At 45.2% G+C, this 72,089-nt stretch overlaps 1 protein-coding gene and 2 long non-coding RNA genes across 4 annotated transcripts; all 3 read left to right on the top strand.

Annotated features, from left to right (window-relative positions):
* The first annotated feature begins 16,831 nt into the window (after positions 1-16,831).
* Positions 16,832-19,054, top strand: LOC141113311 (uncharacterized). 2 transcript variants are annotated; one of them, XR_012236762.1, is made up of 4 exons: positions 16,832-17,189; positions 17,288-17,331; positions 18,377-18,622; positions 18,724-19,054. It is a non-coding gene; the product is annotated as an uncharacterized lncRNA (long non-coding RNA). The 2 variants fall into 2 exon arrangements; XR_012236761.1 differs by having other exon boundaries at positions 16,834-17,189; positions 18,398-18,622.
* A 14,914-nt stretch (positions 19,055-33,968) lies between these two features.
* LOC141113312 (uncharacterized) lies at positions 33,969-34,890 on the top strand. The gene is made up of 2 exons (XR_012236763.1): positions 33,969-34,613; positions 34,728-34,890. It is a non-coding gene; the product is annotated as an uncharacterized lncRNA (long non-coding RNA).
* Positions 34,891-41,003: 6,113 nt separating this feature from the next.
* On the top strand, positions 41,004-71,541 carry AHCY (adenosylhomocysteinase). The gene is made up of 10 exons (XM_073606366.1): positions 41,004-41,157; positions 50,360-50,550; positions 56,913-56,988; positions 57,510-57,662; positions 58,283-58,395; positions 58,502-58,709; positions 60,091-60,178; positions 62,500-62,617; positions 67,123-67,317; positions 71,072-71,541. The coding sequence occupies exons 1-10, from the start codon at positions 41,130-41,132 to the stop codon at positions 71,201-71,203; spliced, it is 1,302 nt and encodes a 433-aa protein (XP_073462467.1). The 5' UTR covers positions 41,004-41,129; the 3' UTR covers positions 71,204-71,541.
* Positions 71,542-72,089: the final 548 nt, after the last annotated feature.

The following is a 72,089-nucleotide window of genomic DNA, read 5'->3' as shown; positions in this document are numbered from 1 at the left end:
GGTGAGTTGAACTATTTCATTTTATATAACAATGTAATAATAGAAATAATGTGTTTCAATCATCCTGACACCATGCCAACCATGGTGCCGTGATGATTGAAGCGCCAACATTCATTGTTCATTTTTTTTGTGGGGGGGGGCCCCATACAACATTTTGCTATGGGGCCCTGTGATTTCTAGTTACGCCCCTGGCAGGAAGTAGTTAAGTTATGTGTAATAAAATTGAATGACACAGGGAAAAAGTATTGAACATGCTAACTGAAATGAATTAATACTTAGTACAAAATCCTTTGTTAGTAATGACAGCTTCAAAATGCTGCCTCCTGCATAGAGAAACGAGTCGCATGCATTGCTCAGGTGTGATTTTGGCCCATTTTTCCACACAGTCTTCAAATCTTGAAGGTTCCATGGGCCTCCTTTTCTATCTTTAGTTCTTTCCATAGAGTTTCTATTGGATTCAAGTCAAGTGATTGGCTGGGCCATTCTAGCAGCTTTATTTTCTTTCTTTGAAACCATTTGAGAGTTTCCTTGGCTTTGTGTTTGGGATCATTGTCTTGCTGAAATGTAAATCCTTGTTTCATCTTCATCATCCTGGTAGATGGCAGCAAATTTTTATCAGGAACATTTTTCCATCCATCCTTCCATTAATGATATGAAGTTTGCCAGGACCATATGCTGAAAAACAGTCCCACACCTTGATGTTCCCACCTCCAAACTTTACTGTTGGTATGGTGTTTTTGGAGTGATGTGCCATTTGACCTCCAAACATGGTGTGTATTATGGCATCCAAAGAGTTCAATTTTGGTCTCATCTGAGCAGACTATATTCTCCCAGTATTTCACAGTCTTGTCTAAATGTTGTTCCGCAGACTTTAAAGGAGCTTCAACATGCTTTTTCTTCAGCAATGGAGTCTTGCTTGGTGAGCGTGCATACAGGCCATGGCGGTTGAGTGCATCACTTATTGTTTTCTTTGATACAACTGTACCTGCTAATTCCAGATCTGAAGCTCTTCACAAGTGGTCCTTGGCTTTTGGACAACTCTGCTGATAATTCTTTTCACTCCTCTGTCAGAATTCTTGCGAGGAGCACCTGGTCATGGCCAGTTTATGGTGAAATTATGTTTTTTACGCTTCCAGATTATGGTCACAGCAGTGCTCACTGGAACATTCAGAAGTTTAGAAATCCTTCTGTAACCAATGCTATCTGTATGTTTTGCAACAATAAGGTTGCAAAGGTCTTGAGCGCGCTCTTTGCTTTTATTCATCATGAGATGTTTCTTGTGTGACACCTTGATAATGAGACCTTTTATAGGCCATCAGATGAGACTGAACCAGCAGATATTAATTTGCACTGACAAGGGCCATTGCTTTCTAATTACTGATAGATTTCAGCTAGTGTTTTGGCTTTCCATGCCTTTTGCCCCTCCCTTTCTTCACGTGTTCAATATTTTTTCACTGTGTCATTCCATTGTATTACACATAACTTCATTTCTGAACGTATTTGTTTTGCTTTCTTTGTATGTATGGATTGCGTGGGTTGTTACTGACATGTGGTGAAAATTTCATGTCAATAGCACCTTTAGAAATATATTTACCTAGAAAAACAGTGACGTGTTAAATAATTATTTTATCTGCTGTATGTATGGAGACATGTATAAGAAACATGAACTCAAAAAAAAAATCCTTTGCCGATCAATGCACTCGTAGTCACTATTGCTAATAATATGCTAGTTAAAAATTAATTATTATACTGCTTTGAAAAGATCAAAGAAATAGAGAATGTCACTTAACCCCTTAAGGACTAGCCTTGTTTTAGATTTTAGGCGTTTACATGTTTAAAACCCCCAAACATTATATATTGTTTTTTTTCTAACACCCTAGAGAATAAAATGGCAGTCAATGCAATACTTTTTTTTTGCACCGTATTTGCGCAGCGGTCTTATAAGCGCACTTTTTTTGGGGGGGAAAAAATTCACTTTTTTGAATAAAAAAATAAGACAACAGTAAAGTTAGCCCAATTTTTTTTTATATTGTGAAATATAATGTTACGCCAAGTAAATTGATACCCAACATGTCTTGCTTCAAAATTGCCCCCTCGTGGAATGGCGTCAAACATTTAACCTCAAAAATCTCCATAGGCGACGTTTAAAAAATTCTACAGGTTGCATGTTTTGCGTTACAGAGGAGGTCTAGGACTAGAATTATTGCTCTCACTCTACCAGTCGCGGCGATATCTCACATGTGTGGTTTGACCACCGTTTTCGCTTCTGCGCGCGAGCTCGTCGGGACGGGGGGTTTTTAAAAATTTTTTAAAATTTTTTATTATTTATTTTACATGATTTTATTTATTTTTACACTGTTTAAAAAAAAATTGTGTCACTTTTATTCCTATTACAAGGAATGTAAACATCCCTTGTAATAGAAAAAAGCATGACAGGACCTCTTAAATATGAGATCTGGGGTCAAAAAGACCTCAGATCTCATATTTACACTAAAATGCAATAAAAAAAAAAAAGTCATTTAAAAAAATGACATTGAAAAAAATGTGCCTTTACGACGTATGAGTGGAAGAGACTTTTTGACGTCGCTTCCGCCCAGCAGTGTCATGGAGACAAGTGGGCGCCATCTTCCCCTCACTCGTCTCCAGGCACAGAAGAGAGACAGACGCGATCTCCTCCCCGGCTACCGACGGCTCCGGTAAGGGACAGGGGGCCCTCTCCCGCCACCGGTAAAAGTGATCTCGCGACGAATCCGCCACAGAGACCACTTTTATCTGAAAGCTGCACGAAAACGGGGATACCGGGGTTATGGCAGCTAGCTGCTGCCATAACAACGATATCTGCCGACAAACTTTGGACGTACATCGGCGTGCGGCGGTCGGCAAGTGGTTAACAAAGTGTTAGATTTGCCTAAAGTATATACACTATATTAACAAAAGTATTGGGACACCTGCTTTTACATGCACATGAACTTTAATGGCATCCCAGTCTTAGTCCGGAGGGTACAATATTGAGTCGGCCCACCCTTTGCAGCTATAACAGCTTCAACTCTTCTGAGAAGGCTGTCCACAAGGTTTAGGAGTGTGTCTATGGGAATGTTTGACCCTTCTTCCCGAAGAGCAAAAACAAATAGCATGGGCACTCACGTGAGTGTAGACAGGTAGGCCGTACACCCCATAAAGTGCAAAAAATTATACGAGAACCCCCTAACAGGGCTTTAAAGCAGCCAATAAAATACAGTATTGATAGTTGAAAAAATTCAGTTTTATTGGTACAAAAAATATATAAGTAACATATTATAAAAATCACTGAGGATAGATACTGACTATTCGAGTCAAGACATGATCTGAATGTGACATACCATTACAGTGAACAAAGCATACAATTAAATCAGGTGCTAGGCACAATGCATTAAATGGCGACCAAGGTTATCTTAAAAGTTAAATTCTTAAAAGAGGTAGCAACAGATATTGCCTGTGATACCATACATGTATGTGGAACAACAGAAGTTGTATACGTGAATCCTGACGCGTTTCAACCCTTCCCGGGTCCTCTTCAGAGGATGGTTGCCCACTGTGAAAAGGTCAACATGTGTCAGACATAGCATCAAATCCAGCAGTACCAAACTTATGTATGTGCACCATCTACTAAAGTTGCCTAGATCATATAGTTACCTATTACAGAAATTATGACATTTCCACGTGCAGTTTAAGCATTGTAGGTATTGTATTTTTAGGTGGTGCAGTTTCTCTTTAGTTCCCCTGTCTCCCCCGTGTCGGAACAGCTCCCAGGAGAGCGGGCGGTGGGCCAGGTGTGTCTTGCGAGGGATCACATCTATCAACCCCCAATAAGGAGGGGGAAGTAGAGGGGGGGGGGGCAACGAACAACCCGAAAAGCACCTGAAAGGGTATACGTTATTGCTAGAAGTAGAAAAATATTGAGTATTAAATACTGAAGAGCGAGGGGTCACTTGATTAATCCACACAAATTGGGAAATTTCCCAGCTATGGAGATTTATAGAGATGTTGGATAGTAGGTACATGGGTGTGCAGAGGGCATAGCTAAAGGAAGGGGGGAAAGAGGAGGAAAAGATATAAGGAAGAGGATAGGGAAGGGGGAAAGACAGAAAGAAGAAACGAAGGAATGAGGGGGAAAGTGAGAAGAAGTGAAGGAAAAGAAGTGACCCAACGCGGTGTGTGTGGAAATAGGACGAGTGGAGGATAGCAAATGCCCTGCTGCCAATCAATCCCCATGTACCGTAGAAAGTATATGCAAAGAGCAATAGGTAAAGTTGCCGACAAACCACCAGTGAATGGACGAAGAGAGATGAGGGGGGGGGGGAAGAGGGAAGGGGAAAACCAACCAAAATGGATTGGAGTGGTGGAATAAATAGAAAAGGGAAGGGGAAAGAAAGAGGGGAAGAAAGAGGGAACGGAGAAGGGTGGGAAAGGGAGGGGTGACCAAGGGAAAATCGGAGAAAGGGAACGGAAAAAGGGGAGGGGGAGGGAAAAAAAGGGGAGGGAAAGGGGGAAGAGACGGGAAAAGAGGGGAAGGTGCTGCGGGGTGGGGGGGAAAAAGAGGGGAGGGGGGGAAAAGGAGGGGGGGGGAAGGAAAAACGGGAAGGAGAGGAAGGGGAAAGGGAGGAAAAAAGAAAAAAAAAAAAAAGGAGGTGGAAAGTGGGGTTGGGGGTGATGGGGGGGAGGGTGGGCAGAGAGGGTGGAGAAGTACAAGTGGAGTGAAAAGCAGGGTGTGGGGCAGAGAGGGACGGGGGGGGGGAAGGGAGGGGAAGTGAAAGAAAAAGGGGAAGTGCGAGTGAGGTGAAAAGCAGGGTGTGGGACATAGATGGACGGGGGAAAAAAAAAAGGGGGAACATGTGGGGGCTGGAGTGAAAAAAACCATGTGAAGCAAATGTGCACAATGCAATGAACAAAAAGTGAAGGTGACAAACAGTGTGAAAAAATACAAAGGAGGTGTCGGTACTGATTACCTAATTCAACTGAACTGAATGGAAGAACTGAAATATTCAGGCAATATCTGTTGCTACCTCTTTTAAGAATTTAACTTTTATTTTTATTTTTTTTTATTTATTTCAGGTACTTATATAGCGTCGTCAATTTACGCAGCGCTTTACATATACATTTTACATTCACATCAGTCCCTACCCTCAAGGAGCTTACAATCTAAGGTCCCTAACTCACATTCATACATACTAGGGACAATTTAGACAGGATCCAATTAACCTACCAGCATGTCTTTGGAGTGTGGGAGGAAACCGGAGTACCCGGAGGAAACCCACGCAGGCACAGGGAGAACATGCAAACTCCAGGCAGGTAGTGTCGTGGTTGGGATTCGAACCAGCGACCCTTCTTACTGCTAGGCGAGAGTGCTACCACTACACCACTGTGCCGCCCGGATAACCTTGGTCGCCATTTAATGCATTGTGCCTAGCACCTGGTTTAATTGTATGCTTTGTTCACTGTAATGGTATGTCACATTCAGATCATGTCTTGACTCGAATAGTTAGTATCTATCCTCAGTGATTTTTATAATATGTTACTTATATATTTTTTGTACCAATAAAACTGAATTTTTTCAACTATCAATACTGTATTTTATTGGCTGCTTTAAAGCCCCGTTAGGGGGTTCTCGTATAATTTTTTGCACTTTATGGGGTGTGCGGCCTACCTGTCTACACTCATGTGAGTGCCCATGCTATTTGTTTTTGATTCTTTTGGTGGTTAAACACCTTCCCCTGCCTTTTGGCACTCGAGTCTAGACATGAACTGCGAACTGGCTGTCTAAGCGGTATATACGATCCTGGTATATGGTTTTTTCTTTTTGTGTATTTCACTCTGTATGTTACTGAAACACCTACTCTAGCCATTAACAGATTGCATTTTGAGATTCAAGATGAGCAAATTTACAGGGGCTGATTGGGCTAATCTAATGTCTCAGTATGAGAACTCCTTCGAACAGGGTGATCAAAAAACCCTGTCGATTACAACACTATTTCAAAAACTGACTAAGGTACTCGAGAGGAAATCTGCCCTCTTTTGACACGTCAAAAGTTTTGGCAGATACCTCGAGGAACAAATTAATCCTTATGGATTACGCGTTCAAATCTTCCCAAATATTGATTTAATAAGTGAGGAGTGTAAGGCCGAGTGGGAGGCCAACCTCAAGTCATGCTCCAGGGAGATGATGTCGATTCTATCTAGGGAGTACGGCAAACAGATTGCCCTCCTAGATGGCATCATCAGCAAACTGGAACAAACACTGAATCAATATGCCCAACACCCCCTCTTTGTTGAATCCCAAACTCGTTTGGAAGAAAATCTTTCGACTTTCAATAAAAACATTTTGCGTAATAAAGAAATGCAATTCTGGAGGGACAAACATGCTTTTTCGGAGGGGTATGCTTACAGATGGAGAAACCATGTGTCGCCATCTAATAATCAACCACGTCAGGAACCCAAAAACAAAAAGAACACTCAAATTTCAAAATCTCTGGGATCCTCTGACCCCGAATCTGAACGCAAAAACTCCTCCCAACGCAATCAAGCGCGGAGTAAAATACAGCAGAAAAGAGATCGCAGTTTCAGGAACTCTCCTGAACACGACTCTAAGAAACGCGCAACGGATACTGGTTCTACACAAGCAGGTCCTCATGATGCCCAACCCGGCCGCACTGCGACAAACGATGGCACTACGGAGGCGGGTGGGGCAATATCCCTTGAATCTAACAGCAATACTTTACCCACGCAGGAATTCCCCAAACACTTTACTCCTCCTGTGGGCCCCAATAAAGCAGCTTCACAAAAAGCTTTAAACTCCTCTTGGGGACCTGCGTCCCCACAGACCCACAAAACAGGCAAGGGCTTGGACCCCTTCGTGGTGCGGATACAACAAACCACTTAAGTGTGGTCAATCTATCCTCCACCAATTTGTCACCTAGTGAGATACAACTTTTGTCCCGTGGACTAACGTTCTGTCCGGAACAACATTTTGATGTCTTCAAAACAATTATTGACTTACAACTCTTTGCACGCAGGCTATTACTTAAATACCTGCATGCAAAGGATGACTCGGAAGGTGACGCTGTGGATGGGCCTTTTCTTAGCATGAAGGAATGTAGGGCCTTACGAGACCTAACTCTCCTTTATCAAGAAAACAACACAGTGGATTTAATAGATCAAATCGATCTGGACGCCTTACTGCAGGAGGTGGACAAATCGACTCCGAATCCCCTTACGATGTATCAAAAAGGCCTCTACTACATTTCCCTCGTCAAGTATTAATCCCAACGTAGCAGTATTTTTAAGGCAAACCATCCGTGACATATGCAAACTACCACAAACTCATTCTAAACCGGCTAATCTTTCTGATGAGGAAAACGCAGCCCTTCAAAGCCTCATAAAAAATCCCACAATTGTGATAAAACCCTCAGACAAGGGAGGCAACGTAGTCGCCATGAATAATGACGACTATGTTTCAATGTGTCTGGACATATTAAAAAACAAAGAATGGTACAAAGTAATCTCAGCCCTCAATATTAATCAATATAATTCCAGCTTTTACAACATGATTGACCGTGCATTCCATAGAGGGGAAATTACCAGGAATATCTATGAATTTATCAGAACTCCACACCCCAGGGTAGCCACGTTCTATAGTCTACCCAAGATACATAAAAATCCGATTAAACCCACAGGCCACCAAATTGTCTCTGGCAATGGGGCCATATCTGAAAACCTAAGCCGTGTCATAGATGCACATCTGCAACCCCTTGTTCTGGCCTTGCCCTCCTTTGTCAAGGACACAATACAATTCTTGCAACTCATCAGCGATTTGAGGCTACCTAAAAATGCGATTCTAGTGACCATAGATGTCGAGGCGTTGTACAGCAGCATTCCCCATTGCAAGGGGTTGGCTGCTGTGCAAAGGGCCTTGCAACATTATTCCCAATATGATCCGGCCTTGGTTAGGTTTATTTTGAATGGTCTGCATTATATACTGCATCACAATTACTTTTGTTTTGACAACTCCCACTACCTCCAGGTGCAGGGTGTGGCTATGGGGACCGTACCTGGGGGAGTGGAAGAAGTCCCTCCTCGATGACGAGGACCTTGTCGAATACACCAGCCATATAACCAAATGGCTGAGGTATATCGACGACGTCTTCGTCGTCTGGGAGGGACCCGAGACCAAGTTATTTGATTTTTTAAATAAAATCAATGTGAACGATCGAAATTTGAAGTTCACAATGACCCATGACCCCCACAGCGTCACCTTCCTAGATGTCTCCGTTTCGACTACTGCGGAAGGACACCTTTCCAGCACTCTGTTTGGTAAGACAACTGCTGGGAATACGGTCCTTCATTTTGATAGTTTCCATCCGATCCCATTGAAAAACTCGATCCCCTACGGACAGTATTTGCGCCTTCGGCGCAACTGTTCCAGCGACGCTTTGTTCACAAAAGAAGCAGAGGGGCTCCAAAATCGACTGTTAGCAAGGGGCTACAGTAGATCTTGCCTTAAAAAAGCTTACAACCAGGCTATTGGACACTCTAGATCCCAGCTACTCTTTAAACCCAAACCCTCCCGAAGCTCCGAATGCAACCCTACCCGGATTATCATGCGCTACTCCCGTCAACATCAGGCTATTAGAAAGATCATAGAACGCTATTGGAGCATCCTTACAGATGACCCCAAGCTACGTGGATTTGTTCAAGACAGACCCACTATAACGTACAAAAGAGCTATGTCACTGCGTGACCAGCTCGTTCGCAGTGAATACACCAACGACAATAAGAGATTCAAGCATTGTTCCACAGTGGGTTCCTTCCCCTGTGGACACTGCTCTTATTGCTCACTCATTAAACAGGATAAAATCTTTGTTTTGCCTAATGGCAACACATTCACACCTAAACAGTTTGTAAATTGCCGCACTCGCGGAATAGTATACTTGATGGAATGTGAGTGTGGTGCATATTATGTGGGGAAAACCAGGCAGGAATTCTGGAAACGCATCTCTCAACATGTTTACAGTATGGAGGTGGGGAACCCGTACCTCCCTATTGGGAGGCACATAATCTTTACACACAATTACAAAGTTCCCAAAGTTACTTTTGTGGCCCTCTATAGAATAAACATCCCCAATAGAGGTGGCGACTGGAATAAGTCTCTGCTGCAAAAAAAGCAGAGATGGATATTCCAGTTACAGGCCACCTCTCCACCAGGTTTAAATGAATCAATTTCATTTGCCCCCTTTTTGCAGGGATTCTCATCGGGGAAGACACAATGACTCCCCCTTGCTTCTTCTTCTTTTTTTTTTTTTCCCCCTTTTTTCCTCCCCCCTTCCCCCTTCACCACCCCTTTTTTTTTTTTTTTCCCTCTGCTGACCCCAGCCAATTTTCCTCAATACACTTTTCTCATCAGCGTTTCCAGCTTTGTGTATATCGCTGCCTGGTTTTCCCCACACACAACCATTAAAGTCATCATTATTACTGTTTTTTTCATCATGCTCATATGTACGAGATGCATATTAATGTGTATGTTACTGGCTTCAACAAAATGGACCATGTGCTTTGTATCGTTCTACCCCTTATGAAATCTAGCCTCAAACAGTTCGGAGTTTTTTATTGCTTTAATACTTACTATTATGTAACTTTGTTCTTTTCTTTTGTTTCTGTATATGTACCATCCTGATCGCGCAGGTTGCAAAAAATTATTGTCTTTGCAACTGTGCAATCATGCCAAAGTATACAATGCCATGTATGGTAAGATGCACTTAAGATGGCCAGCTAGCAATCAGCCCAAGGCAGACAGACTATATGTTTAGCACCATTGAACAAGTTATATAAATGGTTTGTGCCATGCCTTATCATTATCACTATTATTCCTGCAGAATAGCACACTCTGGGCAGTATGGCTCTATGTTCCCCATTGTCTCCTCCAGTGCCTGTGTCTCTCCTCTGGGGGCGGGGGTGCGCCTTTTTGTGTCTTCCTGGCAGGGTGAGAGAGGAGACGCTGGGGCCCCGCGTCTCCTAATACGCTCACTAGGTGGCTTCACCTGGGTGGGACACCTCTCTCCCTGCCAGCGGCGTCCCGGATCCCTTCCGGATGCCGCACTCACAAGCGCGCGCCCTAGGGCGCGTGCGCGTGACGTAGCGGCACCTGCGCAGCTGCGGCGGAAGCGACGGGGACGCCCGAAGGTCTCTTCCTTTCTGGAACGCCGGGGGGGCCAAACTAGGGTGCACAGCGGTGCTGCTCGTTTCCCCCGATGGAGGAGGAGGAGGAGGGACGCAGGGCACACGGACACCTGAAGGGAGTTAGCCAATTGGCACTCCCTATAAATATGGGAACTGCCAGGGGACACTCATTGGATTCCTTCCTAAACTGGAGACAGGTCACACAGACTGACAGCAAACACTGGTAAGCACATATGGAATGAATGTGATATCTTTCTAACGACTTGGTTCTTTTAAACCATTGCTGACCCTGTCAGATTCATTTATATCTTAATTTTTCAGCATCCAGAATATTTCAGTTCTTCCATTCAGTTCAGTTGAATTAGGTAATCAGTTCCGACACCTCCTTTGTATTTTTTCACACTGTTTGTCACCTTCACTTTTTGTTCATTGCATTGTGCACATTTGCTTCACATGGTTTTTTTCACTCCAGCCCCCACATGTTCCCCCCCCCCCCCCGTCCATCTATGTCCCACACCCTGCTTTTCACCTCACTCGCACTTCCCCTTCTTCTTTCACTTCCCCTCCCCCCCCCCCCCGTCCCTCTCTGCCCCACACCCTGCTTTTCACTCCACTTTTACTTCTCCACCCTCTCTGCCCACCCTCCCCCCCCCATCACCCCCAACCCCACTTTCCACCTCCTTTTTTTTTTTCTTTTTTCCTCCCTTTCCCCTTCCTCTCCTTCCCGTTTTTCCTTTCCCCCCCTCCTTTTTCCCCCCCTCCCCCCTTTCCCCCCCCCACCCCGCAGCACCTTCCCCTCTTTTCCCGTCTCTTCCCCCTTTCCCTCCCCTTTTTTTCCCTCCTCCTCCCCTTTTTCCGTTCCCTTTCTCCGCTTTTCCCTTGGTCACCCCTCCCTTTCCCACCCTTCCCCGTTCCCTCTTTCTCCCCCTCTTTCTTTCCCCTTCCCTTTTCTATTTATTCCACCACTCCAATCCATTTTGGTTGGTTTTCCCCTTCCCTCTTTCCCCCCCCCTCATCTCTCTTCGTCCATTCACTGGTGGTTTGTCGGCACCTTTACCTATTGCTCTTTGCATATACTTTCTACGGTACATGGGGATTGATTGGCAGCAGGGCATTTGCTATCCTCCACTCGTCCTATTTCCACACACACCACGTTGGGTCACTTCTTTTCCTTCACTTCTTCTCACTTTCCCCCTCATTCCTTCGTTTCCTCTTTCTGTCTTTCCCCCTTCCCTATCCTCTTCCTTATATCTTTTCCTCCTCTTTCTCCCCTTCCTTTAGCTATGCCCTCTGCACACCCATGTACCTACTATCCAACATCTCTATAAATCTCCATAGCTGGGAAATTTCCCAATTTGTGTGGATTAATCAAGTGACCCCTCGCTCTTCAGTATTTAATACTCAATATTTTTCTACTTCTAGCAATAACGTATACCCTTTCAGGTGCTTTTCGGGTTGTTCATTGCCCCCCCCCTCCTCTACTTCCCCCTCCTATATGGGGGTTGATAGATGTGATCCCTCACAAGACACACCTGGCCCACCGCCCGCTCTCCTGGGAGCTGTTCCGACACGGGGGAGACAGGGGAACTAAAGAGAAACTGCACCACCTAAAAATACAATAACCTACAATGTTTAAACTGCACGCGGAAACGTCATAATTTCTGTAATAGGTAACTATATGATCTAGGCAACTTTAGTAGATGGTGCACATACATAAGTTTGGTACTGCTGGATTTGATGCTATGTCTGACACATGTTGACCTTTTCACAGTGGGCAGCCATCCTCTGAAGAGGACCCGGGAAGGGTCGAAACGCGTCAGGATTCACGTATACAACTTCTGTTGTTCCACATACATGTATGGTATCACAGGCAATATCTGTTGCTACCTCTTTTAAGAATTTAACTTTTAAGATAACCTTGGTCGCCATTCAATGCATTGTGCCTAGCACCTGGTTTAATTGTATGCTTTGTTCACTGTAATGGTATGTCACATTCAGATCATGTCTTGACTCGAATAGTCAGTATCTATCCTCAGTGATTTTTATAATATGTTACCTATATATTTTTTGTACCAATAAAACTGAATTTTTTCAACTATCAATACTGTATTTTATTGGCTGCTTTAAAGCCCCGTTAGGGGGTTCTCGTATAATTTTTTGCACTTTATGGGGTGTGCGGCCTACCTGTCTACACTCATGTGAGTGCCCATGCTATTTGTTTTTGATTCTTTTGGTGGTTAAACACCTCCCCCCGCCTTTTGGCACTCGAGTCTAGACATGAACTGCGAACTGGCTGTCTAAGCGGTATATACGATCCTGGTATATAGTTTTTTCTTTTTCTTTTTGTGTATTTCACTCTGTATGTTACTGAAACACCTACTCTAGCCATTAACAGATTGCATTTTGAGATTCAAGATGAGCAAATTTACAGGGGCTGATTGGGCTAATCTAATGTCTCAGTATGAGAACTCCTTCGAACAGGGTGATCAAAAAACCCTGTCGATTACAACACTATTTCAAAAACTGACTAAGGTACTCGAGAGGAAATCTGCCCTCTTTTGGCACGTCAAAAGTTTTGGCAGATACCTCGAGGAACAAATTATTCCTTATGGATTACGTGTTTAAATCTTCCCAAATATTGATTTAATAAGTGAGGAGTGTAAGGCCGAGTGGGAGGCCAACCTCAAGTCATGCTCCAGGGAGATGATGTCGATTCTATCTAGGGAGTACGGCAAACAGATTGCCCTCCTAGATGGCATCATCAGCAAACTGGAACAAACACTGAATCAATATGCCCAACACCCCCTCTTTGTTGAATCCCAAACTCGTTTGGAAGAAAATCTTTCGACTTTCAATAAAAACATTTTGCGTAATAAAGAAATGCAATTCTGGAGGGACAAACATGCTTTTTTGGAGGGGTATGCTTACAGATGGAGAAACCATGTGTCGCCATCTAATAATCAACCACGTCAGGAACCCAAAAACAAAAAGAACACTCAAATTTCAAAATCTCGGGGATCCTCTGACCCCGAATCTGAACGCAAAAACTCCTCCCAACGCAATCAAGCGCGGAGTAAAATACAACAGAAAAGAGATCGCAGTTTCAGGAACTCTCCTGAACACGACTCTAAGAAACGCGCGACGGATACTGTTTCTACACAAGCAGGTCCTCATGATGCCCAACCCGGCCGCACTGCGACAAACGATGGCACTACGGAGGCGGGCGGGGCAATATCCCTTGAATCTAACAGCAATACTTTACCCACGCAGGAATTCCCCAAACACTTTACTCCTCCTGTGGGCCCCAATAAAGCAGCTTCACAAAAAGCTTTAAACTCCTCTTGGGGACCTGCGTCCCCACAGACCCACAAAACAGGCAAGGGCTTGGACCCCTTCGTGGTGCGGATACAACAAACCACTTAAGTGTGCTCAATCTATCCTCCACCAATTTGTCACCTAGTGAGATACAACTTTTGTCCCGTGGACTAACGTTCTGTCCGGAACAACATTTTGATGTCTTCGAAACAATTATTGACTTACAACTCTTTCCACGCAGGCTATTACTTAAATACCTGCATGCAAAGGATGACTCGGAAGGTGACGCTGTGGATGGGCCTTTTCTTAACATGAAGGAATGTAGGGCCTTACGAGACCTAACTCTCCTTTATCAAGAAAACAACACAGTGGATTTAATAGATCAAATCGATCTGGATGCCTTACTGCAGGAGGTGGACAAATCGACTCCGAATCCCCTTACGATGTTTAAAAAGGCCTCTACTACATTTCCCTCGTCAAGTATTAATCCCAACGTAGCAGTATTTTTAAGGCAAACCATCCGTGACATATGCAAACTACCACAAACTCATTCTAAACCGGCTAATCTTTCTGATGAGGAAAACGCAGCCCTTCAAAGCCTCATAAAAAATCCCACAATTGTGATAAAACCCTCAGACAAGGGAGGCAACGTAGTCGTCATGAATAATGACGACTATGTTTCAATGTGTCTGGACATATTAAAAAACAAAGAATGGTACAAAGTAATCTCAGCCCTCAATATTAATCAATATAATTCCAGCTTTTACAACATGATTGACCGTGCATTCCATAGAGGGGAAATTACCAGGAATATCTATGAATTTATCAGAACTCCACACCCCAGGGTAGCCACGTTCTATAGTCTACCCAAGATACATAAAAATCCGATTAAACCCACAGGCCGCCCCATTGTCTCCGGCAATGGGGCCATATCTGAAAACCTAAGCCGTGTCATAGATGCACATCTGCAACCCCTTGTTCTGGCCTTGCCCTCCTTTGTCAAGGACACAATACAATTCTTGCAACTCATCAGCGATTTGAGGCTACCTAAAAATGCGATTCTAGTGACCATAGATGTCGAGGCGTTGTACAGCAGCATTCCCCATTCCAAGGGGTTGGCTGCTGTGCAAAGGGCCTTGCAACATTATTCCCAATATGATCCGGCCTTGGTTAGGTTTATTTTGAATGGTCTGCATTATATACTGCATCACAATTACTTTTGTTTTGACAACTCCCACTACCTCCAGGTGCAGGGTGTGGCTATGGGGACCTGTTGTGCCCCCTCTTACGCCAACCTGTACCTGGGGGAGTGGGAGAAGTCCCTCCTCGATGACGAGGACCTTGTCGAATACACCAGCCATATAACCAAATGGCTGAGGTATATCGACGACGTCTTCGTCATCTGGGAGGGACCCGAGACCAAGTTATTTGAATTTTTTAATAAAATCAATGTGAACGATCGAAATTTGAAGTTCACAATGACCCCCACAGCGTCACCTTCCTAGATGTCTCCGTTTCGACTACTGCGGAAGGACACCTTTCCAGCACTCTGTTTGGTAAGACAACTGCTGGGAATACGGTCCTTCATTTTGATAGTTTCCATCCGATCCCATTGAAAAACTCGATCCCCTACGGACAGTATTTGCGCCTTCGGCGCAACTGTTCCAGCGACGCTTTGTTCACAAAAGAAGCAGAGGGGCTCCAAAATCGACTGTTAGCAAGGGGCTACAGTAGATCTTGCCTTAAAAAAGCTTACAACCAGGCTATTGGACACTCTAGATCCCAGCTACTCTTTAAACCCAAACCCTCCCGAAGCTCCGAATGCAACCCTACCCGGATTATCATGCGCTACTCCCGTCAACATCAGGCTATTAGAAAGATCATAGAACGCTATTGGAGCATCCTTACAGATGACCCCAAGCTACGTGGATTTGTTCAAGACAGACCCACTATAACGTACAAAAGAGCTATGTCACTGCGGGACCAGCTCGTTCGCAGTGAATACACCAACGACAATAAGAGATTCAAGCATTGTTCCACAGTGGGTTCCTTCCCCTGTGGACACTGCTCTTATTGCTCACTCATCAAACAGGATAAAATTTTTGTTTTGCCTAATGGCAACACATTCACACCTAAACAGTTTGTAAATTGCCGCACTCGCGGAATAGTATACTTGATGGAATGTGAGTGTGGTGCATATTATGTGGGGAAAACCAGGCAGGAATTCTGGAAACGCATCTCTCAACATGTTTACAGTATGGAGGTGGGGAACCCGTACCTCCCTATTGGGAGGCACATAATCTTTACACACAATTACAAAGTTCCCAAAGTTACTTTTGTGGCCCTCTATAGAATAAACATCCCCAATAGAGGTGGCGACTGGAATAAGTCTCTGCTGCAAAAAGAGCAGAGATGGATATTCCAGTTACAGGCCACCTCTCCACCAGGTTTAAATGAATCAATTTCATTTGCCCCCTTTTTGCAGGGATTCTCATCGGGGAAGACACAATGACTCCCCCTTGCTTCTTCTTCTTTTTCTCCCCCCCCCCCCCTTTTTTCCTCCCCCCTTCCCCCTTCACCACCCCTTTTTTTTTTTTCCCCCCCTTTTGCCCCCCCTCTTTCCCTCTGCTGACCCCAGCCAATTTTCCTCAATACACTTTTCTCATCAGCGTTTCCAGCTTTGTGTATATCGCTGCCTGGTTTTCCCCACACACAACCATTAAAGTCATCATTATTACTGTTTTTTTCATCATGCTCATATGTACAAGATGCATATTAATGTGTATGTTACTGGCTTCAACAAAATGGACCATGTGCTTTGTATCGTTCTACCCCTTGTAAAATCTAGCCTCAAACAGTTCGGAGTTTTTTATTGCTTTAATACTTACTATTATGTAACTTTGTTCTTTTCTTTTGTTTCTGTATATGTACCATCCTGATCGCGCAGGTTGCAAAAAATTATTGTCTTTGCAACTGTGCAATCATGCCAAAGTATACAATGCCATGTATGGTAAGATGCACTTAAGATGGCCAGCTAGCAATCAGCCCAAGGCAGACAGACTATATGTTTAGCACCATTGAACAAGTTATATAAATGGTTTGTGCCATGCCTTATCATTATCACTATTATTCCTGCAGAATAGCACACTCTGGGCAGTATGGCTCTATGTTCCCCATTGTCTCCTCCAGTGCCTGTGTCTCTCCTCTGGGGGCGGGGGTGCGCCTTTTTGTGTCTTCCTGGCAGGGTGAGAGAGGAGACGCTGGGGCCCCGCGTCTCCTAATACGCTCACTAGGTGGCTTCACCTGGGTGGGACACCTCTCTCCCTGCCAGCGGCTTCCCGGATCCCTTCCGGATGCCGCACTCACAAGCGCGCGCCCTAGGGCGCGTGCGCGTGACGTAGCGGCACCTGCGCAGCTGCGGCGGAAGCGACGGGGACGCCCGAAGGTCTCTTCCTTTCTGGAACGCCGGGGGGACCACACTAGGGTGCACAGCGGTGCTGCTCGTTTCCCCCGATGGAGGAGGAGGAGGAGGGACGCAGGGCACACGGACACCTGAAGGGAGTTAGCCAATTGGCACTCCCTATAAATATGGGAACTGCCAGGGGACACTCATTGGATTCCTTCCTAAACTGGAGACAGGTCACACAGACTGACAGCAAACACTGGTAAGCACATATGGAATGAATGTGATATCTTTCTAATGACTTGGTTCTTTTAAACCATTGCTGACCCTGTCAGATTCATTTATATCTTAATTTTTCAGCATCCAGAATATTTCAGTTCTTCCATTCAGTTCAGTTGAATTAGGTAATCAGTTCCGACACCTCCTTTGTATTTTTTCACACTGTTTGTCACCTTCACTTTTTGTTCATTGCATTGTGCACATTTGCGTCACATGGTTTTTTTCACTCCAGCCCCCACATGTTCCCCCCCCCCCCCCGTCCATCTATGTCCCACACCCTGCTTTTCACCTCACTCGCACTTCCCCTACTTCTTTCACTTCCCCTCCCTCCCCCCCCCCCGTCCCTCTCTGCCCCACACCCTGCTTTTCACTCCACTTTTACTTCTCCACCCTCTCTGCCCACCCTCCCCCCCCCATCACCCCCAACCCCACTTTCCACCTCCTTTTTTTTTTTTTTCTTTTTTCCTCCCTTTCCCCTTCCTCTCCTTCCCGTTTTTCCTTTCCCCCCCTCCTTTTTCCCCCCCACGCCGCAGCACCTTCCCCTCTTTTCCCGTCTCTTCCCCCTTTCCCTCCCCTTTTTTTCCCTCCCCCTCCCCTTTTTCCGTTCCCTTTCTCCGCTTTTCCCTTGGTCACCCCTCCCTTTCCCACCCTTCCCCGTTCCCTCTTTCTCCCCCTCTTTCTTTCCCCTTCCCTTTTCTATTTATTCCACCACTCCAATCCATTTTGGTTGGTTTTCCCCTTCCCTCTCCCCCCCCCCCCCCTCATCTCTCTTCGTCCATTCACTGGTGGTTTGTCGGCACCTTTACCTATTGCTCTTTGCATATACTTTCTACGGTACAGGGGGATTGATTGGCAGCAGGGCATTTGCTATCCTCCACTCGTCCTATTTCCACACACACCGCGTTGGGTCACTTCTTTTCCTTCACTTCTTCTCACTTTCCCCCTCATTCCTTCGTTTCCTCTTTCTGTCTTTCCCCTTCCCTATCCTCTTCCTTATATCTTTTCCTCCTCTTTCTCCCCTTCCTTTAGCTATGCCCTCTGCACACCCATGTACCTACTATCCAACATCTCTATAAATCTCCATAGCTGGGAAATTTCCCAATTTGTGTGGATTAACCAAGTGACCCCTCGCTCTTCAGTATTTAATACTCAATATTTTTCTACTTCTAGCAATAACGTATACCCTTTCAGGTGCTTTTCTGGTTGTTCGTTGCCCCCCCCTCCTCTACTTCCCCCTCCTATATGGGGTTGATAGATGTGATCCCTCGCAAGACACACCTGGCCCACCGCCCGCTCTCCTGGGAGCTGTTCCGACACGGGGGAGACAGGGGAACTAAAGAGAAACTGCACCACCTAAAAATACAATAACCTACAATGCTTAAACTGCACGCGGAAACGTCATAATTTCTGTAATAGGTAACTATATGATCTAGGCAACTTTAGTAGATGGTGCACATACATAAGTTTGGTACTGCTGGATTTGATGCTATGTCTGACACATGTTGACCTTTTCACAGTGGGCAACCATCCTCTGAAGAGGACCCGGGAAGGGTCGAAACGCGTCAGGATTCACGTATACAACTTCTGTTGTTCCACATACATGTATGGTATCACAGGCAATATCTGTTGCTACCTCTTTTAAGAATTTAACTTTTAAGATAACCTTGGTCGCCATTTAATGCATTGTGCCTAGCACCTGGTTTAATTGTATGCTTTGTTCACTGTAATGGTATGTCACATTCAGATCATGTCTTGACTCGAATAGTCAGTATCTATCCTCAGTGATTTTTATAATATGTTACTTATATATTTTTTGTACCAATAAAACTGAATTTTTTCAACTATCAATACTGTATTTTATTGGCTGCTTTAAAGCCCCGTTAGGGGGTTCTCGTATAATTTCTTCCCGAAGAGGATTTGTGGGATCAGGCGCTGAAGTTGGATGAAAAGGCCTGGCTCGCAGTCTCCACTCAAATTCATCCCAAAGGTGTTTTATCGGCTTGAGGTCAGGACTCTATGCAGGCCAGTCAAGTCCCCCCCCCCAAACTGGTGTACAGTCATGTTGGAACAGGGGGGGGGGGGGTCATCCCACAAAGTTGGGAGTGTGGAAATTATCCAAAATGTTTTGGTAGGCTGACGCCTTAAGAGTTCCCTTCAGTGGAACTAAGGGGCCAAGCCCAACCCCTGAAAAACAACCCCACACCATAATCCCCCCTCCACCAAATGATTTGGACCAGTGCACAAAGCAAGGCCTATAAAGACCTGGATGAACGAGTTTTGGGTGGACGAACTTGACTGGCCTGCACAGAGTCCTGTCTCCTGTATGTAATCTGTTGGCTCCCGTCCCGCTCCCTTCCCTGTCCACTCCGAGAATGTAGATGGGCATGGATCAGGCTGCACCGATGGCAATGGTGAGGCTGCATTCATGGCACTTGTGAGGCTGCATTCATGTCAATGGTGAGGCTGCATTCAGAGGCCGCATTTATGGCAATGGTGAGGCTGCATTCATGGCAATGGCGAGGCTGCATTCATGTCAAAGGTGAGGCAGCATTCATGGCAATGGTGAGGCTGCATTCATGTCAATAGTGAGGCTGCAGATGGACACTGATTAGGCTACATTGATGGACACTGACCCTTATTTTGCTTCACAGTTCTTTATTTAAAATTTAAGTTTTTTCCTGAAACTTCCCTCTTAAAGTGAAGGTGTGTGTTATACGCCTGTGTGTGTTATACGCCAATAAATACGGTATATCCAAATAACACGCCCGAGCTCATCCTTATGCCGCGTACACACGGTTGGACTTTTCGTCTACAAAAGTCCGACAGCCTGTCCGACGGACTTTCGACGGACTTTTGGCGGACTTTTAGCGGACTTGCGGCAGACTTTCTTACGAACGACTTGCCTACATACGATCACACAAAAGTCCGACGGATTTGTACGTGATGACGTACACCGGACTAAAATAAGGAAGTTGATAGCCAGTAGCCAATAGCTGCCCTAGCGTGGGTTTTTGTCCGTCGGACTAGCATACAGACGAGCGGATTTCTGGGTCCGGCGTAGTTACGACGTAAAGATTTTAAGCATGTTTCAAATCTAAAGTCCGTCAGATTTGCAGCTGGAAAAGTCCACTGAAAGTCCGCTAAAAGTCCAGGGAAGCCCACACACGATCGGATTGTCAGCCAGCTTTAGTCCGACGGCGTCCGTCGGACTTTTGTAGACGAAAAGTCTGACCGTGTGTACGCGGCATTAGACTCTTCACCACACACAGTCAAAAAGGCAAGAGAATTCTTGTTGGGCAATGTATTACTTAATTTGAATTTAATTTTAATGGTTCAAAGAATGTCAGGCAAAATGGTCGGCCCTCACGCATGTTCACTTCATCAAATCTGGCCCTCTTTGAAAAAAGTTTGGACACCCCTGATTTACACCACCACCAGTGTAAGGGGGAATATACAATGACTTCCCTGTAAGGGGGAATTTACACTGGCCACCATTGTCGAGGAGATTTGTACTGACCACCAATGTAAGGCGACACTTCTACACTGACCACCAATGTTAGAGGGGTTTACAATGTTTAATGATGTAAAGGGGGATTTACACTGACCACCAGTGTAAGGGCAATTCTGCACTTACCACTAATGAAAAGGGAAATGTACACTGATTACCAAAGTAATGAAGAATTTACACTGATAACCAATGTAATGGGGGATTTCACATCAACAACCAATAAAGGGGGATCTCTACACTGGCCACCAATGTAAGGGGGGATTTACATTCACCACCAATTCAAAGGGGGCTTCCACATGGACCACTAATGTAAGTGAGGATTCAAAACTGACCACAAATGCAAGTTTGGATTTTTTACCGATTGCCAATATAAAGAGGAGTTTCTACACTGGCCACCAGTGTAATGGGGATTTACACTGACCACTAATGTAAGGGGGACCTTCACAATGGCCACTAGTGTGAATGAAAGGATTGCACCAAGCCCTAATGTAATGAGAAGATTTACACTGACTACCAATGTAACTGAGACATTTAGCCTGCGTTCACATTTGTGCGTGTCGGGAATGCATGCAACATCGCTTTCCTGGCACCACGGAAACTTGCTGCCCTTTAGCAGATACACAGCAGTTCCATTAATTGTTAATGACACCCTCACGCATCTGCTGAGATGTGCGTATTCACATGCACCAAAATTCACTGTGCACCTTGTTACTTTGAAAAAGGGTTCCATCTCCAATTTGCTTACCTTTGCACAACTGGCTGATGTTAGGCTTAATGACCACAGTTTTAGGCAAGACTTACAAGCATGCCCCTTTACCTCTCCAGTGGGCAGCATTCACCAGAAGCGATGGGGGGGGGGGGGGTGATATACATATGAATGCCGCTTCTATTCACATATCAATGCCGCCGATCCGAGGCTATTTACATATTAATGCCGCCAATATTCACATACCAATGCATGCTATTTACATGTAAACATGCAGAGCTAAGCAGCATTAGTAACTGTCAGGGTTGGGCTCAGCCCTTCCTTCTCTAAGCTGGCCGCTCAGCTGTCGGCTAATTGCCAGCTCCTATCTCTCCACAGTGATTCACCTGTTGATGATAGCCTGCTCTTCAGTCCTGCCTACTTTAGCCGTCCAGCCCAGATGATCTCTGCCTTCGCTTTGGTCACATCTCTAGATACGCTCTCCTGTGTTCCTGTTAAAGACTTGCTTGGCTGACATTCCTTCTGGCTCCATATCCTGCTTGCTGTTCTACTACGCTCATCTCTGGCCCTGGGTGGAAACGCAGTGTTTAATACCAGAACAGGCCATTATGAGTACCTCGTAATGCCTTTTGGCCTTTGTAACGCCCCGACAGTTTACCAGGAATTTATTAAGGATGTCCTCCTGTCAGGGCTGGGCTCAGCCCTTACTTCTCTGAGCTGGCCGCTCAGCTGTCGGCTAATTGCCAGCTCCCATCTCTCTCCACAGTTACTAAGCTGTTGTTGATTCTGCTCGTCCGTCCTGCCTACTTAAAGTCGTCCAGCTCACTTGATCTCTGCCTTCGCCTTTGTCAACATCACAGAGACTTTCCCCTGCGTTCCTGTTGAAGACTTGCTCGGCTGACGTTCCTTCTGGCACCTGATCCTGCTTCCTGTACTACTACGTTTATCTCTGACTCTCTGACACTGGATGACTCGGCTGACTACCCAATCCGGTTACTGAACTCTGGCTTGTTTTGACTACGCTTACTCTGTTTACCTTATTATTATTATTAGTAAACAAGTGTGATTTAACTATATTTCTGTCTCGGTCTGATTCATGGTTCCTGATAGTAGGCGAAGGCCATGAATTAATTGAAGATACAGTCAATCCACTTGTGGTAATATTTTTGCCAGATTGGATGAGCAAGATCACCGCATGGATCAGTTTTACATAGCGTTACAAACGCTCCTGAGTTGCACGGCTCACCTGGAAACTCCCACTGTGGCTGCTCCGGTACAACCTGAGTTACAGGCCGTCCCTGCTGCTGCGCCAGTCTCTGTGTAGACTCCCGCCTCGAGTATTACCTCTTTAAGAGCTATGTCTGTTTCCACTCCGCTTCCCCATCGATTTGGGGGCGATCCAGTTCAATGCAGAGGGTATCTCAACCAGGTTGAGATTTACTTTGAGATGCTGCCCCAGGCGTTTCCCACTGACAGAAGCAAAGTAAGTTTCGTGATATCTTTGCTTTCTGAGAGAGCCTTGGCCCGGGAAAACCCTCTATGGGAGACGCAAAAACCTGTTGTCTTGAGTTACCCTGACTTTGTGGCCTCCTTTAAAAGGGTATTTGACATTCCCGCATGCTCCGCTTCTGCTGCCAAGTGCCTCATGTCCATCAAACAGAGTACGAGAACTGTTGCCGGCTATGCCATTGAATTCCGTACTCTTGCAGCAGAGGTTGCTTGGAACAATGAGGCCCTCGTGGCTGCTTTTTCTCATGGTCTCTCGGATTCTATCAAGGATGAGATAGCAGCCCGAGATATACCCACTGAGCTGGAGAGGTTGATCACGTTTGCCATCCTCATTGACTCCAGCCTCCTGTACGTTTGCCTCCGAGTTTTGCAGTCCCACCCATGCCTCCCTCACCTCCCATGCCTCCTGGTACCAAGTCGGTCAGTGAAGATGAACCCATGCACTTGGGTTTCACGCGTCTCTCTGCGGATGAGAGAGCTTTTAGGAGGGAGAGATTGTGCCTTTATTGTGGCCAGGCAGGTCACTTTTTTGAAGTCTTGTCTTACCCGTCCAGGGAACGCACAAACCTTGGGGTCATGGACAGACCTTAGGTGGCATTTCATCCCCAGTTATCCAGAAGGATAAGCCCCTGGTTTCGGTCACCCTTTCTTGGGCTGAGTCGTCCATCGAGATACAGGCTCTAATCGACTCTGGGGTTGCAGGCATGTTCATTGATGCTGCCTTTGTATCGCAGCACTTGATTCTGCTGCAGCTGCGTGACACTCCACTTGCCATTGAGGCTCTTGACGGGAGACCTCTACAGCCTGCCCATGTGACTCATGAGACGGTTCCGTTGTCCATGGCCGTAGGGGCTCTTCACCATGAGATAATCCAATTCCAACTTGTTTCCTCATCTAGGTTTCCGCTGGTTATTGGTTATCCTTGGTTACGGAGGCACAACCCCTCTTTTGATTAGCTCCGTGCTGGTTTCTCCTGGTCACCACAATGCAGTGAGACATGCTTCCAGAAGGTAGCCAAGGTCCTGTGCACCTCTTCACTCTCCTCCCTGCCGGAGGAGTACCGTGATTTTAGCGATGTCTTTGACAAAGATCAAGCCTTTTACCTCCACACAGGCCTTATGATTGTGCAATTGACCTTCAACCTGGTGCCATACTCCCTCATGGCCAGGTTTACCCTTTGTTGGTCTTAGAGGATAAGACCATGGAGGAGTATGTTGCAGACGCACTTTCTCAAGGTTTCATCCGCAAATCCTCATCTCCTGCTGGTTTCTTCTTTGTGAAGAAGAGCGGTGAACTGAAACCTTGTATTGATTATAGGGGTCTCAATTGTTTCACAATTAAGAATGCCTACCCGATTCTATTGATTACAGAGTTATTTGACCACCTCAAGGGAGTTCGAGAAGCTTGATTTGAGAGGGGCATACAATCTCGTGCAAATTAAGGAGGTGGAAATCTGCGTTTAATACCAGAACAGGCCATTATGAGTACCTCGTAATGTCTTTTGGCCTTTGTAACGCCCTGGCAGTTTTCCAGGAATTTATTAATGATGTCCTCAAAGATTTGTTGCAGTTATGTGTGGTGGTTTATCTCAATGATATTCTCATATTTTCCATGTCCCTGGAGAGCCACCACACAGATGTCTGTCGTGTGCTTCAGAAACTAAGAGAAAACAATCTCTATTGTAAACTGGAGAAGTGCGAGTTCCATCGTTAACGGGTTAAATTCCTGGGCTATGTGATTTCCACTGCTGGTATTTCGATGGACCCAGAGAAACTTTCCTCAGTCCTACAGTGACCTCGACCCGTGGGTTTACATCCTCTGCAGCGTTTCCTGGGCTTTGCCAACTATTATCGGAAGTTTATTCGTAACTTCTCATCTCTGGTCAAGCCCCTGACTGATATGACCAGAAAGGATGGTAACCCACAGAGTTGGTCTCCGGAGTCCATTAAGGCCTTTGAGAGTCTCAAGACTGCCTTTGTTTCTGCTCCTTTGTTGGCACATCCTGATCCTACATTGCCTTTTATCCTAGAAGTTGATGCTTCTGAGACTGGAGTTGGCGCCCTTCTGTCTCAACGTCCTAACTCTGAGAGTGCTATGCATCAGCGTGGCTACTTTTCCAAGAAATTATCACCTGCAGAGTGCAATTACGAGATTGGTGACAGAGAGCTGTTGGCGATCATTTTAGACCTGAAAGAATGGAGACATCTCCTTGAAGGTACCACTGTGCCGGTTCTCATTCTTACTGACCATAAGAATCTCACATTCTTGTCTGAGGCTAAGCTCCTCTCTCCCAGAAGGGTGCGATGGGCTCTTTTCTTGTTGAGTTTTAATTACATTGTCTCATTCTTACCCGGTACTAAGAATGTAAGGGCTGACGCCTTGTCACAACAATTTTCCTCCACTTCCAAGTTGGAGTCTGTTCCGGTTCCTGTGATTCCTCCTGATCGCATTCTGGCTACGGTTCGCACCAGTCTTACTTCTCCTTTGGGTGACAAAATTATTGCTGCTCAGGTTCATGCTCCCCCTGAGAAACCTTGTGACTGCTGCTTTGTCCCAGAGAGTCTCCGCTCTGCCATGCTCCAGACTTACCATTCTCCCAAGGCAGCTGGCCACCCTGGGAAGAATCAACTCATTTGGGCCATTTCCCAACAATTCTGGTGGCCTAGTCTATGGGCTAATGTAACTGCCTTTGTAGCTGTCTGTTCTGTGTGTGCTCAGAGTAAGACTCCACAACACCTTCCAGTGGGCCTCCTACAACCCATACCCAATGGAGAGGCCCTGGACCCACCTGTCTATGGATTTCATTGTGGAGTTACCCAACTCCCAAGGCAACACTGTTATCCTTATGGTGGTTGACCAGTTCTCAAAGATGTGTCATTGTATTCCACTTAAGAAGCTGCCCACTTCTAAGGGACTGGCTTACATTTTTGCTCGGGAGATCTTTCGCTTACATGGGCTACTCAGGGTGATTGTCTCGGACAGAGGTAGTCAGTTTGTCTCCCAGTTCTAGTGGGCCTTTTGTCCACAGTTGGGAATAAAGCTTGCTTTCTCCTCTGCGTATTACCCGCAGTCTAATGGGGCCACAGAATGAGCCAATCAGTCCTTGGAGCAATTCCTACGTTGCTATATTTCTGACCATCATAACAACTGGTCAGACCTATTACCGTGGGCAGAGTTTGCTCACAACAGTGCCTTGAATTCTGCTTCCCGATTGCCCCCGTTTATGGCGAATTATGGTTTCCAACCTTCCATGTTGCCTGACTCGTTTGTTCCGCAGAGTAGAGGAGCATCTCCATGGTCTTCGATCCACTTGGGCACAAGTTCAGGAAGCTTTGCAACATGCTAACGATAGGTACAGGCTCCATGCTGACCGCAGACGCCTGCCTGCACCTTCCTACCAGGTTGGGGACAGAATCTGGCTGTCGTCTCGCAACCTCCGACTTTGTGTTTCTTCTTTAAAGTTCGCACCTCGTTTTATTGGGCCTTTCCGTATCCTTCGCAGGATTAACCCAGTGGCTTACGCCTGGGACCTTCCTCCTAGTATGCACATCTCAAATGTGTTTCATGTCTCCTTATTGAAACCTTTGGTCTGCAATCGCGTTACCACCTCAGTGCCACGTCCTCACCCTATACAGGTTGAGAACCATAAGTAGTATGAAGTACAATCCATTGTTGACTCCCGTAGGTTCCGTGGGCGCATACAGTACCTCGTGCATTGGAAGGGGTACGGTCCGGAGGAACGCTCTTGGGTCTCATCCTCGGACGTACATGCCCCTGTCCTCCTCCGTGATTTCCATAGACGTTTTCCCATCAAGCCCGGTGGTCCTCCGAGGGGGAGGGGTCGTGGAGGAGGGGGTACTGTCAGGGCTGGGCTCAGCCCTTCCTTCTCTGAGCTGGCCGCTCAGCTGTCAGCTAATTGCCAGCACCTATCTCTCCACAGCGACTCACCTGTTGATGATATCCTGCTTGTCAGTCCTGCCTACTTAAGCCGTCCAGCCCAGATGATCTCACACAGCGCGGGACTAAAACTTCAAGGAACACGGGATTTTAAACTGGGATAGTTGGCAAGTATGAGGCAGCTGCTAAGGGCCCCACAACAATGATGGGGCCCAGGGCAGCTCACTCTTTTCCTCTGCCTTAAAGATGGCCTTGTATGTAGTGCAAGTGCTTGCCTGATTGAGTACAAATTGAAAGTGTTTAGGTTTGACCTCATATTATATGTTTTTTGTAAATATAAAGGAAAATTGTACAGGTGGATTGTATAGTGTATGGCCAGCCTTACGCCCCCTCCTAAACCGCCAAAATCGGATATTTTCCTTACCAGTGCTCCCTGTCTTCATCACCCTGTTGGCTGGTGTCAAATACCAAGGGGAACATTACTGTTATTACCTCGGTCATGTGACAGTGCTTGGTCTTTGCGATTGGCTGTGATCCCAGAACACACCATCATCAGGACAGATAACTGAGGTGTAGGACTGTCCTGGGAAATCCAGGACAGTTGACATCCATGCTCCATGACCATGGTTAAGGTGTATCTCCAGCCAAAAACATTTATTTTCTCTCTTTAAAAATGAATAGAGTAGGGAAGGGATTGAAACTCTGCCAGGTTTTAGTGCTGTCTGTGGCTTCATTAGTATAATTTCATTTCCTGCTTCGGCAACAGATTGTCATGTGATTTCTCCAACAGCAATAAAAAGCTGATCATAAAAATAGCCTTCCTGCAGCTTTTCCTGGGCTTTGCCAACTATTATCGGAAGTTTATTCGTAACCTCTCGTCTCGGGTCAAGCACCTGACTGATATGACCAGAAAGGATGGTAACCCACAGAGTTGGTCTCCGGAGTCCATTAAGGCCTTTGAGAGTTTCAAGGCTGCCTTTGTTTCTGCTCCTTTGTTGGCACAACCTGATCCTACATTGCCTTTTATCCTAGAAGTTGATGCTTCTGAGACTGGAGTTGGCGCCCTTGTCTCAACGTCCTAACTCTGAGAGTGCTATGCATCCGTGTGGCTACTTTTCCAAGAAATTATCACCTGCAGAGTGCAATTACGAGATTGGTGACAGAGAGCTGTTGGCGATCATTTTAGCCCTGAAAGAATGGAGACATCTCCTTGAAGGTACCACTGTGCCAGTTCTCATTCTTACTGACCATAAGAATCTCACATTCTTGTCTGAGGCTAAGCGCCTCTCTCCCAGAAGGGTGCGATGGGCTCTTTTCTTGTCGAGTTTTAATTACATTGTCTTATTCTTACCCGGTACTAAGAATGTAAGGGCTGACGCCTTGTCACGACAATTTTCCTCCACTTCCAAGTTGGAGTCTGTTCCGGTTCCTGTGATTCCTCCTGATCGCATTCTGGCTACGGTTCGCACCAGTCTTACTTCTCCTTTGGGTGACAAAATTATTGCTGCTCAGGTTCATGCTCCCCCTGAGAAACCTTGTGACTGCTGCTTTGTCCCAGAGAGTCTCCGCTCTGCCATGCTCCAGACTTACCATTCTCCCAAGGCAGCTGGCCACCCTGGGAAGAATCAACTCATTTGGGCCATTTCCCAACAATTCTGGTGGCCTAGTCTATGGGCTGATGTAACTGCCTTTGTAGCTGTCTGTTCTGTGTGTGCTCAGAGTAAGACTCCACAACACCTTCCAGTGGGCCTCCTACAACCCATACCCAATGGAGAGGCCCTGGACCCACCTGTCTATGGATTTCATTGTGGAGTTACCCAACTCCCAAGGCAACACTGTTATCCTTATGGTGGTTGACCAGTTCTCAAAGATGTGTCATTGTATTCCACTTAAGAAGCTGCCCACTTCTAAGGGACTGGCTTACATTTTTGCTCGGGAGATCTTTCGCTTACATGGGCTACTCAGGGTGATTGTCTCGGACAGAGGTAGTCAGTTTGTCTCCCAGTTCTAGTGGGCCTTTTGTCCACAGTTGGGAATAAAGCTTGCTTTCTCCTCTGCGTATTACCCGCAGTCTAATGGGGCCACAGAATGAGCCAATCAGTCCTTGGAGCAATTCCTACATTGCTATATTTCTGACCATCATAACAACTGGTCAGACCTATTACCGTGGGCAGAGTTTGCTCACAACAGTGCCTTGAATTCTGCTTCCCGATTGCCCCCGTTTATGGCGAATTATGGTTTCCAACCTTCCATGTTGCCTGACTCGTTTGTTCCGCAGAGTAGAGGAGCATCTCCATGGTCTTCGATCCACTTGGGCACAAGTTCAGGAAGCTTTGCAACATGCTAACGATAGGTACAGGCTCCATGCTGACCGCAGACGCCTGCCTGCACCTTCCTACCAGGTTGGGGACAGAATCTGGCTGTCGTCTCGCAACCTCCGACTTTGTGTTTCTTCTTTGAAGTTCGCACCTCGTTTTATTGGGCCTTTCCGTATCCTTCGCAGGATTAACCCAGTGGCTTACGCCTGGGACCTTCCTCCTAGTATGCACATCTCAAATGTGTTTCATGTCTCCTTATTGAAACCTTTGGTCTGCAATCGCGTTACCACCTCAGTGCCACGTCCTCACCCTATACAGGTTGAGAACCATAAGGAGTATGAAGTACAATCCATTGTTGACTCCCGTAGGTTCCGTGGGCGCATACAGTACCTCGTGCATTGGAAGGGGTACGGTCCGGAGGAACGCTCTTGAGTCTCATCCTCGGACGTACATGCCCCTGTCCTCCTCCGTGATTTCCATAGACGTTTTCCCATCAAGCCCGGTGGTCCTCCGAGGGGGAGGGGTCGTGGAGGAGGGGGTACTGTCAGGGCTGGGCTCAGCCCTTTCTTCTCTGAGCTGGCCGCTCAGCTGTCAGCTAATTGCCAGCACCTATCTCTCCACAGCGACTCACCTGTTGATGATATCCTGCTTGTCAGTCCTGCCTACTTAAGCCGTCCAGCCCAGATGATCTCACACAGCGCGGGACTAAAACTTCAAGGAACACGGGATTTTAAACTGGGATAGTTGGCAAGTATGAGGCAGCTGCTAAGGGCCCCACAACAATGATGGGGCCCAGGGCAGCTCACTCTTTTCCTCTGCCTTAAAGATGGCCTTGTATGTAGTGCAAGTGCTTGCCTGATTGAGTACAAATTGAAAGTGTTTAGGTTTGACCTCATATTATATGTTTTTTGTAAATATAAAGGAAAATTGTACAGGTGGATTGTATAGTGTATGGCCAGCCTTACGCCCCCTCCTAAACCGCCAAAATCGGATATTTTCCTTACCAGTGCTCCCTGTCTTCATCACCCTGTTGGCTGGTGTCAAATACCAAGGGGAACATTACTGTTATTACCTCGGTCATGTGACAGTGCTTGGTCTTTGCGATTGGCTGTGATCCCAGAACACACCATCATCAGGACAGATAACTGAGGTGTAGGACTGTCCTGGGAAATCCAGGACAGTTGACATCCATGCTCCATGACCATGGTTAAGGTGTATCTCCAGCCAAAAACATTTATTTTCTCTCTTTAAAAATGAATAGAGTAGGGAAGGGATTGAAACTCTGCCAGGTTTTAGTGCTGTCTGTGGCTTCATTAGTATAATTTCATTTCCTGCTTCGGCAACAGATTGTCATGTGATTTCTCCAACAGCAATAAAAAGCTGATCATAAAAATAGCCTTCCTGCAGCTTTTCCTGGGCTTTGCCAACTATTATCGGAAGTTTATTCGTAACCTCTCGTCTCGGGTCAAGCCCCTGACTGATATGACCAGAAAGGATGGTAACCCACAGAGTTGGTCTCCGGAGTCCATTAAGGCCTTTGAGAGTTTCAAGGCTGCCTTTGTTTCTGCTCCTTTGTTGGCACAACCTGATCCTACATTGCCTTTTATCCTAGAAGTTGATGCTTCTGAGACTGGAGTTGGCGCCCTTGTCTCAACGTCCTAACTCTGAGAGTGCTATGCATCTGTGTGGCTACTTTTCCAAGAAATTATCACCTGCAGAGTGCAATTACGAGATTGGTGACAGAGAGCTGTTGGCAATCATTTTAGCCCTGAAAGAATGGAGACATCTCCTTGAAGGTACCACTGTGCCAGTTCTCATTCTTACTGACCATAAGAATCTCACATTCTTGTCTGAGGCTAAGCGCCTCTCTCCCAGAAGGGTGCGATGGGCTCTTTTCTTGTCGAGTTTTAATTACATTGTCTTATTCTTACCCGGTACTAAGAATGTAAGGGCTGACGCCTTGTCACGACAATTTTCCTCCACTTCCAAGTTGGAGTCTGTTCCGGTTCCTGTGATTCCTCCTGATCGCATTCTGGCTACGGTTCGCACCAGTCTTACTTCTCCTTTGGGTGACAAAATTATTGCTGCTCAGGTTCATGCTCCCCCTGAGAAACCTTGTGACTGCTGCTTTGTCCCAGAGAGTCTCCGCACTGCCATGCTCCAGACTTACCATTCTCCCAAGGCAGCTGGCCACCCTGGGAAGAATCAACTCATTTGGGCCATTTCCCAACAATTCTAGTGGCCTAGTCTATGGGCAGATGTAACTGCCTTCGTAGCTGCCTGTTCCGTGTGTGCTCAGAGTGAGACTCCACGACACCTTCCAGTGGGCCTCCTACAACCCATACCCAATGGAGAGAGGCCCTGGACTCACCTGTCTATGGATTTCATTGTGGAGTTACCCAACTCCCAAGGCAACACTGTTATCCTTATGGTGGTTGACCAGTTCTCAAAGATGTGTCATTGTATTCCACTTAAGAAGCTGCCCACTTCTAAGGGACTGGCTTACATTTTTGCTCGGGAGATCTTTCGCTTACATGGGCTACCCAAGGTGATTGTCTCGGACAGAGGTAGTCAGTTTGTCTCCCGGTTCTGGCGGGCCTTTTGTCCATAGTTGGGAATTCAGCTTGCTTTCTCCTCTGCTTATCACCCACAGACTAATGGGGTCACAGAACGAGCCAATCAGTCCTTGGAGCAATTCCTACATTGCTGTATTTCTGACCATTATAACAACTGGTCAGACCTATTACTGTGGGCAGAGTTTGCTCACAACAGTGCCTTGAATTCTGCTTCCCGATTGTACCCGTTTATGGCGAATTATGGTTTCCAACCTTCCATGTTGCTTGACTCGTTTGTTCCGCAGAGTAGAGGAGCATCTCCGCGGTCTTCATTGCACTTGGGCACAAGTTCAGGAAGCTTTGCGACATGCTAACGATAGGTACAGACTCCATGCTGACCGCAGACGCCTGCCTGCACCTTCCTACCAGGTTGGAAGACAGAGTCTGGCTGTCGTCTCGCAACCTCCGACTTTGTGTTCCTTCTTTGAAGTTCGCACCTCGTTTTATTGGGCCTTTCCGTATCATTCGCAGGATTAACCCAGTGGCTTACGCCTTGGACCTTCCTCCTAGTATGTGCATCTCAAATGTGTTACATGTCTCCTTATTGAAACCTTTGGTCTGCAATCCCTTTACCACCTCGTTGCCACGTCCTCACCCTATTCAGGTTGAGAACCATGAGGAGTATGAAGTACAATCCATTGTTCACTCCCGTAGGTTCCGTGGGCGCATACAGTACCTGGTGCATTGGAAGGGGTCTCATCCTCAGACGTACATGCCCCTGTACTCCTCTGTGATTTCCATAGACGTTTTCCCCTCAAGCCCGGTGGTCCTCCGAGGGGAGGGGGTCATTGAGGAGGGGGTACTGTCAGGGCTGGGCTCAGCCCTTCCTTCTCTGAGCTGGCCGCTCAGCTGTCGGCTAATTGCCAGCACCTATCTCTCCACAGTGACTCACCTGTTGATGATAACCTGCTTGTGAGTCCTGCCTACTTAAGCCGTCCAGCCCAGATGATCTCTGCCTCCGGGACGCAGGACAGAGAACTGAGATGTAGGACTGTCCTGGGAAATCCAGGACAGTTGACATCCATGACCATGGTTAAGGTGTATCTCCAGCCAAAAACATTTATTTTCTCTCTTTAGAAATGGATAGAGTGGGGAAGGGATTGAAACTCTGCCAGGTTTTAGAGCTGTTTGTTGCTTCATTAGTATAATTTCACTTCCTGCTTCGGCAACAGATTGCCATGTGATTTCTCCAACAGCAATAAAAAGCTTATCATAAAAATAGCCTTCCTGCAGCTTTTCCTGGGCTTTGCCAATTATTATCGGAAGTTTATTCGTAACTTCTCGTCTCGGGTCAAGCCCCTGACTGATATGACCAGAAAGGATGGTAACCCACAGAGTTGGTCTCTGGAGTCCATTAAGGCCTTTGAGAGTCTCAAGGCTGCCTTTGTTTCTGCTCCTTTTTGGTAGAATTTCCCCGACTTGCTGTTATGGTGACAATGTTGTCCCCTGCACAGAAAGTGAGGGAAAGTCTCCCATTGGGGACAGTCATAAAAACCTGACAGGCCCTATCCCTTCCTTACCATATCCTAAGCTTTAAATACGCATTAGCTGGAGATACACTAGCCAAACCCATGTTGCCATTCTGAAGAGGTGCTTCACAATGCTTTACATATTCTTGGAGTCAGATTTATTTTAGCAGTGCACTTTGCTACTGCAACGTCATGCAGTCTCTGACACTTCTAAATGGATGTCATAGGTCAGCATTCTCTTTATCTACGCTCAGTGTTCCAAGTGGTTTATCTTTCAGTTGCACCATACTAGTAGCACAAGATTTTCCTGTGAATTAAAGTGGAGGGCCACCCTGGAAAAAAAAATGCCACCAAAATTCCTAAAAAAATAAAAAAAAGAAAACATTTGGAAGAAAAAAAATGTTATACTTACCTAAACCCTTGTTGCTAGGCAGTCTTCCTAATCTGCCTCTTCCTATTCAGCGGCGTGTTCTTCTCCTCGGTGAGCAGCCCCGTTGTCTTCTGGGAACTGTATGTGTTCCCAGAACACCACGGGGCCATTCACAGTGCGCCGCCCCGCTCGTGCGTGCGCAGTAGGAAACTGGTAGTGAAGCCGCAAGGCTCCACTGCCTGTTTCCCTTACCTAGGATGGCGGTGTCGGGACCCGAGAGCCGAGGGACGGTTCGGCCTCGGGCGGCCAACATTGTGGGCACCCAGGACAGGTAAGTCTACTTATTTAAAGTCAGCAGCTACAGTGTTTGTAGCTGCTGACTTTAAATTTTTTTTTTAGCTGGCCGGAATCCCGCTTTAACGTTTTAGTGTGTCCTTGAAATGCAGTCATTGACAGTCAGGGGTTGACTGACAAAAACCTGGAAGCTGATGCAGCAGTACATAAACACCCATGGAAGACACTGAGGGGTTGATTTGCTAAAACTGGAGAGTGCAAAATTTGGTGCAGCTCTGCATAGAAACCAATCAGCTTCCAGTTTATTCTTGTCAAAGCTTAAAGTGGTAGTAAACCTCTGCAGAATAAAAAAAAAACTGTAAGACACTGGCATAATGTGCTAGTATGCATCTTCCAGGTTCGCGAGCTCCGGTGCTGTGAGTGGCCAGAGCCACGATAGGGGACAGAGGAAGGGGGACATCTACACTGATAATTAGGGCACTGCTCTTCAGTGTCCTGATTATCAGTGCAGCCCCAACAGTGCCCACCAGTGCTGCCAATCAGTGTCCATCAGTGCTGCCAATCAGTGCCACAGTGATTTAGATCTCCTCATTACATGTTTTGGACTCTCCATTGAATATTGTATGTCTAATATGTAGGACTATGTTTTGGGTGCCCCATACCCGCCGGGGGAGACGTTGCCTCTGGCACTCTACATGCTGTTTTCATCCATGGGTGATGGGTAAGCACTTATTATATACCTGAATCTTTATGCTTGGACATATCGATTACCTCTATTGTATTCTATATTTATATCTATTTTTTCTCTATTCTGATCTTCAGTGTTTTCTTATAGATGACTTTGATCCCTAAAATCCTCCTGAGGAAGTGGTTACTGCCATGAAACGTTTTGAGAAGATATGGATAAAACCTGTTGTGATAGACCATAAGAACCAGCTTTTGGCATTACTTTGTAATTATCCACTAAATAAAATTGCAATGCCTTTGTGTTGGGCATAGTCCTTTTGTATGTTTTAAAAATATTTTGTAACAAAAAATAATTTTAGACTATCCCAATGTTGTTGTCCACACAGCCTCAATACTTTATTTATCGGGTGCTGCAGTGATGCCTGTCAGTGGCCATCAGTAATGTCTATCAGAGCTATCAGAAAAACTTTTTTTTCCCATAAATTTCTATCTTTCATTCATTTGTTTAGCATAAAAAAAACACACAGTGGTGATTAACTATTTGCCATCTGGGCCAATTCTGACACTTCGCTCCTACATTTTTTTTTTTTTAGAAGAAAATTACTTAGCCCCAAACATTATATACTTTTTTTTAGCAAAGGCCCTTTAAAATAAAATGGTCGATGTTGAAAATTTTTATGTCGCATGGTATTTGCACAGCTGTTTTTAAAATGCAATTTAAAAAAAAAAAAAACACTTTCAAGAATAAAAAAAAAAAAAAACACTAAAGTTTAGGCTTGTACACACTATAAGAAAATCGGGCAAACATTTTCGTTCAAAGAATTTTCCTACAATCTTTGTATAGTGTGTATACAACTTTCGACAACTGTCTCCGAATTTGCATATGAAAATTCCCGAAGGGACAAACTCCAAAATTTTTCTCGTACAGAAACAGAAGGAACTATTTTCGTTTAATGTGTACCGTTTTCATACGATTTTACAAGAAAACAGCATGGGCCGTGACAGGTTTTCTTTATGGAGAGATCTGGGGTATATTGGACCCCAAATCTCTCCTCTAGCCTCCCATGCAGCCGATCAGACACAGATCAGTTTGATCGGTTGCTTGCCTGGCTGCTGGTGGCTAGGTAAACAAAGAGGCGGAACCGGAAGTGATGACATAACTCGTCGCTCCTGGTTTCCGGGGTTACAGAGAGAGGGGAACAACATCAGTTTCTCTCTCTCTGTACAGGGCAGCCATCACCCCGGGGCACCGCAATCGTACAGTAGAGCCTGGGAGAGGAGGGGGGTGGGACCCCCTTCCGCCACCAGCAGAAGCGATTGAGTGGTTAATTAGCCACTTGGATCACTTCTGTATGAAAGTGAATCGCCGGCTGAAAATATACATACCGGAAAAATGCTTGTAGGTGCAGGCATCATTCCGGTATAACCACTGAAACCAGGGGAAGGCCATGGATGTTCTCCCGGCAGGAAGTAATGAACCACTTTCCGCCCGTGCTGTAGCCGTCTTTCAGCTTCCAATGCTGGTAGGGTGTATCAATAGATGTCCTCCAGTGACCGCGTTGCTCGCGGGCCCCCTGCAGCGCGCTCTATAATCGTTGAGCTCTTCGGACTCAGCTGATCACATAACAGGGTAAAGGGCCAATCACATCACGGTCCTTTACTGCGTGATCAGCTGTCAGCCAATGACAACTGATCATGGAAATAAACAGAAGCCGGTTATTGTCTTTTTTTCTCCTCACAATCAGTGTGAGGAGAGAAGACAGAAGCCGGTAAGTGGCTTCTGTTACAGGGACATCAGTTCACTCAGTGCTGCTAATCAGTGCCCACCAGTGCCACCTATAAGTGCCCATCAGTGCTGCCAATCAGTACCCACCAGTACTGCCAATCAGTACCCACCAGTGCCACCTATCAGCACCTCATCATCAGTGTCACCTATCAGTGCTGCCTATCAGTGCCCTTCAGTGCTGCCTATCGGAGCCCATCGGTTCCAACTATCAGCGCCCCTCAGTGCCACCTATCAGTGCAGCCTCATCCGCGCAGGAGCAAAATTACCGGTTTGTAAAATCTTATAAAAAACTATGAATTTTTTTTTCCCAGTAATGATTAACCCTTTTGCTGCCAGAGCCATTTTTGCGTTTTTTGCACACATGTTTAAAAAATCATTTTAGGCCTGAATATTACACAAAACCCACAAATATTATATATTTTCTGAAAGCGGAAACCCTAGAGAATAAAACAGCGGTAATTCCAATATTTTATGTCACAGGATATTACCGCAAAGGTGAAATATAGGGCAAACAAACGCAATAACTTATCAAAGTTTTTGGTAAAATATAAAAGATGAGCTTGCACTGAGTAAATAGATACCCAACATGCCAAACCTTAACCACTTGCCGCCCGCCCTATTACAAAATGACGGTGGCAAAGTGGTATGATATTCCTGACCGGACGTCATATGACGTGATCAGGAATATCAAGCCGCTGCGCATCGCGGCGATTGTTGTTGCGGGGTGTCTCTGACGGAGACTCTTTACCACGTGATCAGCCGTGTCCAATCACAGCTGATCACGATGTAAATAGGAAGAGCCGGTAATCGGCTTTTCCTCACTCGCGTCTGACAGACGCGAGTAGAGGAGAGCCGGTCGGCTGCTCTCCTGACAGGGGGGGTCTGTGCTGATTGTTTATCAGCACAGCCCCCCTCGGATCCCACCCAGGACCACCAGGGAAGCCGCCCAAGACCACCAGGGAAGCCATCCACACTGGACCACCAGGTATGCCCCTAGACCCCCAGGGAAATACCCCTATGTGCCCAGGCAGCTGCCAATCTGTGCCCAGGCAGCTGCCAATCTGTGCCCACTCCAATGCCTACCACTGCCAGTGCCACCAGGGATGCATATCAGTGCCTCATATCAGTGCCGCGTATCAGTGTCCATCAGTGCCACGTATCAGTGCCCATCAGTGCCCATCAGTGCCCAGCAGTGCCGCTATCAGTGCCACCCTATCAGTGCCCATCAGTGTCGCCTTTCAGTGCCCATCAGTGTCGCCTATCAGTGCCAACCAGTGCCACCCATGAGTGCCCATCAGTGCCACCTATCAATGCCCATCAGTGCTGCATATCAGTGCCACCCATCAGTGCCGCCTACCAGTGCCCATCAGTGCCGCATATCAGTGCCCATCGTCAGAGCCCGTCAGTGCCCGCTCATTGGTGCCACCTCATCGGTGCCGCCGTATCAGTGCCTGTCAGTGCCGCCATATCAGTGCCCATCAGTGAAAGAGAAAACTTACTTATTTACAAATTTTTTTAACAGAAACAAAAGCAAAACTTATTTTTTTCAAAATTTTCGGTCTTTTTTTATTTGTTTAGCAAAAAATAAAAACCGCAGAGGTGCTCAAATACCACCAAAAGAAAGCTCTATTTGTGAGAACAAAATGATAAAAATTTAGTTTGGGTACAGTGTAGCATGACCGCGCAATTTGTCATTCAAACTGCGACAGCGCTGAAAGCTGAAAATTGGTCTGGGCAGGAAGGTGTCTAAGTGCCCTGTATTGAAGTGGTTAAATTTGTGTGCGCTCGTGAAATGGCGTCAAACTTCAGTACCCTATATTTTCTATAGGCGACGCTTTAAAAGCCCCCTATAGGCATCAGTTTATAGTTATGAAGGAGTTCTTGTGTTAGAATTATTGCTCTCACTCCGGCATGTGCAGCGATATGTAACACGTGTATCACAATCAATGTTTTCACACATAGGCGCACTGATGATTGTGTTTACGTTTCTGTGGAGGTGGGAACTATTTTTTTGGGGGGGGGGGAATTTATGTGCTTAGGTATAACTTTTTTATTTTGTGCAAAAAAAAATAAAAAATGTTTTTTTACTTATTTTTTTTTCCCCATCATATAGGGGACTAAAAGTCCCCTATGTGATGATTTTTAGGTGACAGGTTCTCTTTATTGAGATCTCCCCTGTGCTCCACTAAATGTTTTGCGATGCAAAACATTATTTCCCGGCTGAGCTAGCTGGTGTTCCGTCAGATTAGGCGACCTGTCAAATCTTGTAACGAAAGTGATGTTCTGTCACGGCCACTTACTGCACTCAGCTGCAGTAAACCTACAGTCTGAAGTCGCCAAGCGGACATCTTTTTACACCCATCAAAGTCATGCATTTAACGTATTTTTACCACCAAATTGAGCTTATATAATTAAATACAGTATTTAAAAGTCCGTGACACTGTTTTCATGTTGAATTTTAAAAGCAGCGGTGTTCTGTCAGATTAGCATAACTTGTGAGATCAGCTGTTAAATGCATGACTTTGGTGGCTGTAAAAAGATGTCAACTTGGCGACTTCAGACTGTAGGCTTACTGCGGCTGAGTGCGGGGTGTACCAAGATGGCCGCGATGGAACGTCACTTCCGTTCTGAAATCTGACGGGTCGCCTAATCTGACGGAACACAGAGAGCTTGACCCTGAAGTGACGTCAGAGGTTGCTTTCCGGGTCACAAGAAGAAGGAGAGGAGAGTGGACATGTGTTCACTCTTCTCCTTCCTCTCCACCTGCCATGGTGCTCCTGGGCCTGCCGATGGGCAAGCGGAACCCGGTAAACATGGTGGGTCATGGCGGCAGAGGGTATCGCCGGTACCGTGGGGGCGTTGTGTAAGAGCGATTGGGCGGCAGTGGAGCCGCACAAATGCTCTCAGCTGTTAGTTTCACACACAATCCCAGTGGTTACAGCTACAGGATTGTGTGTAATACCCCCCCTGCTGTCAGGTCTGTACGACGTATGGACCTGGTGGTGAAAGGGTTAAATACCACCAAAAGAAAGCTCTATTTGTGTGAAAAAAATGACGAAAATGTAGTTTGGGTACAGTGTTGCATGACTGAGTAATTGACATTCAATTGACATTGCCACAGTGCTGAAAGCTGTCCTGGCAGGAAGGGGGTGAAAGTGCCCGGTAGACAAGTAGTTTAACCACCTCCCGTCCACGCTATAGCCAAAAGACGGCTACAGTGCAGGCCTAATTTGCCGGCAGGGGCGTCCATGGGCAAGCGCAACATGCTCTGCGATCAGCGAGTCTATGAGACTCGGCTGATCACAGATCGGAGTAAGGGATCGATCCCGACCTCTTACCACGTAATCAGCTGTCAGCCAATGACAGGTGATCATGTGACGTAAACAGAGCTGGTAATCGGCTATTTTTTTCTGATCATGCTGATAGCGTGAGGGGAAAAAAAAAAGTTGATCACCGGCGGCTGTGAGAGGGACATCAGTCCTGATTGTGAAGAGCCTCTGCAGAGGCTTCTCTGCCTACCTGTGCCACCTACCAGTGCCCACAGTACCACCCATCAGTGCCCACAGTGTCACCTATAAATGTCACCCATAAGTGCCTCATCACCAGTGCTGCCTATCAATACCACCTACCAGTGTCCATCAGTGCCCACCAGTAACATCTATCAGTGCCACCCATCAGTGCTGTCTTATCAGTGCCTATCGGTGTCGACTTATCTGTAACTATCAGTGCAGCCCATCAGTGCCTATCAGTGCCACCCATCAGTGTCACCTTATCAGTGCCTATCAGTGCAGCCCATCAGTGCCTAGTAGAGCAGCCTCATCAGCGAGTATCAATCAAGGAGAAAAATTACCTGTTTGCAAAATTTTATAACAAACTATGAAACCTGTTTTTTTTTTTTTTGTTTTTTTCTTCAAACATTTCTGTCTTTTTTTGTTTGTTTAGCAAAAAATAAAAACCCAAATGATGATTAAATACCACCAAAAGAAATCTCTATTTGTGTGAAAAAAATGATAAAAATGTCATTTGAGTACAGTGATGGATGACCGCGCAATTGTCATTCAAATTGCGACAGCGCTGAAAGCTGAAAATTGGTCTGGGCAGGAGGGGGGTTTAAGTGCCCGGTAAGCAAGTGGTTAATCCACAATCTCGCTGGCCGCCCCGGAATGCGCAGGTGAATGCAGACACCCATGCGTTGTAGCGCCTCATAGTGCACTGCGCCAAGGAATGGAGTTGCCCGATTTTGGTGACATAACTGGCTGGTTAGCGCTCTGCACAAATGTGAATGAGCCCCCCGGGGCGCTGTGCCCCATAATAATGAGTGCAGCAGCTCAGCAGTGACCCTCAGAAGAAGGAGAAGAAGGAGAGAAGCAGCACCTGGCCTGTCACCCTTCCCCTCGCTCACACCACCCACCGGGGACTACAGATGAACAATCATTAATCGGCACACACACACTCTCTATCTCCCCGGCACCTTTGCCCACTGACAGATGACGTCACCCGGCCTCAAGGTCTACAACTCAGCCAATAGACGCCTTCACCACTGAGGGCCTGCCTGTCATCACCTTATCCCTGATTGGCTCGGTTTCTCGCCCATCAACGCGGCGACCCGCCCCGGCTGGCGGTCAGATGGTCCTGTCCCCGCCCCTTACCTTACCTTATATGGCATAGAGCGGGTTATTCTTAAAGGGGACTGAGCAGCACGCCTCCTCTTCCTCTGCTGGCTCAGCGGCTCGTGGTAGTGTTGGGATCTCTCCGCCGATCATCATGTCTGAAAAGCTGCCGTACAAAGTTGGTAAGAAGCGGCCCGGGCACTGAGCATGCTGTACCGGGGACGGTCCGGTCTAGGCTGCAGATCCAGCCTGAGGAGAGGGTGCTGGGGTGTAGAATGGGGAACAGCTGCAGGATCAGAGCCGCTGGCCTCTACTCCGATCCAACTACACAGGGACTACAAGAACCAGCATGGCTGTCTGTGGAGAGTACAGATCAGCCAATCAGGACACTGTACTCCATGCATATATAACTGCAGTATGGTAGAAAGTGACAGATCATCAGTATTCTACGATAGAAGATTTCTGGGAGCAGGTGATGGATGATAATCATTAGACGGTTTAGGTCAGGTGATGGATGAGGATCCATTAGACGGTTTGGGTCAGGTGATGGATGAGGATCCATTAGACGGTTTGGGTCAGGTGATGGATGAGGATCCATTAGACGGTTTGGGTCAGGTGATGGATGAGAATCCATTAGGCGGGTTTGGGTCAGGTGATGGATGAGGATCCATTAGGCGGGTTTGGGTCAGGTGATGGATGAGAATCCATTAGGCGGGTTTGGGTCAGGTGATGGATGATAATCATTAGACGGTTTGGGTCAGGTGATGGATGAGGGTCCATTAGGACGGTTTGGGTCAGGTGATGGATGAGGATCCATTAGGACGGTTTGGGTCAGGTGATGGATGACGGTCCATTAGCCGATTTGGGTCAGGTGATTGGACTAGTAACCATCAGATTATATTTTGATTGAGTGATGGATGATAGTTATCAGATGATGGCCATCAGATCTTATATTTGGATCAGGGGGGTGGATGAGATTCGTCGGATAATATTTGGATCCATGGTAACTATTGTCTGATTTGGCCAGTAGTAGGTGGCATATTCTTCTATACGCTGGATAGACTGGAATATTTGGATAGCGAAATCCTCTGATTAGTTGCTTTTTATTTCATATCCGCTGTTGTAAACCCTTCCATATACCCAGTGAAGTGACTGGCCTCAGGTCATACACAGATATAAAACCAATCCTCCTCTTTAAGCTGTACCTGTTTTATCTGCAGTCTTCTCTACAGCCATTCAAAGTACTACATTTTATAAAGCTTGTCTGAGCTGTCAGAAAGCAGGGGGCAGAGAGCTGAAATCACGTGCTGCAGATCTCAGTGAGGAGAGCTGATTGGCAGGAAGGGGACGCACATCCCTGCATACAGGAACAGAGCTGAGGCTGTCAATCAGCTGCAACTCCCTTCCCTGTCACTCCCCCCTCCCTCCCCCTCCCCCCTCCCTCCCCCCTCCCTCCCCCTCCCTCTTGGTGTCAGGAAAACTTGTCAGAAGTGATTCATGCTGATTGAAGCAGCAGACAGAAATGACACTTGGTGCTCTGGAGTGAGACAAGTACACACTACAGAGGGATATGCTTCACTCCTATTTCACGTCTGAGGTTCACACCCACTTTAAAGTTTTTAGTATTAAAAAAAAAAAAATAACATAGTCATGCTTGCCTGCTCTGTTTAATAGTTTTGCACAGAACAGCCCCGATCCTCTTCTTCTGGGGTCCCCCGCCGGTAGTCCAGGCCCCTCTTCATCGGGTGCCCCCCACGGAAAGCCGCTTTCCCTGGGGGAACTTGTGCGGGCTCGCTCCTGAGTCCCGCTGCTGCGTCCAGTTGACCCAGATAGCAAAACTCGGCCCTGCCCCTCCCGTGTCACTGGATTTGACTGATGGCAGCCAATCGCTCCCGCTGTTATCAATCTGTCCAATGAGGAGAGAGACAGCAGTGGGAGCCGCTGCACTCGTACACATCGCTGGATTGGATGGGCTCAGGTAAGGAGGGGGGGGGGGGCGGGAGCTGCAGCACAGAATGCTTTTCACCTTAATGCATTAAAGCCCCGTCATGCTTGCGTCTGTCAGTCTTGCTTTGCCTCATGGGACTTGTAGTTCTGCAACAGCTGGAGGTCCACTGATTGAATATCCCTGACATAGAACATCAATGAATGTACCCAAAACTGGTGCGGTGTATATAAAGCAAGAGCTTAAGATATGACGGAAAACCATCTTCAATGTAATTAAAAACTGGGATGGTTGGAAAAAATAATTTTATGGACTTGTAGACGTGTATATATATATATATATATATATATATATATATATATATATATATATTTATTTTTTTTATTTATTTTTTTCACATTCCAGCATGGATATCTTTTTAATTCATTATGCCCATTAGGAGATCGTCACCGATCCGAGCAGTTCACCCTGTTCGGATCGGCACACGCTGCCTCGGCCTTAGGAAAGGTACACGCGGCGGTGAGCTATTACAGTGGGGGTTATGTTTCTCTGTCTTGTCTTTGTGTTTTGTTTTTTTTTTTTTTCTGATCCGAAAATGATGCCATCCGAGGTATGATCCGAACCATGAGTTTTTTGATCCGTTGCGCCCCAGTAGTGAGTATATGGGTGTGCGGCGTCACCCTAATTAAAGTGCTTTATATAAAACCTAGCATGGATCATAAACGCCCAGCCATAGAGATGCTGATAAATAAAGGCAATCGATGAAAATATTTTTTCCCTAAATTATGAAATCCCTTTTGATGTATTTGAAAATATGGATGAAGGGTTCTTATTTATTATCATCTGATCGTTAAAACCCATCCCTTTAATTTCCAGCTGCGTTTTATCACTTTGTTATTCTTGAGCCACAATAATGGAACATTCTGGGGCTGTAATGGAGATTTTGGACAGATCTTTGTGTTCTGCACAGATCCCCTCTGGGAAGATGACTCGTCGGTAAGCCATTCTGTAGTCTTCATGCTCCTGATGTAATCCTGGCTGTATACTGCTTCATGTGGACTCCACGCTGCTGCTAAGTCAAACCCTGCACCCTAGAGGCTTCTGGGAGTTGTAGTGTTATAGACTGTCAGCTGAGTGCTGCTTTGTTGTGTCTGAAACTACACTTCCCAGAATGCTCCACACCCGGCAGCATCTATGATTTGGCACACTGTAACAGGATCTGGCAGCAGCACTAGAGCAGACCTGCACTGAGCATTCCAGCCTAACCTTTCTTACACAAGAGATTATCTCCCGTGTGCCTGCTTTATGTAAGCTGTACCCTGGGTTTAAGATAATTGGCTTACAGTTCTTGTTTTTATAGAAATGTGTTAAGGGTTGTCACCGTTGGCCAAAAAAAGACTGCCTGTGCTTTCAAGAGGTGCCAGTAGATCAAATCATTCTGCACCGTTGTGAAACAATATTGAGTAATGTATCTGCTATTGCTGTAAGCAGTTTTTGCCCCTCCAGCAGCCTGCCTGGAAAACTCCTCCTATATCTGGCGTTCTGATGTTCTTCCTTTTGGACATAAGCTAGGAGCGTTTTGCGTTGCTCGTTATTAGTGTGTTTGGGGTGCCATTTAGGAAAAACGGCACTGAATGAATTTTGCAGAAACTATCTCTTCTGCCCGTGTTTTCTGTTACACCCAAGAGGGCGTTGGGCTCCGCTCACATCTGCAAATTCCCGAAACACGAGAAACCAGCATCAAGCTTGCAATGTAATTAAATATTAATGGCACCCCATTGCTATGATGCTTCAGCCGCTTCTCAGACTAATGCTGCACCATCAAGTGTGTGTGCTTGCATTCAAAACCCCACGCATGTGCGTTGTCTCTCACTTGCCTCTGAGCTCAACACCGTGGCGAGAGGGGTAGATGTTGTTTCTGCACATGACTGATGTTGGAATAGGAGGGGCCTCATTCACAAGGTTGCAAAAACCACCACATACAGATGCAGGTGGCGTCTCGTTCTAAATATAATAGAATGCATTAGGGCCATTCAGATAGGCGCAGTGGGGCTGTAATGTAACCGCAGCATTTAGGGTGCTTTTACACTGCTTCATTGGAAAAAATGCATTATTTATTATCTATCATTTATTATTAATTATCTATTAATTATTATCTATTATCATTTATTATTTATTCATTCAGGTTTTATATAGCGCCAACAGTTTGCGCAGCGCTTTACAACATGAGGGCAGACATTAGTTACATTACAATTTGGTGCATGAGGAATCAGAGGGCCCTGCTCGTTAAAGCTAACAATCTAAAAAAATTAAAAACACACATGCATTTTTGAAGGCGTTTTCTGGGTGCTGATTACCCAACATGCACCTGTTAAACTTGGACACATGACTAAAAAAAAAAAAAAAAAAAAACACTGGCAAGGCAGAAGTGTTTTTGGTGCATTTTCTAGCCATTTCAATGGGGAAAGATGCAGCATGCAGGACCTTTTTGTAGAATGCACCGTACCTGCAGCACAATGGTGGGAAGCATCCCATACAATCTTAAAGAATTGCGTTTTTTTTTTTTTTTTTTTTTGTGGCCACTGTTCCTTCCAGTAACACCAGTGAGTGCAATTTTTACAAATCCCTGGTGATACAAGCGTAGGAAAAAACGCTTCAGTCTTGCATGTAGGAGGACATGGGGCCACACAATAAGATTGGAGAAGCGGTTTAACCTTAAAGCGATTGTAAAGGATCGTGTTCTATTTTAAAATGACCAACCTCATACTTGCCTCCACTGTGCAGTTCGTTTTGCACAGTAGCCCCCGACTGCTCTCGCGGCTCCTCCCCTGCATCAGATAACCCCCTAGGACAGGGATATGCAATTAGCGGACCTCCAGCTGTTGCAAAACAAGTCCCATCATGCCTCTGCCTCTGGGTGTCATGCTTGTGGCTGTCAGTCTTGCTATGCCTCGTGGGACTTGTAGTTCTGCAACAGCTGGAGGTCCGCTAATTGCATATCCCTGCCCTAGAAGTGCTCTCCTGAGGGGGTTACCATACGGGTGTGCTCCCTAGTCCAGCATTGGCGTCCAGACACAAATGCTGGACTCGGTCCTGCTGTTGCCTGCATCATTGGATTTGTGTGACAGCGGGGGGGGCAATGGCTGTGCTGCTATCAATCTATCCAATCAAGAGCTGGGACCCCGTGGAGAGAGGGACAGCGTGTCCCTACCGAGGAGATGAAGGGGTAGTAAAACTGGGGGGGTCGGTGACTGCCAGAAGTTTTTTCAAGGTGAGAAAACACAAGGGTTTACAACCCCATTGAGCTGCGTAGGGGATTTTTCACTGTCAGGGCGATAAGGATGTGGAATTCTCTTCCACATTTGGTGGTGTCAGAGGGGAGTATGGATATTTTTAAGACTCTTGGATATGCATCTTAAAGAACACCACATACAGGGATATGGGAAATATCGACACTGACACGTACACCTATACAGGTTGAACTGGATGGACTATGGTCTGTATTCAACCTTGCCTACTATGTAACTATGAATGGCCACTGTTCCTTCCAGTTATGCCAGTGGATGGGGTACTATTCCCCTCCCTACTGATCACAGGTGCTATGTTATCTTCACTCCCACTGACCACCAAGACTGTGGCATCTTCTACTCCCACTGGCCACTGGCTCCCTTAAAGTGGTTGTATACTCCTTCTTTTTTACCCTCAGGAAAGTCTGCAAACCCGGAAGGCACGCTGAGGGGAAATGTCAGCTCCCTCGGCGGTGACCGGGATCAGCTGCTGATGTCTCATTCTAAGCTAAGTATTTCATAATGAGCTAGTATGCGGTGCATACTAGCTCATTATGCCTTTTGCCTTGCAGATTTAATAAAAAAATAAAATAAAATAAAAATAGTGTGGGTATACAACCACTTTAAAGTCTGAAGTACAGTAAATTGGCCCTTTGTTTTTAAAGTTTGGAGACCCCTGGCCTAAGTGATTGATGTGGGATTGGGTACCAGTCAAAAAAATGCAATCATGCAATTGGACTTCCTTTAAAAGGTTCCTTAACAATGTGTGACCTGCGTATTTCACGCCTAACAACCATCTCTTTATTTTTTGCTTTAGCCGATACAAAGCTAAAGTACAGCGAAAGCTTGTTTGGCAGTACTTGTGTGGATCACACGAGTGCAGATTGCTTTGCACTCCTATGACCTGTTTTCAGCAGACAGCGGGCTGAAATCTGCTGTCTGCTGACATCACAGAGCTGGTTCAGGCTCGGGCAAGATTGCAACAATGGAGTCGGGATCCACCCACTAGGGTGACCACATTTCCAAACTGCCATTCAGGGACACCCCCCCCCCCCCCCAAAAAGATGATTTTTGACAATTTTTTGCCGATTTTTTTGGGGCAGGGCGTACAAAATCAGCGGGCCCGTGTGCAAGATCAAAAGTGGGCCCTAGGCATCAAGAACAACAACAATATGGTGCGCAAAGCGTGTCGTAATGCACTGTGGACATTTCTTAAATTGCACTAAATATTGGCTTAAAGGGGGTGTTCTTAAAGAGAGTCTGAGATGACTTGTATAGTGCAGAATGTGGTAATGGTAAATAGGGAATGCAGAGTGTATGGCGGGGGGTAATATGTACAGGAGAGGAGTGCAGAATGTATGGCGGTGGGTATAATGTACAGGAGAGGAGTGCGGAATGTATGGCGGTGGATAATATGTACAGGAGAGGAGTATGGAATGTATGGCGGTGGGTAATATGTACAGGAGAGGAGTGCGGCATGTATGGCGGTGGGTAATATGTACAGGAGAGGAGTATGGAATGTATGGCGGTGGGTAATATGCACAGGAGAGGAGTGCAGAGTGTATAATGGTGGGTAATATGTACAGGTGAGGAGTGTGGAGTCTATGGCGGGGGGGTAGTTAGTGAAGAGAGGAGGAAGAGGAGTGCAATATCACCTCCTGATAGTCTGTCAGCCACTGCTATACCACTTTGGTGGTCGGGCGCTCTGAAGGATGTAAGGGGGCACCCTGGAGGTTGTAAGGGGGAATGTAATGGGGCACTCTGGCGGTACTAACTTAGTCAGAGCCCCCTTACGTCCTCCGGGGTGCCCCCCTAGTGCCTCCTTACATCCTCCTCCAGAATTTCCCTGAATCTCTAGCAAAGTTCCCAGGATTCCAGACAGTACAATTGTCCCCTCAATAGCAGCCAGTTTGTCTTTGAAGATGGGGAAGGGGGCAAGTTGTCAAAGAAGAATACTTGCAGTGATTTTGGGGGATAAGAGCATGCTGTATGTGCTAGGGGGCACACTTTGGGAGGGGAGAGAAATTGTGCTGGAAGGGGGGTTAAATAAAAAATCTGACCCCCCCCCCCCCCAGCACAATATATCTCCCCTCCTAAAGTGCCCCCTAGCACATACAGCATGCTCTTATCCCCCAAAATCACTGCAAGTATTCTTTTTTGACAACTTGTCCCCTGTCTCTGTGTCTCCTTCTCCTGCAAGTGCCAAAGCATTAATATTGTGTACAAACCTCAGATCAGCATGTCCCGTCCTGTGTCCATTCTTCTCCCCCTCCTTCTCCTGTCTGTGACATCCGAGCTGAGGAAAAGGGGAGGGGACTTCAGTCCGTGTGTTAGTGTGAGGGGGGGAGGAAGGGAGGGGGAGAGATGCCGTACACACTAATCGCAGCGTGTGGGAACAGAAACACCCCACACAAGCTGCAAGCCAGTCACTGGAGCCAAGTGCGGAGGGGACAGAACCAGCAGCGACTCCCAGCAGCACTAGCGCGGAGGAGGAAGTGAAATCCTCCTCCGCTTTCAATGCTGGGCAGTGACGTCACTGGTTGCCTGATGCCAGGCGGCTATAGCAACCAGTGATCAGGAGTAGGTGGAAGCGGAGCCAGCGCTATAGCGGCTCGGTCCGCCCCTGTTCCCAGATTGTCAGTTTCATTCCGGGACACTGTATTGTCCCGGAATGAAGTTGCCCGGGACAAAGGATAATCCCGGGCAATCCGGGACACGTGAGCACCCTACCACCCACATGCCTTGACAAACACGCTGCTGAGAACCTGAGCAGGCCGCTCCCACCCCCCCACCAGTCAGCAGCTCTGTTAGGGGAGCTGTGAGAACCAAGCGATCTGCGGTGTTTGATCACTCGTTTCTCAGTTTTTGAGGCGCCTGGGGATAGATGCAGCATTGTACTGATGCTGCATTCATCTAAGTATGATGATTAAATAAAGCGAAAACCCATATTTCTCATTTAAGCCTGAAAAACATGCAAAAGAACCCCCTCCAAAAATAGTTTAAACACCAAAGTGTGAATCCAGGCTTGGCAGCATGTATATATTTGATACATTTTGTCTCCCCTGTGTATTTCTTCCTGATCTGTGCGTGTTCTCTATTTTGAAACCACTGCTGCACCTTGTCGTCTTTGTATAAACTTCATTAATAGACTGGTCGTGCAGCTTTTGTAGCCCCTTTGGAGTCTTACTTCCTGGTTTCCAGGCCAAGGCAAATGTCCTCCATCCCAGGAGTCTTCAGGAGGGGTTTTCTCTGGTGTGTGCACCTGCATACCTGCGCTAAGGGCAGATGGATTCCAAGAAATACTACATGAATCATCTGCCCTTACATCTGGCCATGGGCAGAAATGCTGGGGGGGGGGGGGAGGTTTGATTTCTCAGCATAAGAAGACATGGGTGGGTGAGGTTAGTTTGCTTTGAATATCGAAAATCAATTAAAGCCAAAGGGAAAGCTCTGCTTGTTCGCACCCTCCACTGCCACATTTGGCACTCTGGGGGGGAGCAGGTTCCTGGTAAGATCGCCTCCTGGGCAATCTGTCATGTCTGGCCCCTCCTGCAAACAATCCTGCCTATAACCGGTTTATTGGTAGAATGAAGATTTTGTTCACTTCTGCATAAATTTGACTGAATTGGATATAGTACTCTTATTGATTGTGTAGCGTATGCGTTATAAGCTGTACAAATGACCTGTGAACTTTGTGCAGTACACTCTCTAAAGCCCCATTCACACCTGAGCATAGCGGGAGCGCATATTCCAACTATACTTTCCTTCTTTTTTTTTTTTTTTTTTTTTTTTTCTCATGTGTGTTCCTGCCTTGGGCAGCCCATTCACGTGACTGGGCTGCCCTAGGCACAAGAAATGCTCCAAAGTAGCAGCAGAACCTTGTGGGGCGTCGCCAATTTTTTTTCTGTGCCTATTCTATTGAGCAGTAAAACCTGCTTGGTGCGCCCTTACCAATTAATGGCACTGCAAGCGTGACCCGCGATTGCTGCGTGCTTCCGGAACATGTGGCACAACCCACATTTTTGTTTAGTTCATCGTGTGTTTAGGAAACACGCAGGGGGAATGCAACCTAAAACCTGCTGTCATTTTGGTGTCGATCATTGAGCAGCTGTTGTGGTTCATGTCCAGTAAAATCTTTTGTCTCTCTTCTAGCTGACATCACCCTGGCAGAATGGGGCAGGAAGGCCATCGAAATTGCAGAAAACGAAATGCCCGGCCTGATGAAGATGAGGGAGATGTACTCAGAAAGCAAACCTCTGAAGGGGGCCCGGATTGCCGGTTGTCTGCACATGACTCTCCAGACAGCTGTGCTCATCGAGACCCTGACTGCCCTGGGAGCCGAGGTACATACGGGACTTTCTTTTCCTTTTTTTATTTTTTTTTTTTTATTTTTTATGAATTGTATCTAGAGTGCAATGAAACAAGTTATTAAAGCCAGGCTCTTTATTGCAGAACGGACATGCAATGTCTCCTGCATGAAAATACCTGCCTATTCATAGTATTTAAAATGGTCAGAGCTGCACTTTCACAGCTCAGGCCACATTCCCTGTACAGTGCCTGTGTGCTGGGACAGATGGACTTGTGTGCAGGAGTTGCATCATCCCATTCTGGCCGAAATCCTGACACTTGGACAGAGAAGGGAGTGACCTCATGATTGATGGGACAGTGGAGGGAGGAAACTTTAGACTTCCAGAATTTAGTTTGGCTTTATAATAGTTTATCTCTTCTGGTTTGCTTGCTCTGCAAAAGCTGTGAATTAACCACTTCAGCCCCGGAAGGATTTGCCCACTTCCTGACCAGAGCACTTTTTGCAATTCGGCACTGCGTCGCTTTAACTGACAATTCCGTGGTCGTGTGGCGTTTCACCCAAACAAAATTGACGTGTTTTTTTTTTTTTTTTTTTTTTTTTTCCCCCACAAGCTTTCTTTTGGTGGTATTTGATCACCTCTGCGGTTTTTATTTTTTGCGCTATAAACAAAAAAGTGCGACAATTTTGAAAAAAGTAATACTTTTTGCTATAATATCCCCCAAAAATATATAAACACTTTTTTTTTTTTTTCCTCAGTTTAGGCCGATATATTCTTCTACATATTTTTGATAATAAAATGGCAATAAGCGTATATTGATTTGCGCTAAAGTTATAGCTCTACAAAATAGGATACATGCATACATCTGCTTTTTTATATATTGTGACTGCGACATTATGGCGGACACTTTTGACACCATTTTGGGACCATTGTCATTTTTATACAGCGATCAGTGCTATAAAAATGCACTGATTACTGTGTTAATGACACTGGCAAGGAAGGTGTTAAACACTAGGGGGAGATCAAGAGGTTAAGTGTGTCCTAGGGAGTGATTCTAACTGGGGGGATGGGCTACTACTCACATGACAGCAATTACTGCTCCCGATGACAGAGCAGTAGCTCTGTCATGTCACTAGGCAGAACGGGAAATGCCTTGTTTACAAAGGCATTTCCCCCGTTCCGCTCCGTGACACAATCGCAGGTGCCCAGCGGACATCGAGTCCCTGGGTCACGGAGCAGCGCGTGCCCACAATACCACCTCTTGAAGGGGACGTACCTGTACGCCCATTTGTCCAGCCGTGCCATTGTGCCGACGTATATCGTCGTGCGCTGGTCGGCACGTGGTTAACTTCTCACTAGCAACGCTCTGATGGATTTACAGCTGAGCTCAATATAATATATTGGGGCTCATTCATACTAGCTTTGCTTTCTGAAGAGTGATCTGTAGGGGTGAATGGACCATCTGCTCAGGTCCACCTGGGAAACTGAAAGGCGGTCATGTGAAAGGGGTTATAGAGGTTTTTGCCGTTTTCCTCCCATTAGCTGGCAAAACAAGGGAGGTGGCCTATTGCAGTTCCTGCTGGATTTAAAGGATAAGTTCACCTTTTTGTAACACATAAAATGTTACACACACCAGTCCCAGATATCCCCTGGGTTTTTTTTTTTTTTTTTTTTTGACAGCTTGCAGGGGATCTTCTCCTGCCCCACCCCAGCTGTCACAATCCTGAAACACCCGTGCGAGGCCCCACCCCATTCGTAATGTTTTGTGAATGAGAACAGTACAAGGTCTGGCAGCCTTTGTGGATGTCAGCTTGTAGTTCTCAATCAACTACCAGGGTGCTGTTGAGTGCTGTGGTGGTTCATTGAGCTTCCTGTCAGCGTAACGGCCTGGCTGTATCGGAGGTATGGGCTGACAGTCTGCTGGACTTACACCCACGATCTGCTGCATTTATTTTTGTAAAGGTTGAACTTGTCCTTTTTAACCCCCTGTTCACATCAGTGCAATTTGACACATCAAATTGCAGCCTATTGACGGCAACGGCACTGTCCTAATCGGTGCGATGCTGACTTTGCGGCACTGATTTCCAAAAGTGGTTACTGCACTACTTTAGGCGACTTCGGGGGTGATTTTTTAATAGTCGTGAACCTGCACAGATGTCTTTTCAAAATCGCCCCCGAACTCACACTGAAATGCATTCAGTTGAACTCGCACTAATCCAAACCTGCCTTAAGGCTTTGTTCACATCTTCACGTATGAGGGCAACAATGGTGATAAAAATGCGCAAACAGAATCGCAGGACGCTCGTCACCCAAAAGAAGCCTATATATTTCTTTTGGGCGATGAGCGTCCCACTATTGTCTGAGCGTTTTTTACCGTGATTGTTGCCTGACGAATCGGGGGAAAATCGTGCCATGTTTGGGGTGCTAATGAAATCAACTGGGAACGCACAGGCATACCGCTATTGCAAATCTTGGGCAGAAAGGTGGCGATTCCACCTGCAATTCGGAACATGGAGATGTGAATGCAGCCTCGGTGTGAACAAGGGCTAATACATGCTCTGTGGTGGTAGCTGCTTTGGGAAAATTGGTTATTTTCCACACCTGCTTTCTCTGGATCGCTTTCAGTTCACCAAATTCAGAGTTGAAGGAATTGCTGAACAACTTGTATGTGCTGAGGCAAACATTCTGCAGTATGTTGAATCCTATCTAAATTGGCCTTAGTATATGTGAGTTAGGGACCTTAGATTGTAAACTCCTTGAGGGTAGGGCTGCGTTGACCTTCGGCATTGTATTTTGGGAGGGGTGTGTGACCTACCCTGCACAGAGAGGCCTCCGCTCACCAACCCAGTGCATTAGTATGTAGGTGAAGGTGACCTCAGCCAGTGTTGCTTCAGCCACGTCCCCTGACATGATTCACCCTGGTTAAGGGGGGGATGAAATATGTCAGGGGGAGTTGGCTGGAGTGATGCTGGCTGAGGCCATCTTCAGCTATTTACTAATGCACTTTTGGTGAGCAGTGCCCTTTTCTTCTCTTCGATAATGCTTACACCTCTGAACGGTGCACTGATGCCAGCTCCCTTCACTGCAACCGGTGGGGAGAACTGTATCTGCTTAGAGTGGCACTGCAAGTTTCATTGGATCTACCCTGCACAGAATTATAGAGCCTTCTAGAAAACTTCAGGCTGGAATTAGAACAGTTCCGTTCAAGAGAATAAGCACAGATGCCTTCTAAGTGTAGTTGTATGGTACAAATTTATTAGAAGTAAATCGGAACTACTCACAAGTTTAGTAGTTAATCGGGCATGTACAGTCGCTAGTGCATTAAAGGGGCTTGTCCTTGGCAACACACCCCGGGGGGGGTCCACAAGGGACGCTGTCATCTGTGAGGGTAGACGTGGATTCCAGTGATTGCAGGTTCGTGGAACACACTGGCAAGACTAGGATGACCTCACTTCCCGGTTGCAGCGTGGGGATGTGTAGGCTTTGGTGACATGTTTTGCAGAGCATGCGCTCCTTCAGGCTGTGATGTAGCCATATTGGAAGAGGGCTATATGAGGGCGAAGCTATGCTGACGTTGGGACATGCTCTGCCCCGGGGTGTTTTGTCCCATAACGGGTTAAACCGCATGATCTAAAAAGGCATTGCCGAAGCCTTCATCGTGCTGCAATTGAGAAGTGACGTTATCCTCGTCTCGTCGGTGAATTCCACTGGCGCTGACCACCCGCCTCCCCTGACAGATGACGGCGTACCTTGTGGACCCCACCCCGCAGTGTTGCCAAGGACTATCCTTCAGTGCTCTTATGACCGTACATGCCTGATTAACAACTAAACGTGTGAGTACTTCCGATTTGCTTCTAATAAATTTGTACCATACAGCTACACTTAAAGTGGATGTAAACCCAATGTCATTCTTTCTAAACTACTGCCATAGGGGTTATCTATAAGGATATACATGCCTCCTGCATGTATCTTTACCTGTCAAATGTCTCCCCTCTGTCTGTTATTAGACCTGAGAAACTGCAGATTCTGTGGGTGGGTCTGTTGTCTGGAGCTCGGTGGGTGGAGTCGTGATGTCAGTAGACTCCCCGCCCAACTCTACGCTCCCCTTGTCAATATGCATTTCTATTCTTTTCCCCTGCATGCCCCTACACCCACACTTAACACCAGGAAACTGCTCTGAATCAGGGGAATTTATATTCCTCTAAGAGAATTAATCAATTTCTTCTTGCATTGATTGCAGTATTATCGTCACTTCACCTCGGGTGCAGTGAGTGCCTGCTGCCCGTTTCTCCCTGCTTCCTTCCCGTGTGTGGGGGGTAACAAATGCATGATTCCTCGTAAGACATGTCTGGCCCACCGCCCGCTCTGAGGAGTTGATCCAGTACTGGGGAGGCATAAACTCAGGAGGAACCATATCCTCTTCATCATGAACACCTAACATTATCGGGAATTTTGTGATTGGTAATTATACAAGCTTGCAGATGTACCATGTCACATATGTGAGTTTGCTACTGTTGAGTCTTATATTCTGTTTGATACATGATTATATTTCCACAGTTGACAATTATCCTCTGAAGACCCATCCAGGGTCGAAACGCGTCAGGATTTTAATATTTAACATTCCCTGTTGTCCTATACATTGCACATTGTTCCCGATTACGGGCACTGTCCGTTGTGTTTTTTATATTTTTATTGCTTATTGTATCTCAGTTCATGTCCTGACTCTATAGGTCAGAATTTATTTGTTACATACTATCTTTTGTACTAATAAAATTACGTTTTGATTATTCCTTTCCTTTTTACTGGCTGCTTTAAAGCCCCGCTAGGGGGTTCTTTGTACACTTTTTATGCATCCTATGGGGTGCGCAGCCTTTTTGTCTGCACTCATGTGAGTGTCTCCTGTCGATTATCGCATGTCTTAGGCTAGTGCACGAGATATGCAAGTCACCTGTCACTCATAGCAAGGGGGAGGATTTGACAAAGTTTCTCAGTTTGTCAAGATTTATCTCACTGAACAATAAAAGAGGATTGCTCAGAGCGGGATTAATTCTGTGTGGCAAGACTGGGCTCAAATGATAGGAAATCTTATACTCTACATTATGACATCCAAAAATAAAAAATAAAAATTTTGGGTTTACATCCACTTTAAGGCACCTGTGCTGCTGCTTTTTCACGGAGCTGCCTCAGCAAACTGCACCTGGACGTTATATGGACTTAAATCTACTATAGACTCTTTCATGAGCCCCTTTTCTTCTTTTTTACAAGTTGGTTCCCTCTTGCCTAATTATGTAGTGTCCATTTTGCAGCAATAATCATCTCCTCTCTGTAGGAAAGCACATGTTAGGAAAGCACATACTTGTTGTTTAATTGTTTCTTACATACACAGGTTTGCATTACTAAAATCTAGGGCTGAAACAACAAATCGATCGGCCAGTAACATAATGGGGTTAAAAAATAAAATGAGCCCTTTATAGTAAAAAGGGCAAATCACTACTGTAAATATTACTTTCACAGGTTTGAACTCCTTACAGTAGTGTGGGTGTTTTTGCAAAAAAAAAAAAAATCACGTGCACAAAAATAAAAGCACTGTAGAAACAGATCAAAAGCAAACTGCATAGGTGTGTACTGAGCCTTATGCTGGCCACACGGATAAATTTTCAGACGAGAATATTCAGACGAAAAATCTTTGTACATTCACTGAATGAAAGAATGTTTGAAATTTTCACTTTTTAACATTGTTTTTAAAATGAATGTAATTTCTGAACAAAAACCACACACACGGTTTGAGAATTCCTTTGACCAAGAAGTTTTCCATTAATTCCAGATTTTCCTGTTACTGTGGTTGAAAACTAATGTCATTCGACCCCAATAACGATTACAAAATCGAACGGACTTTCTTAAAATTAAATTTTTTGAAGGAAGACTTGTGTGTGGGGTTTTTTTTTTTTTTTTTTTTTTTTTTTTTTTTTACAACTGGTTTGTATTAAAAAAATCAATAAAAATATCTTTAAAAAAAAAAAATATGAATTTTGGGTAGATAATCTTTACTGTGCACATTTTGCTTTTCTTGTATGGAAGCAAAGAACTTTATTAATAGTAAAGAATTGGTTAAACTGTGTACCTGTGCATTTTTGATTTTTCACCACTAGGTGTCAGCATTTTATAAGGCTTGGATTTGTATGGACCGTTTTCAGAATTCTTGTGCTTGCTGCAAAGTTTTTACATTTTTGTGCAGGAAGCATGGTCACTGTGTTGAAGTGCTGCTCTGTCTAGATCTGTGATACCTTCCCAATGACTGAACTTTGCATACAGGAGTCTGGTCTTGAAATAATCATGCACCTTGCATTCCCTGATCCTGTACTCGTACAATAAAATATATATATTTTTAATTCTTCCAGGTGCAGTGGTCAAGCTGCAATATCTTCTCCACCCAGGATCATGCTGCTGCAGCCATTGCTAAGACCGGGGTCCCAGGTAAGGCAGAGAAGTTATTCTGTGAATCAAAGCTTATGTTTTGTAAGTACGCATAATCATTCTAAGGCCCCTTTCACACTTGTCCAAAGTTACAGGAAAAGTTGCACATCAGTTGCATGACAAGTCCTACCCCATAATTCTCAATGATAACCAGTCATATCTGTGTAATTTCAAGTTGCACCAACTTCAAAGTAGTCCCTGTGCTACTTTGGTTTGACTTTGATGTGAGTTGAGGTCCGTAGACCAAGTTTACACAGGCATTCCCTGAAATCACAGCAGTGTGAAAGGGGCCTAAATAGTGTATTGTCAAATTCCCTATCCTGCCAAACACAAAGCATTTTTGCTTTGTAAAGTCAATATTCGAGTGGCACTTCTTGCAGGAGTTATAATGGTATAAAAATGCAAGGACTGCTTCAAGCTTTACCTTCAGAGACGAGGGGGGGAAATGCATGATAATTAGAACTGCAATTAATTTATCTAGCAGAAGTGGAGTTGTGTATAACCCAGCTGTTTCCATGCAGTGTACGCCTGGAAGGGGGAGACCGATGAAGAGTACATCTGGTGCATTGAGCAAACCATATATTTTTCCGATGGAAAACCACTTAACATGATCCTTGACGATGGAGGAGATCTCACAAACCTTGTTCACACCAAACACACAGAGTTGCTGAAAGGTAATTAGACTGGAAATCCATTTGCATTGATATTTTGCAGTTTACAATATTACCACTAGGTGGGAGTGTTGTACAGACTAAATACTTTTCTGTAAAGTACATGTACAGGTGATGGCTTTTATTGATGAAATTATAATAAAATGTTTTCTGTTAGCCAGGAAAGGCTATTACTTTGGTTTTCACTATTCTCATGTAATATGACCTGCTAGGTACAATACTGCAAAGGAGAATTTATTTTGGTGGTAGGTTATGGCAGTAGCGAGAAATATACAGCCAAATTTAAAGCGCTTTTTAAAAAAATGTGTGTATGTACACATTTTAAAAAAAGTTCTTTAAATTTGGCTGTATATTTCTCGCTACTGCCATAACCTACCACCAAAATAAATTCTCCTGATCACAGCTATACTATATGCGTATGTTAGTTGTTTGTACCCTTTAGTATAGCCCAGAGAGAATAGGGCCGTACTTCTATTATTATTTTATTTATTTTTTTTTTTGTTATGTGAAACCGTTCTTCTCCGCTATCAAACTGCAGCCCACCATAACGCTACAGACCTGCCAGCCTTTGGTCACCCACTATGACCTTTTACCTATCAGTTGATGCTTTCTCTTTCATGTAGGAATTAAGGGAATCTCTGAAGAGACGACCACAGGCGTGCACAACCTTTACAAAATGAAAGCTGATGGGACCTTAAAAGTACCCGCCATCAATGTCAATGACTCTGTGACAAAGGTAGGTTCATGCCTTGATTAAAGGCTAAATTGGTGCATGATTGGTTGTGGTGAAGACTTCACTTGTTGGAATTGTTAATGCATCTTTTTAAAATTAAATTTTTCAGAGCAAGTTTGATAACCTGTACGGTTGCCGAGAGTCTCTGATTGATGGCATTAAGCGAGCCACTGATGTGATGATTGCAGGGAAGGTCGCAGTGGTTGCAGGTTATGGCGATGTTGGAAAAGGTTGTGCTCAGGCTTTAAGAGGCTTTGGTGCACGTGTCATCATCACAGAGATAGACCCCATCAATGCTCTGCAGGCAGCCATGGAAGGTGAGGACCATACAACACGCCAACCTTAAATTCTGCATTGTTAATACATTTATGTACAGAATCTAAAATCATGCAGTGAAGCTTAAGGTGGTTTTAGGAATGCTGGTTAAACATCTTATTAACCTAACTCAATGGTTGATGTAGTTGGCCCACTTGCTGCGGGGCCCCATGCTAAGTGGTTGCCCTACTGCATTTCGAAGGAGGGCACTCGCTTGGCACAGGTGGCAATTAGAGAATGTTTTGAATTCTCTTGATGAATGCTAACCATTCTGATTGGAGGTGGGGTAGTGACATCACACTCTCCTTGTCCAGTCGGAGAATGATTTGCACCCACTGATCTCAGGTCCAGTGCTTTGCAGGATCCTGTGAAAAATGGTAAATGCTCATATGTTCCTCCTCTGAATTTTTGCTTTTAATTGTGGTCCATAAAGACATGCATGAACAAGTTTGGGGAGGAGGAACTTAAAGCGGAGGTTCACACAAAAATTGAACCTCCGCTTTTTGGAACCCTCCCCCACTCCGGTGTCACATTTGGCACCTTTCAGGGGGGAGGGGGGTGCAGATACCTTTCTAAGACCGGTATTTGCACCCACTTCCGGCATAGACTCCCACGGGAGTCTATGCCTCTTCCCGTCCCCACCGCGCTGTCTGCTGGGACACACACGGTCCCAGAGACAGCAGGGACCAGTTAGGAAGCGCAACTCGCACATGCGCAGTAGGGAACCGGGAAGTGAAGCCGCAGCGCTTCCATTCCTGATTCCCTTACAGAGAATGGCGGCGGCAGCACCCGAGGACTGAGGGACGATTCCGTCTCGGGTGCTGACATCGTTGGACCCTGGGACAGGTGAGTGTCCTTATTTTAAAAGTCAGCAGCTGCATTATTTGTTGCTGCTGACTTTTTTTTTTTTGTATTGTTTTTTCCGCGGGACTCCCTCTTTTTAACTAGCCTGTACAGAGTCCTCACCTCAACCCAATAGAACACCTTTGGGATGAATTGGAGTGGAAACTGTGAGCCAGGCCTTTTCGTCCACATCAGTGCCTAACCACACAAATGCACTTCTGGAAGAATGGTCAAACATTCCCATAGACACACTCCTAAACCTTGTGGACAGCCTTCCCAGAAGAGTTGAAGCTGTTATAGCTGCAAAGGGTGGGCCAACTCAATATTGAACCCTACGGACTAAGACGCCATTAAAGCTCCCTGTGTGTGTGTATAAAGGCAGGCGTCCAATACTTTTGACATTATAGTGTATATGCATCTTTCTTGCAGGTTTGTTAGTATATGTGTTTGGGGGGGGGGGGGGGGGTAGCCTTTTTAAGACTTCAGTAGTTTGGTAAAGCCCAGAATTCTACTTTTTTTTTTTTTTTTTTTTTTTTGCAGGTTATGAGGTCACAACAATGGATGAAGCTTGCAAAGAAGGGAACATTTTTGTCACCACAACAGGGTGCTCTGACATTGTGGAGGGCAGGTGAGAAACCAAAAAGACTATTGCATTTTTAAAATCGAGCTTTGCTGTAAATGAGATGTTTAAAAACAAAAATAAAATTTTTAGGTGCATAGAAATCGTACACTAAAACTACTGTGGTTTCCTGATGTTGGTGACATGACAGTGCACTGCTCCATGTGATTTCGGCAGTACCGTATATAGCTTTTTGGTTGGGCAGAATTGGCTTTTGCTGCGGGAGTTTACCAGAGGACAGTAGGATTCCAAAAATGTGCTGAGTGGACTGACTTTATTACCATCCTGAATTAAGACTTGGCAACGTGTGGTTTTTTTTTTTTCTTTGGGGTGTGGTTTTGGGTTATTAGTTCATTCTGAGTTTGAGGAATAAACAAAGTTGCAGGCATACAGATCAGTGTGGTATAGAGGTTCACTGTCTACAGTTCACATTATGGCACACAATGTTCGAAAGTAGATAAGCAATATGCACACTTAAAGGTTGTAAACCACAAAGGCATAATGAGCTAGTATGTATCGCATACTAGCTCATTATGAAATCCTTGCCTTAGACCGATGCCCTGAATCGGCGCCGGCACACTGCTGACAGGGCAGACTTCTTTCCCGGGGTTACTTCCGGGTTCACAGACTCTGGCGCTGTGATTGGCCAGAGCCGTGACGTCACTCCTGCGCATGCTGCCCGGCACGGGCACTAAAAATAAAAAAATCGGTATCAAACATGGACCAAGAGGTCCAGGTGAGAGAACTTGTCTTCCTGTCCTGACTCCTTTACCAACAGTCGTTCAAGGTCTCTTATAGAATCAAGATCCCAAAGTGTAGTTAAATCAGTTGACTTCCAGTGATGTGGGATAACCACCCTTCCTGCGGTCAGAAAATGCTGCAAGACATCTTTCAACCACTTCAGCCCCAGAAGATTTGGCTGCTGAATGACCAAGCCATTTTTTGTGATTCGGCACTGCGTCGCTTTAACTGACAATTGCACGGTCGTATGACGCTGTACCCAAACAAAATTGACTTTTTTTTTTCCCCCACAAATAGAGCTTTCTTTTGGTGGCACTTGCCACTGCGGCTTTTATTTTTTGCGCTATGAATAAAAAAATGACCATTTTGAAAAAAATACAATATTTTGTACTTTTTGCTATAAAACTTTTTTTTTTTCTCAGTTTGGCCCGATGAAAAGTCCATAGAGAACACCGTGAAAAATGTGCGATTTTTCTAAAATGTCCACCAATTCACACCGTGCCAGTGATTCCCTCTCCCTCTCCCTCTCCCCCTCCCCCTCCCATCCGTTCCAGTGTCATCTCATTCCATATGCAACTAAAGATGCACAAATAGTGTGATACCGTAGAACATAACATTTATTAAACTTGTGAACAACTTCAATCATTGCACTCACATGATAACCTCTTTAGATCAAGCCAAATCAACACAGCAACATGGGATCCCATGAATAAGTCAGGTATGACGAAACATGTCGGGGCGTGGCTGTACGGCATCCATCAGTAGTGAGTGTGACGGAGGGGACGCTGCATCTCATCTCCGTGTGTCAGCAGGAGATCCGTGCTTGATCTGATGAGCTTTAGCGAGTGGGGGTGAGAGCCTGTTATCGCTTACCTTGGGTCCGCCGCGACCTTCTTTCACAGTGGTGCTGGGTGTTTCACAGAGGAGGATTGATATTTTGGATTGCTGTGTTGATTTGGCTTGATCTAAAGAGGTTATCATGTGAGTGCAATGATTGAAGTTGTTCACAAGTTTTAATAAATTTTATGTTTTACGGTATCACACTATTTGCGCATCTTTATTTGCATATGGAATGAGATGACACTGGAACGGATGGAACTTGGAGTTTTCACCTTCACCTGATCATCCAGTTGATTATGCTTGTTTGCCAAAACACGAGAGTGTGAGGCATATTTAGTCGATAAGTGTTGACTCCAGAGGGAGAGTTATCACTGGCACGGTGTGAATTGGTGGACATCTTAGAAAATCGCACACTTTTTCACGGTGTTCTCTCTATGGACTTTTCATGGATGAACTGCTTATATTTTTTCACCTATGATGCCATTTTGATTTGTGGCATATTTATAGATTTCTTTGTGAGTGGTACACATAATTATCACGTAGTATCACTATAGTACAAAGGGTATAATATTTTGAACACTAGGTTGTGGCATCACTGAAATTAGCGCCGCTTACATTAATTTTTGTTTTTTGCAAATTAATAGAGGTTTTTAGTTTTCACACTTTGCTTCTTGTCTTTGTAGTCCTTTGCAACAACACTCCCAACCCATTGCACATAACTTGGCTGACCTCTTATTTTTACCCCTCAGGCACTTGGAACAGATGAAGGATGATTCCATTGTTTGCAACATTGGCCACTTTGATGTTGAACTCGACGTGAAGTGGTTGAATGAAAACGCTGCTAAGAAAGTGAACATCAAGCCACAGGTAAACCATAGCCACATTTTAATACTGTACCCTTAGAGCAAGGGTAGACAGCCTCGGCACTCCAGCTGTGGTGAAGCTACAAATCCCAATCCCATCATGCCTCTGCCTCTAGGAGTCATACCTGTGATTGTCAGGGTCTTGCAATGTCTCATGGGACTTGTAGTTTTCAAAACAGCTGGAGGGCCGAGTTTGCCAACCCCTGGCTTAGAGGGTCAGTAAATCCATGGTAGACGCACGCAGTATTAATACTGTGCACATGTGAAAGGGCCACACTTGGCCACTAGATTGTGCTACGGATTTTTCGTTAATGCTTGGCTCCATCTAATGGGCAATTGTGGCATTTTCTGTCTAAAATGGTGTGTGTGTGTGTGTGTGTGTGTGTGTGTGTGTGTGTGTGTGTGTCTCTATATCCTCCTCCCACTGTGTCATGTAGTCTGTTTGGCGGCCGTCCATTGTAACACAGCCCCACCTCCTCCTTGTCCGTGATGGAGGAACACTGTTACAATTTCCCAGCGTTGTATCCGTGTTCCGTCTCTCACGGAGGAGGCGGGGCTTTGTTACAATGGACGGCCGCCGAACACTGCATGACACAGTGGGAGACACCCCCTGTTTTGGTTACTAAAGGTACAGCTGCAGATGGGCATGACAACAGTGGATGGCACCATCTGTTTTAGTAATCACAGGTACAGCTGCAGATGGGCACCCTCACTCTAGTATAAGCCGCGTTGGGGGGGTGTTTCCAGCCTAAAGTGCTGAAAAACTCGGCTTAAACTCATATATAAATCAACCCCTTTTTTAATATGTGTGTTGCCCACCGCTAACACCAAAGACCTTAACCTCTTGCCTACTGGGCACTTTAACCCTTTTCCTGAATAATGAAGAAACTCCTGCGCTGTCAGAAATACCTATGCTAAGGGGCACTGCTGCAACACCTAAATGGTTGATCCAAACAGGCAAAAGTGGTATGAATAAAGTGAGTGGTGATTGCGCTGTGATAAAAAGGGGAAGGGGAAGGAGCTAACTCAAATGTATAGAGGTGAGTGAAAAAAAAACATTTTACAAAAGGTATGAGCATGAGGGCTAGTATCATACTAGCACATGAAAAAATATTGTAGATACTGAAACAAAAGAAAAGAAAAATCTCAGTGCAAAAGGGCTAGTATCATACTAGCACATATGCGGTAACTCAGCAAATACTTATTGGTGACTCCAAGTAAATAAATAAATAGTGAACAGTCCCACCACCTTGTAGTACAAAGTGCTCAAACAATGAGTCATCAGTTCCAGAAAGGCAAAATGAAAAAATTATACAAAATATAACAGTATAATGAAATGTAATAAAGTGCAATCTCACGGGCCCTAAATCCGAATAGACTGAGGAAACAACATTGCCTAAAACGTATAAAAAGCTGTAAAATGAGTGACAAATACAGTGTGGGTACAAAAAAATGAACTAAATAAAAATATATAAACCAAAAAAAGTCCATGTTCATGAGGGCTAGTATCATACTAACACATAAAAAATATTGTAAATACTGAAACAAAAAAAAAATCTCAGTGCAAAGGGGCTAGTATCATACTAGCACATATGTGGTAACTCAGCAAATTCTTATTAGTGACTCCAAGTAAATAAATAAATGGTGAACAGTCCCACCACTTTGTAGTACAAAGTGCTCAAACAATGGGTCATCATTTCCAAAAATGGCAAGTCCACAACCCACAGGAAAGGGAAACAAGGTCTTCAGTGGGGACACCTCTGTGCTCGCAAGCAGCTCACCTTACTGCTGCAAGACAACAGCTTGTAATCCAATAACAAATCACCAGCAGGCAAGGGTCCCATCCAGTAGTTCAGGCGATTCGGGTGGTGGATGTGCAGGATGGTATATAAAAAACATAAGCAGACAGTATATAGTATAACTCCGTGGTGGCCAGAGTGGAAAAAGGGACAGGACACAGAAGGGGGATGCACTCACTTTTGTAAAATGAGTGTGGGCGTCAATCCAACGAACGCTGAGTTCGTTTACCTCAAAAGGGTGTCTTCAAACCGTCCCCATTTCCTCAATGCTCGTCACAATGGGATGAATATATGTGGAGTGTTGGAAGAGTGCACATAGCGTGATCCCGTATATAAATGCGTTTTATTAGGTTAAAAACAACATGGTACACTTACATTTAGCAGAAGGCTATAGTAAAAAAACATCCACGAGCACCGAGCTTGTATCCTATCGTCAGTCTATGACAGTTCCTGTGCTCCAATCCTGACACGTATCGTCACGTGACTTCATCAGAGGATGGCCTACTGGCACTTTAACGCTTTTCCTGCCCATGCCAATTTTTAGCACTGTCAGCTGTATGACAATTGTGTGGTAATGCAACACTGTACCCAAACAACTTTTTTATTATTTTCTTCACACAAATAGAGCTTTCTTGTGGTGGTTTTAAGCGGCACTTTAAAAAAAAACATTTCCGCTAAATAAATGAAGACAAACTTTTGAAGGAATAGGGAAGAAAAAGGAAATTTCATAGTTTTGTTAACATTTTTACAAACTGATCATTTTTCTCCTTTCACTGGTGGGCACTGTTAGGACTGCACTGATAATCTGCTCTATCGGTGTACTTGTCCAACCCCCCCCCCCCCCCCCCCCCCCCCCCTTCTTTCTTTTTTTTTTGTTTTTTTGTTTTTTTTTTGTTTTTTGAGAAGCCGGTTACTGGCTCTCTGCAAATGCTGTCGGCACGAGGAAAAGAGTGGCGATAACCAGCTTCTGTTGACATCTGTGATTGGACACTGCTGATCATGTGGTTAAGAGCCGCTGATTGGCTGTTTATTTCAAGTGATCAGCAGTGTCCTCCAGATACTGCAATCGGAGCACGCCACCCCGCAGCTCCCAGAACTAGACGACTGCGCTGTAGCCCTCATTGGGCTAGAGCACGGTTGGCAAGTGATTTTAAGATCAATATAAAATGGCATTATGCATATCCCTGCTGGGCACTTTTTAGAAAAAATTGACAAATAGTTGTATTGTGGAATCTGTATCGAATTTATTTATTTGAAGACCTCCTGCTCTGCATAAAGTATGTGATTTACCAATGCTTTCCTCTGATTGTGACTGTAGAGCCTAATTGCTGACCTGGACCACATACAGGGTTTACCCCGCTTGACTTTCCCAGCACTGGTTTTAGGTCAATGGCTCCTAATTGCACAATTTTTTTTTTTTTTTTGTTTGTTTCCCTTTTTTCTTAGAGGCAAGCCTGAACCATTTTACACAGCTAGCAGTAATTATAAATAATTGTTCTGTTACTTGCAAACATCCATAACCACAAACACATACACGTCTGCTTTTTTTTTTTTTTTATGCACATGTAGCCCATAATATCTCTAGTCTATACAGTGCCAGGATAGAACAGAACAAACAAGGGAGCTTGGTGTGGTGCATGATCTGGAGACAGATGGCAGTAAGCTGAGAGTTGGGCTGTAAAGTCGAACTTGGGACCCTAAAATACATTTGCTGGAACAGGTAGTTTTTGGAAGAAATTCAAAAACCTTTTTTTGTGGTTCGTAACCCACTATATTCAGTGAGGTGACTGGCCTCTGGTGATGCAGGGATGAAACAAATCCTTTAACATTAGTTGTACCTGTTTATCTGCAGTCTTTTCTCATCAGCTGCTTAAAGCCTAGAATTTTATAAAGTTTGTCTGAGCTGTCAGAAAACAGGCAGGGGTGGCTGAAGTTACACTCTGCAGAGTTGAGCTCTGACAGCTGATTAGAAGGGCCACGTCCCCTTCACACAGCTCACAGGCATAGAGCTGAGGCTGTCAATTGGCCCTGTCACCTGTGTTCTCTTGGTATAAGACCCCTTTCACACTGAGGCGCTTTTCAGGCTTTCATGCTAAAAAAAAAAGCACCTGAAAAGCTCATGAAATCTTAGTCATTAAAATCAATGAATGCTTTCACACTGGGAAAGTGCGCTGGCAGGCGGTGAAAAAACGCCCCTCTCCATTGATATGAATGAAAAGCTCTTCAAAAGCGCCTCAGTGTGAAAGGGGCCTTAGGAAGACTTGTCAGAAGTGATTTCATGCTGACAGCAGAGGAACAAGCAGCAGACAGGCATTACGCTTGGGGGGTTGATTTACTAAAACTGGAGAGTGCAAAATCTGGTGCAGCTGTACATGGTGGGCAATCTGCTTCCAGGTTCTTTTTGACCAAGCTTAATTGAACAAGCTGAAGTTAGAAGCTGATTGGCTACCATGCATAGCTGCACCAAATTTTGCAATGTCCAGTCTTAGTAAATCAACCCCTGTGTGTTCTTAATTGAGACAAGTATACACTATAGAGGGATATGCTCATATCTCGTCTTGAAGTTTACAACCACTTTAATTCTATTGCAAGTACCTAGTTGCCCTATATAGTTTAGGCTTGGTGTGGAGCAACTTGTGTTTTTATAGTCCCTTTTTTCAAAATAAAGTGGATCTGAAGAGGTTCATAATGAATTCTTTGCTTTCTACAGGTGGACCGGTACCTCCTGAAAAATGGACGCCACATTATATTACTTGCCGAAGGCCGTCTAGTAAATTTAGGATGTGCGATGGGTCACCCTAGCTTCGTCATGAGCAATTCCTTCACTAACCAGGTCATGGCGCAGATTGAACTGTGGACCAATACTGACAAATATCCTGTAGGGGTGTATTTCCTGCCCAAAAAGGTAGGTTCCAAAGAGGTCCATGTCCATAGTGGTAACTTCTAATCTGCAGAAAGCCTAGTTATTGTCTTTGTTCAGTGAGAATTGTTAACGACTTCAAATAGTGCTGTTATGTATACTTGGTTCCCATCATGCCAAGTATGAATTTTTTTTTTTTTTTTTTTCCTCCATTTGCCATAAGTATTGTATATTCTTGATTTGAGTGACCATCTCTTATCTGTTGCACTTTAATACAGCCAAATCCCTGGTCAGAGACCGTCTATCCACGCTGACTGTTGCTATCAAATGTCAAACTTAACTACTTGCATGCTGGGCAATTTTTGCTCCCTTCCTGCCCAGGCCAATTTTCAGCGCTGTCACTTTGAATGTCAATTGCACGGTCATGCAACACTGACCTTTTTGTTTTTGTGTTAAAAAAAAAAAGGTATTTAATCACTACTGGGCTTTTATTTTTTGCTAAACAAATGAAAAAAGACCAAAAATTTAGAACATTTTTCATAGTTTTTGTTTTAAAATTTAGCAAACGGCTTTTTCTCCTTCACTGATAATTCGTGACCTATCAGTGTAGATGTCCCTTCTAATACTAGTCAGTAATCTGCTCTCCTCTCCTCTTCTCTTCTCGTGCTGTCAGCTTGAGGAAAGAAAAGCTGATAACTGGCTTGTGTTTACATTCGTGATCAGCTATTATTGGACACAGCTGATCACATGGTAAAGGGCCACTGATTGGCCTTTTACCCTGACCTGTGAGTCCAAAGGACTTGAGATCATGGAGCACACTGGAAGATGTTTATGTACGCCTACCCAGCAAAGTCAGTTCACGCTGTAGCAGCCTTTCAGCTATAGCGCAGGCAGAAAGTGGTTAAAGAGGAGCTTCAGTCTACCCTCCAAAAAAAATTAAGTAGCTGCTCAACGTATTAGGGCCCCCCCCCCCCAATTTTGTGGGCCTGCGACACTGTAACCAAACTTATGTGTGGTGTCCACCCCCCCAAAATGGCGCTTTCTTTTGGTGACATTTGATTACCTTTTTGCGCTAAAAAATTGACACACATCCAATTAAAGTAAATCTAATTTCTTCATCCGTTTAGGCCAATATGTATTCTACTACATATTTTTGTTAAAAAAAAAAATATCCATTACTGATTTGCACAAAACTTATAGCGTCTACAAAGTGGGATAGATTTAGAGTGTGTTTTTTGTTTTTTTTTTTTTTTTTTTTTGTTTTTTTTTTTTTGTAATGGCGGCTATTTTTGGGACTGCAACATTGCAGTGGACAAATCGGACACCTAACTAAAGGAGGTGCATACTAACTGTGTGGGGGATGGTCTGACTGAATGAAGACAGATATCAGTGTTCCTGCTTAGCAGGAACACTAGCCCTATCTTCTCTGTTGGAACATTGATCTACCTTGTTCATAGGCAGATTGCTGTTCAGCCTCTCTGGGGAGCAATTGCAGGTGGCTGGTGGACATTGGGTCTGCCGGACCTGTTTGGCTCCCCCTCTGTCCAATTGGCACGTACGCGACTCCCTGTGCCTATTGCATGAAAAGATGTACAGGTACGTAGTTTTGTGCTATAGAGCCGACCCTTGTATATCTGGGCGGAGTGGTTAAACAGGCTGCACACAGCTTTTGATTCGGGTACTCAAATTGAAAAATATTCAGGTTCTTGATCAGATCTAAAATCCAATTTTGATTATGAGATCAAAGTGTGTGGGTTTTTTTTTTTTTTTTTCTTGCGCTACATAGTTGGGAATAAATTTACAGGCAGTCTGTGCAGTTTTGTTGCAAGCATAACTGATCCATATTGGATTGTGTAGTAAGATTAGCTCAGCACTTAATGCAAGAGGAACACCTTTATCCATCGGCCAAAAACTGACACCTCATTAGTGGTACAAAGTTATAACTGTGCCTGAATGCTTAAGGTGTGATAATAGTTGTAAAACCTACGAGGCAATACAACACAACACGGTGGTTTCAATTTATTCTTTTTTACCCAGCAGACTTGGAATGATCATGTGTCGCTTTTCCCAACAGGGAGCCTATAACTACCTAGCCGGACCTTCTAATGGGGCATGCCTTGACAATTAGTGGCCAGCTTGTAAACTTTCTAAAGCCAAAGGCAGTGGAGCTTTAGTCTGGCAGGTGTCGGTTTTCATTCTGTGAGCTGACGCTTTTGCTTCAATATTTGATTTGGCTGATGGGGAATTTTTTAATATTTCAACCACTTTTACAGCCTCTTAATTGCTGACTCCCCACCAACTTTTTATGTGGCCTCTTTGTGTTGCCGCCAAGGCAAGGCGAAGCATTCTGCAATGCCTAGGACAGTCTTGTGCAAAAGCAGCAGGATCTGGAAGTTTAAAGAATAGGAAATGGCCTGAATCATTGCTTAAGAAATATTCTACAACCTTTTTATTGATCTAAACAAGTGCATAAAAGCAATCTAATCATCGTGTGTTGTAAAAATGAAAGGGAAACAAAATTTAAAAAAATTTCTACAGGTTGTGGTAGAAACTGTTGTCCTTAACATTGGGGCCCCTGCAGTGCCTTCAGCGCACGTGTATGGCATGTTGCATTAAAGCCCATAGCCATTTAATTGCCAACACCCTGCCAGCTTTTTAAATGGCCTTTGTGTTGCTGTCAAGAGAAGGCTAAGCAGTCTAGAGGGTTTTGAATGGTCTTGCGCAACAGCAGCTGGATCTAAAGGTTCAAAGAAAAATAGGAAATTGCATGAATCATTGCTTGAGAAATGTTATACAGTCTTTTGTAATGGTCTAAATGAGAGCACATAAAGGCAACATAATCATGTGTTGTATAAATTTAAAAGGAGAGGGAGACTTTAGTAATGGAGCAAGAACAAGTCTGCTGCAGTGCATTCAGTGGATGTGTGCTAAAGTGATATTAAAGGAAACAAATTAACCACTCTCGCACTTTGACAATTGCGCAGTCATGCAACACTGTACCAAAATGAATTTATCATTTTCTTCCCGCAAATAGCTTGCTTTTGGTGGTATTCAGTCACTGCTGTGTTGGTCTTTTTTGTAAAAAAAACAATAATTTTGAAGCAAAAGTTATTTGTCAGTAAATTTTTGTAAATTTTTTCCTCCTTCACTGACAGTCACTGATGAGGAGGCACTAATATGCCGCACTTATGGGTGGCACTGAGCACTCATAGGTGGCACTGAAAGGCAGCAGTGACTGGCATTACTAATGGGCACTGATTGGTGGCACTAGGGTGCTTTACTGTAATCGGGGCACTTACAAGTGCCCTTATTACATGTCCGTGTGTTCCCTACGAAGAGATGCTGCTGATCGGCTCGCCTCGCCACAGTCAGTGTAAGTCAATGAGAGCTGATCACCATCGCTTCTGTGTCTACATGTGACCAGCTATGATTGGACACAACCGATCACATGGTTAAAGAGCAGCATGCTCGGCTCTTTACAGAGATCGGGGTCGCGCCGTGTCCTAGCAACATGGCGCAGCCGAAATCTCCACACTGTACATCAGAGCGGCCGTTCTGGGTGTCGTCATGTCCACCCTGAACGAGAGCCACACTGTTCTTCCATCATTTGACAGTGGTTGGGCGGCAAGCGGTTAAATTCTTGCCTGCTCTGTACGGTGGCTTTTGCACAGAAAAGCTCCGATCCTCCTCTTCTCATTGGTTCACTGGCTGTGATGTCATCTGGAGCCCCCTTCCAATTTTTGTAGCCTTTTTAATAATCTTTTTTTGTATATCCTAATCAATTTGTTACTTTTTGCAGCTTGATGAAGCAGTGGCAGCTGCCCATCTTGATAAACTTGGAGTGAAACTGACTAAGCTTACAGACAAGCAAGCCAAGTACCTCGGCATAGACAAGGAGGGACCCTTCAAACCTGATCACTACCGATATTAAGAGCCAACTACAAGGAGCCAAAGATGACCTAGCGGAGAGATCAGTCCACTATCCATGTGCTTTTTTCCCCTTGATCCCAAACGGTTTACCTCTGCAACCCTGATCAGGAAACCTTGTGGTTCTATAGTCTCCAAGGGAGCACACCTTGTTGTGTTTCAAAGACTGTACCGCAAAATGTGCCTGTTTTTTGTATCTGGAAAGTTACATGTGAATCCTTAATACTGTTTTATTGCTTTCTTCTATCTCAAAACAATTTTACCTTTTTCTGATGCCTGTCTCGGCTTTGTGGATTTGTCATGAAAGCACTTAAGATGTATAAAACACCTTTGTTTATTATAGTGCCTTGGTTTGTCATATTTAGGATGTTGATAGTCCACTGCTGGTTTTTAGTAGAAAAGTCACCCTTGCATGTAATCCTCATTTTCATACATTCTCTCTGATAACACACCTGAGAGGATCTTCCATCCCACAAAAGAGTTGGGAAATTGCATTTCCATCTTTTTTTTTTTTTCTTTTAAGCCCAGTTTACACCATTTGTTTTAGGTGCAAGCCCAACCTCATGGTGATTGGGCAGAAGGGGAATTGGCAGGAAGAGTGGGGGTGTTTATATTTGAGAAGTGGGGGAAAAATGGCGCTGGACCTTTAGGGTTATCACACTGGTATTGCCATCTTAAAGGATCGCCATGGTCTCCTTGGGTTGTAATGTAACAATGGAAAGTGAAGCGCCACACCACTAAGAGTTCCAGATACAACTTTATTCCAGTAAAAGTCAGGGGGACAATCCAAAAAACCAATGCATTTTGGGTGTACAAGAGCACCCCCTTAATCAGGTTGCTTGACCAATATGATGACTAGAAGGGCACTGGACTTTTATGCAAGCATAAGC

Source organism: Aquarana catesbeiana, linkage group LG12 (assembly GCF_042186555.1).
Source record: "Aquarana catesbeiana isolate 2022-GZ linkage group LG12, ASM4218655v1, whole genome shotgun sequence".
In the NCBI taxonomy this organism is placed as follows: Eukaryota; Metazoa; Chordata; class Amphibia; order Anura; family Ranidae; genus Aquarana; species Aquarana catesbeiana.
The sequence above is the reverse complement of the archived record's forward strand: the minus strand, read 5'-3'. Positions and strand labels throughout refer to the sequence as shown.

Bases quoted from the DNA above. Each gene is read 5' to 3' on its own strand.
- AHCY (XM_073606366.1), top strand. From the start codon at position 41,130: ATGTCTGAAAAGCTGCCGTACAAAGTTG. The intron at 56,989-57,509 runs GTAAGGCAGAGA...GTTTCCATGCAG, and splicing joins TGCTAAGACCGGGGTCCCAG to TGTACGCCTGGAAGGGGGAG. The intron at 67,318-71,071 runs GTAGGTTCCAAA...TACTTTTTGCAG, and splicing joins TGTATTTCCTGCCCAAAAAG to CTTGATGAAGCAGTGGCAGC.